Genomic DNA, 72,089 nt, shown 5'->3' on the forward strand with positions numbered 1-72,089 from the left:
GCAGTAACGTGGACCCCGTGGAGTTCCCGCCTCCCCTGCGGGACGTCTCTCCACTCTGTGCGCACTGAGCTGGGCTGGGAATGGAGCCGGGTGGTGGCGGTGAAGCCTATCTGCTGGATCGTGACGGCAGCCCTGCAGGGCATTTGGTGTCCGCAGAGCTTCTGCCTCTCCCGCTGGATGTCTCCCCGTTCCATATGCACTTGATGTTATGTTTTTATAGTTTAAATCAGTTGATTTGTGGGAGAGAGTGACACTAGGGACCATCTATTCTGCCATCCTTAGCGTTTTGTCAGCTTCCCAGAAGGCAAACGCTATCTCCTTGCCGTCGCCACCACCTCTCCCACCACTGCCTCCACTGACCAAAGCACTTCAACAATTACCAGCTCATGGCCAATCTTGTTTCATCTTTACTGTGACGTCATCTTCTTGGGTCCTGTAACAACTGCTCATTAAGTTCTCCTGTGATTCTCCTGTCTAGGTGATCTTCCTCACGTTCTTATTCTCACTGACAATGAACAGGATGTCGTGGCTTAACACAGAGAAGGAACAACGAACTGGGTTATATCTAATTTGTGAATGACAAGTTCTCCTGCCTTTCTTCTCTCTTTCCTGGTGCTCGTCAATTTGACCACATCACTGCTCATGTGCACCTACATGGAAAATAGAAATGACTGATTGAAGGCTCACTGGTTAGCTCACTTGGTTAGAGTGTGGCCTTGTAACACCAAGGTCAGGGATTCAGTTCCCATGCAGATCAGCAGATGCAGAAAAAGCATTTGACGGAGAGTCAACACCTATTTATGATAACAACAAACAATATAACATAAGATATATTGAGTTTATATCAGTATTTAAGTATGGCTACCTTTACATCATAGTATTTTAGTTATCGACTCTTTGTCCTTTAATACTTCACTCTGCATCTTTCTAAATAAACACAAGTACATTCTCCTACATAACCACAATACTAGTATTATACCCAAGGGATTTAACATTGTTACAATAATATAAAGTTCATATTCAATTTTCCCAATTGTTTCAAAAGTCTTTTCAAGTTGTTTCATTTTTGCTTTGTTTATGATCTAGGATCCAGTCAAGAATCATGTATTACATTTTATTGTGATCCTTTTTAGTCTTCTTCAATCTTGAACAATATTATCCTCCACCTTTTTTTTTTTTCTTTAAAGAAGACAAACTATCTTTTGATATTCCTGAAGACTCTGTGTTAATTGTCTGTAGACATGCCACAATCTGGTTTTATTTGATTGTTTCCCTATAATTATACTCAAGTTAAACATCTTTGGCAAGAATACTACATAGATTACACTAATAGACTGTTTCCTGGGCACGTAGAAATCCAGATTATTTTGCTCCATCCTATTCCCTGTAATATGGATGTCACCATCTTAAGCCATAAGAGAAACAAGAGTCTTGATGGACTGAAATGAGATCAGATTCCTGAGGACTTCTTGGACCAGAGCAGCCATATTGGACTGAAGTTCAAAACTTCAGGCATATAATTAAGAGATAAATTTTCATCTTTTTTGAGCCACTGGTATTTCCATTACTTTCAGCCAAACCAAATAACAGGAGCACAAACAAAGGAATTAGAAGGAAACTAGGCAGAAAACCTAGTATAAGTAAATCTGAATTTATTGTTCAAACCAGCTTGAGTTTGGGGCTTGTTGTTGTAATGGTTGTTACATATCTTGAAAACATCCTATCTGACACACAGGCTTTATCACAACTATAAAAATGTTTAAGAACATAGAAGAAACAAGTCAAACAACAAATCCAAATGATGATAATGCAAAGAAAGCTCTTGTATAATCAATGAAAAAAAATCAAAGCAAGAAAAAGTAGGGACAATTTTTCAAGAAAATGATATTTACCAGCTCACTAAAGTAAAAAATATGCTCATTCTCTTTTATATTCTTAGTTCTCTGTAAAATGACTGAACTAAACAAAGGACTCTATGAATGGTTATCAAATAAACTGATTACTAAATTATATCCATATCAATAAGATGGGTAAAATTGCATCATTACCTTTTGTAGATGTACCAGGACATCTACAGCAATGGAAAGAAGAAAACCAAGAGAAAGGAGAAGAAAATAAAAATGGTCGAACCAGAGATATTATGAAAGAGCCAAGAGAAATCAACACCCCTGAACATTTTCTCTGGAATGCTCTTGACAGGTCATCCTATACTTCTTGTGCTCTAAGAAACAGACTCCAAAATAACTGATTAATTAGTTATATGAAGAGCTCTCCCCACTGGAAAGCCAAATATGCTTGGAGACTCAGGTCCTCAGAGGATCGCCTGTGTAGAGAAAGGAAAAAATAAGTCATCAAAGGCTGTCTGCCTTTATCACCAGTTATTTCTCCACTTAGAAAGACACTATTCTCAAAGCTATAATAACCAAAACAGTATGGTACTGGCATAAAAACAGACACACTGACCAATGGAATAGAATAGAGAATCCAGAAATCAACCCACACACTTACTGCCATCTGATCTTTGACAAAGGCACCAAGCCTATTAACTGGGGAAGGGACTGCCTCTTCAGCAAATGGTGCTGGGATAACTGGATATCCATATGCAGGAGAATGAAACTAGATCCATACTTCTCACCATATACTAAAATCAACTCAAAATGGATTAAGGATTTAAATATACACCCTGAAACAATAAAACTTCTTAAAGAAAACATAGGAGAAACACTTCAGGCAATAGGACTGGACACAGACTTTATGAATACGACCCCAAAAGCACGGGCAACCAAAGGAAAAATAAACAAATGGGATTATATCAAACTAAAAAGCTTCTGCACAGCTAAAGAAACAATTAACAGAGTTAAAAGACAACCAACAGAGTGGGAGAAAATATTTGCAAAATATACATCTGACAAAGGATTAATATCCAGAATATATAAGGAACTCAAACAACTTTACAAGAATAAAACAAGCAACCTAATTAAAAAATGGGCTAAAGAGCTAAGTAGGCATTTCTCTAAGGAAGACATACAAATGGCCAACAGACACATGAAAAAATGCTCAGCATCACTCAGCATCTGGGAAATGCAAATCAAAACCACACTGAGATACCATCTCACCCAGTTAGGATGGCTAAAATCCAAAAGACTCTGAATGATAAATGCTGGCGAGGTTGTGGATAAAAAGGAACTCTCATACATTGTTGGTGGGACTGCAAAATGCTGCAGCCTTTATGGAAAATGGTATGGAGGTTCCTCAAACAATTGCAGATAGATCTACCATATGACCCAGCTATCCCACTGCTGGGAATATACTCAGAGAAATGGAAATCATCAAGTTGAAGGTATACCTGTTCCCCAATGTTCATCACAGCACTCTTTACAATAGCCAAGAGTTGGAACCAGCCCAAATGTCCATCATCGGATGAGTGGATACGGAAAATGTGGTATATCTACACAATGGAATACTACTCAGCTATAAAAATGAATGAAATACTGCCATTTGCAACAACATGGATAGACCTTGAAAGAATTATATTAAGTGAAACAAGTCAGGCACAGAAAGAGAAATACCACATGTTCTCACTTATTGGTGGGAGCTAAAAATTAATATATAAATTCACACACAAAAAAAAAAAAACAGGGGGGGGAAGAAGATATAACAACCACAATTACTTGAAGTTGATACGACAAGCAAACAGAAAGGACATTGTTGGGGGGGAGGGGAGGAGGGAGGGAGGTTTTGGTGATGGGGAGCATTAATCAGCCACAATGTATATCGACAAAATAAAATTTAAAAAATAAATAAATAATAAATAATAAATAATAAAATTAATTTCATCTGTTTCTGTTACTTTTTAAAAATGTGACTGCTAGAAAATTTAAAACTACATGTGTGGGTTGCATTTCTTTTCTTCTTTAAAAAATTTTATTTTGGACAGCACTGATTTAAGCACTTTAATGGCTATGCATGCCTTCCTGGTGGAGAAACTAGAGTAGAAGAGCCTGGGGCAATGGGAAAAACTCTTTTGTTCAATGAGACAATGTGGTGGTGTATTAAATACTCATTTTTGTTCCAAAAAAAAAAAAAGAAAGACACTATTCAGATGATATCCCCTGGAAAACACTGAAAGAGCCCCTGACATGGACTAAACAGAGGATTCTCCAACTGCAAAAAGATATCAGTATGTGGGCTTGTATTTCCAATGTATATTCTTGAATATGATTATATTTTTGTACAGAATTTGGATTTATGTATCTATTTAAATATATCTTTGGATGTTTATATTTTTATGCTAAATGTGTTTTGACATTCACTGTTATTTGTAATTATGTTTGCATGTATATACAATACATGGTTTATTTGTGACCTTAGATGAATATGGTATCTGGGATATTGGGTTAACCTTCTGTGGTAGTATTTAGAAATGTAAGTTAGTGTGTGAATTTGTGGAGTTCAGGTGTGGTCTGGGGATTTGCATAAGTGCAATAATATAGGAGTGTGAAGTCTGAGAGGCAGAAATAAGCAATTTAGGAAGGTCTTATCTTCTTCCTGAATATTTTTTTAAAACTAGAGAGATCCACACTCCTCTGGATAACTGAACTGCTTAATCGCCTACAGAAGCTTGAAAGAGATCATCTCTCAAATTTCTTCCCTCTCCCTTGAAAACTATGACACTTATCTGATGGTAAAATGATAGAGACAGAAGAGAGGCTGAGTGGATCTGGAAACTAAAGAAAGAGCTGAAAAAAAGACAAATAGAGGTGAAGAGTTGAAAAGTGGGTGAGAGAGGAGGCAAGTTGAGAGGAAAGGAGAGAGAAACGTGTGAAAGAAGGAAAAAAAAAAACAGAAATAGAAGGACTCAAGAGGGAGAAGGACAGGGAAGGAATTTCCCTTGGATTGGAATGGGATTTTTCATGCCCTGGACATGGAACGAATTTTAGCTTTGAGCAGGAAAACTTCTGCTGGAGGGGGAAATTCTGCCCCAGTCCTGCGGGAAAGATGGCAAAGGGAGAAAAAGGTAAAGAGGCGTCTAGAATGATCGAACCCTCAGCCCAGGAGAAAATGAAAACAGAGCTCAATGTGTCCTTCTGAAAGGTGGCACCATCAAGAAGAGGGCGAGTGGGGCAGCCGGGCTCAGAGGGACAAATACTCACCCGGGATTCCGAGAGCGAGTCAGGCAGGAACGTGGCCTCGAAGCCGGGCTGCCTCGTCTCAAAGGCCCTAAGATTCTGAAAGAAAGGGCGTTCCAGCTTCGAGCAGGTGAGGAAGGAAGTCGTCCTCGCCCACGTCACAGCTCCACGGTTGCTGCGTTTCCTCGCCGTTCCTTTCGTCCTCCAGTCGAAAGGGCTGTGGCAGATGAGCACCGACGCCTCCGCGGTGACCCAGTCCCTCCTCCCGGGCTTCTCCCGCCCGACCCGCCCCCGGGGCTTGCTCCTCGCGCTCTTTCTCGCCGACGACCTGCTCACCGTGGCCGGCGACCTGCTCACCGTGGCCGGCGACCTGCTCACCGTGGCCGGCGACCTGCTCACCGTGGTGCTGGTCTCAGCGGACGCTGCCCTGCGGTCCCCCATGTACTTCTTCCTGCGAACCCTCTCGGCCCTGCAGATGGGCTGCACGTCCGTCACGGTCCCCCTGCTGCTGCGCCACCTGCTCGCGAACGGGCGCCCTCCAGATGTTCTTCTTTCTCTTTTTCGGTGCCACGGAGTGTTGCCTCCTGGCAGCCATGGCCTACGACCGCGACGCGGCCATCGGCGAGCCCCTCCGCTACCCGGTGTAGCTGCGCCGCCGCGTGTGTCTGCAGCTGGCTGGGTCGGCCCGGGTGTGCGGGGACACCTCGCTCAATGAATTGCAGATCATCCGGGGGGCTCCTACGGGCGGATCCCGTCTGCTGCGGCCGCCGCAAGGCCTTCTCTGCGTGCTCCTCCCACCTGGTCGTGGTCTCGCTCTTCTATGGCACCACCATCTTTATCTATATTCGCCCTAAGGCCAGCTACGATCCGGCCACTGACCCTCTGCTGTCCCTCTTCTATGCTGTGATCACCCCTGTCTTCAATCCCATCATCTATAGCCTACGGAACACTGACGTCAAGGCTGCCCTAAAGAGAACCATCCAGAAAATGCAGCCTGCAGATTCAAAAATGGGCTGGTGATGGTGGCTGCCGTGCAGCATTCCCAGTCAGCCCCAAGTCACCAAGGATCAGAGGGAGGGGAGACATAGGCCTCACCTTAGGGGATGACCACGGTGGCAAGAAGACAGACTTACCTTCAAAGAGCTGCTGGAGCTAAACCTCTCTCCGCAGACCCCCACAGCGGAGGTCTGCCCTTTCTGACATCTCTTTCAAGAAACAAGAGACCTGAAATGGAGAATCAAGGTTATGAGCAGAGCAAGTTGACAACTAGGGGAAACATAACAAAATATCATCCCCACCAGACTATCCAGGTAATAAAATTTTCATCCACAGTAATAATTCTTAGTCATTTGACATTTGTGCATCCTAGGTAAGGCATTTGTTTCCTGGTTGGTACTACTGGCTAGTAGGTTAGCATGCCAATTATTTTTTAATTACCACCTAATTAAATCTATCACCAGGCAAAAAGAAATTTCCTTCAGAAGTGAGGAGGTGCCAGAAAAGTTTCAATGAAGGCAAGTTCTTATGGAAATCAGCATGACACAGTGGTTAAGAGAATAGATTTTGATGTCAGACAGACTTAATTCATGTCTCAATGTGATCACAGGTGAATGATGTAATTTCCTTGATTTCCTTATTCACAAAGTTAGGATAACAGAGGCTATTTCTTTGAGTTTTTATGAGGATTCACAGACTTATAAGTCACCAAGCTTAGTATCTGGCACTAAATAGTGTCTCAATAAATGTTTTTATTAGTGAGTCAGACAGGGCAGCAGAGAGGATAATGTCTAGCTCACACTGGATGGCTTTGCTGGGGGAGAGAATGGTATTCTTTAATGTCAGTGGCTTTGGGACACAAAGGAAGGTAGAGGGAGAGACTCCACACATCACTGCTACAGGAAACTGACATCCAGCACAAAATGTAAACCAAACCAACCAGGACACTGAAAAGTGAATATAACAGCATGCAGGAGAGTAAATAACCCGCAGAACAAATAAATGAGATGTTAATGAGGATTAATAAGAAAAAGGCTTCTCCAAGAGGCAAGTATTCATCAATAGTTAAAAATATACTCCACATACTTTTTATTATTCCCAACACTACTCAATTTTGCCAGCATTTATTGAGGACTCTCTATGTGCCCATTGCTCTGCTTGACACTGTGGTGAATACCATGTAAACGTGGGGTGATGGTTTTCCCTGGATAGTGCTCGCTGTCTGGTTGGAGAGAAAACACTGATTCCCATGAAACTGCCAGAGAACCATGTAAAGTAAAGAAATGTCAAAACGCTAAAGAGACATAAGTGATTTCTCACCCACCAAAGGAGCAGTAAGGCCTTCCCTATACTCATTTTATCAATGAGTAAAATCTCAAAACTACTACCTTTCAGTACTTACCAAAACTTCAATGGAGAGGAACAGCATTTAGGAACAATTGCCTAAAGAACTGGCAAAACAGCTTTTCCTCTGATAACCTAAAAGCTTACCCCATGCTAAAGCAGACTATAAGAGAGCTGCACACTTAAAATGCATTATTTTCTACCTCCTACTTATCTCCTGCTACCCATCCTTCATACAGCTGTTCTTGCTAAAATGGGCCTTGGCATTCTGCCATTGATTTACACTGAGGAAGGTTACAAGAAGTAGCATTATGAAGCTCTCAGAGGAAAAATTTCTCTCATATCTCAGTGGTAGGATTAACTGTACTTTTCCTGTCATATAAGCAATAACTTTTTCTCACTGTTTTATGGAAGTATAATTGACATATAATAAATTTCACATTTAATTTTACAATTTGATAAGTTCTGATGTACGTATACATGGTGAGACCATCAACACAATCATGAAATAAACATATCCACCCCTCCAAAGGTTTTTTTCATGCCTCATTGTAATTTCACCCTTCCACCTCTTCCTGCATTCCTCATCCCCAAGCAACCTCTGATCTGCTTTCTGTCACTATAGATTAATTTGCCTTTTCTAGAGTTTTATATATAAATGGGATCATAAAATATATACTCTTTTTGGTCTGACTTCGTTCATTCATAATTATTAATTATTCATAATTATTTTGACATTCATCTGTGTTGTGTGTATAATAGCTCATTCCTTTTAATTTCTGAGTGATATCCCATTGTATGGATATTTCATATTTTGTTTATCCATTCACCTGCTGATGGAAATTTGGGTTGTTTCCTGTTTGGGGTTTTTACAAATAAAACTTCTATGAACATTTGTGTATAAGTCTGTGTATGCTCTCATTTCTCTTGGGTAACTATGTAGATGTGGAATGACTTATCATATGAAAAGTATACGTTTAAGTTTTTAAGAAACAAAGTAATCCCTTTCCCTCTTTGCATGACAATTAGTAAATTTACACCTGAATTTGTAACTTATTCCCAGGAAATGTGCAAATCTCCACAATATACATTTGAAATACTCACCTGATTTCTGGCTTCACCTTATTTATTCTTTTCCACTTTTTTCTTTGTCCACTCTCCTTCATCCTTATTTTTTGTGTATTTATGTAAGGCATGTTAAAGTCTTTCTGGAATAAGGTTTAGAGCCCTCGGCAAGCAAAAAAAACAAATTAAAAAAAAATAAAAACTGAGGACCTGTATTATGATCTCTGCTCTGTTACTAAAACTTTATGTGACCTAGAGTAAACTCCTTTCATCATCTCTCTGGTTTCCAACTTCATCATCAATCAACAGTAAAGCTGAATATATGAGCTCTGTGTGGTGTTCCAGCTCCACAATTCTTTGCTTATTTCCCCAAGGACCCTCTGCTTCTTGAAGCTAATTCTGTCACAAAGAACCAAAAAGGAAATTGTGGTGAATGTTCTACTTCCACCATCGCTACCAAAAGATCTTGGACTACATTAATCCTGGCCAAATGTCAGTACATTCACTTGGTTGCCATGGCAAACACCATTCAAAATAGGTAGCAAGTTTCTAAACTCAGAACTGTAACCCCAGACCCAAAAGAATTCAAGCAGACAGTCTTCTATTTCTTTTATTCACATAAAGATTTCCAGCAGAGAACAGATATGCATGTGCTTGTCCATAGAGAAGGAACAGACACAGGGAGGAACCACTTATTGGAGGGATACTTGGGTGGGCCAGATCCACCTTCCCTCAAGGTTGAGGGACCAAGAAATCAGATGACACCTGTTTCCAAAATCCCGTGTGCTTTCTGCCCCACCTCTCTTTCTGATGAAACTCGTCATATCTATGAGCTGTATCGAAGCTGCCAGCATCTAATCTAGAAAATATCATCTGAGGTTGAAGTGTTTCAGATAGGGCTATCAGTTCAGTGCCTGGGTGAGATCTCCCCACAAAGGGAAACATTAGTCAGCATTATGGCACTGTTAGGAGATGGTGTGCTAAAAACATGGTAGGTTTCCAAACCAGGCATATGTACCAGAAACATTAACGCAACTGCCTGATAAGGTGCCTAAAATTCCACTCTTAAAGAGCCATAAAAGATCCTCCCTCTGGGTCACAGATAATTTTTTACCTTAGGAATTTCTAAAAACATTGATTACCTGAGCTTAGGGGGAAGAGGTCTAGCGGCAAAACTTCACAGGACTTGGACCCCAGACACGTGGAGAGGGAATGGTGAGAGGCAAGGAAAAAGAAAAAAGGATAGGTCCTGAAAGATGGGAAGCTGGCTAAGTCTGAATTTGGCCATTTCGCAGTTGTGCTCCAGTCAACAAAACAACTCCTCTTGAGTAAGCAGGACCTCAATTCCACTCTCCTTATTTCCTAAGACTTTTCTGAACTTCCCTGATGACCTACAGGGACGAAAGGCAATTTTACAGATCGCCATCTAGTGGCTAGGGAACATGTGACAGACCATCCACCTCTTCAGTACATTTTGCACAGACTAGAACACTGTAAACACCTTTTATTTGGAATGGGGTGGGAAACTGCCGCGGTGGAGATGGGAATTTAAAACTGTTGACCTGTCGTTAACTGGGCCAGTGGTTCTCAGAATGCAGTCCCTGACCAGCAGCAACATCATCACCTAGGAACTTAGAAATGCAAATTCTCAGGTGGTACCCCAGACCCACTGAGTCAGGAACTCTGTGGGTAAGACTCAGCTCAAAGTCTGAAAAATACTGCGTAAGCTTTACATCGAGGGAAAGTTTCCACAGTGTTTCAGGATCAGAGGGTGCCCTCCAGTACTGTAGAAGATGCAATTACCCAGTTTGGCCACACGGTGGCACAATTCTGATGTCCTGACATTTAGAGGTAAGGGGCGCGGCAGGAGCACTGCTGAAGGAAAAGAAAGGCCTCTGCCCGGATATTGGTGGACTCCTGAAAAGTTCAGGAGAATTAGAAAGCCAAGGTAAGCGTTTTTATAAAAAGTAAATTTAAGCCAATCCCAAAGACGAAGTGGAGTTGGTCCAAATAATTCATCTAGAAAGAGAAATGCTGGCCTCTACCAACTGCAAGTTTAAAAATGGCTTTCTTCCAGCGAAAAGGCAGCTCGCTACAGGGTGTAGTTGGTGCAGAAAAAAAACAGGTGGGCGGCCCCACCTTCCAGGAGGTAAGTCCAGTGGAATTTGAAAGTCTGACTTTCCAGGTGGGGAACTGAGAGAATGGTGTTTCCTTATCACTCCTGACGTTTCTTTGACTAGGAAACGTCAAGTGCTGAGAGGAAGTTGAGGTCATGAACAGCCCCACCACCATCACCCTTTCCTGTGTTTGACTTCTACCCTAAGTTCTGTAAAAGACAAGAAGTGCTTTCTGGGCCCAGAGCTGCACAGCTGAGAAGGTCATTTTGGGACTGGAAACATAGCAGGGGCCATCTGAAAAGGCCATCTTTTCTTATTAATCCTCATCTCCACCTTTAACAGCACCCAGAAGGTAGACTAGAGGCTCCAATGAGCCACTAAGGAGTGGGAGGTGAAAACCTTAGAAGACAGCATGAGGCCACGTCAGGGTGATGAGAAAACTCTAAAACTTCCCCCCCCAACACACACACACACCCATATTATCTGCTATCCTTTTGCTCCACATCTTCTATTCCCAGGTAATTCCCTGGTGACCCAAATACCCAGGGACTGGGGAGCATGGGAGACTCTGAAGAAGCAATAAGAGCAGACGCCTAAATGGAAATGGTAACTACAGAAAGTCAACTTGAGCTTCCCTACTCCATTTCCATACTCTGGCCCCAAATATTCCCTTTTAGCGTCCCACTGAGGAGGGGTGAGGTCTGGAAATGGGTCGCCCCTGCTCAGCCCCAGATGGCAGCCTCAGGCTTCAGTCCCTAGCCGCCTGGCCGCCCCGTGCAGCTTCCGGTGCGTGATGATGTTTGTCTTCTGACTGAAGCTCTTGCAGCACACCTCGCAGCCGTAGGGCTTCTCGCCGGTGTGGACCCTGCGGTGCGTGAGGGCGTAGGAGCGGCTGCTGAAGCTCTTGTCGCAGTCACCGCAGGGGAAGGGGCGCGCGCCCGTGTGCGCCCTCTGGTGGATGATGAGGTGCGAGCTCTGGCTGAAGCTCTTCCCGCAGTCGGGGCACTTGTAAGGCTTGTCCCCGGTGTGGACGCGCCGGTGCGTGATGAGGTTGGCGCGGTGGCTGAAACACTTGGTACAGTTCCCGCACTTTAGGGCCTCTCGTCCGTGTAGGTACGCCGGTGCTTGACCAGGTCCTAGCCGAGACGGAAGCACTTGCCGCAGTCACTGCACCTGCAGGGCCGCTCGCCGGTGTGGACGCGCTGGCGTAAGGCCAGGTCCGACCTGCGGCTGAAGCTTCGGGTGCCCTGCGGACATGGGAATGGGCGCTCGCCTGTGTGCGTGCGCTGGTGGCGCGGGTAGTCCGAGCTGAGGCCAAAGCTCTTCCCGCACAGCGCGGACCAGAAGGGCCGCTCGCCGCTGTGCGTGCACAGGCGGCGCGTCAGGTCCGAGCTCCAGCTCAGTCGCTGGTTGCACTGCGGACACTGGAATCGCTTCTCGCCGCTGTGGCTGCGCCTGTGACGGTTGAAGTTGGAGCGGTGGCTGAAGCCCTTGCCGCACTGCGGACACTGGTAAGGCTGGGGAAGGTCCGGGGGAGAAAGGGGTTGCCAAGGACAGTCGATGGCAGCTCAGGGAATCAGCTCCTTGCCCTCCAAACTGCACCAGAAGAGAATCTTATCAGAAGGCTCCCGGGAGGCCTCGTCCCCACTGGGCAAGGCTGGAAAAAAGAGTCCCTGGAGGTCTCCAGCCTCGCAGCCCTCCTTCCAAGGGGTAGGGGTTTCACGTATATCACCTGCTAGGCGGAAAACAGAGGCCAGGTTTAGAGATGGGTGGAAGTGGACTGGAGTGCACATCAAGAGAATTGTGCCCTAGTGTTGAGACTACCATTGACCCATTGGGCAAATCACTCAGCAGCTATAAGACATTTTTCTCATCTGTAAAATGGGGGAGGGAGGGAGGACATACTTAACTGGTCTGTTAGGATGATTAAGAGGCTGCTTAATAAATATTTGCTGAATGGAGCACTTCAAAAGTAAAGGGATACACAGATTCAAGGGGTCCACAATTACTTCAAACTCAGCGATCTGGCTTCTCACTAGAAACCCAGACAATCCAAAAACAAACGTTAAGTTATTTCTACTTGGTTATAGTAAGTTTAAATTTCTAATCCTGTTTTACACATAATTATTTCCAGGGGTTCAGAGGCAGATATTTCCAAAATGGCTGAATGATGCACTCAGCAATTACTCTTTCCAAAATAGCAACAATAAAACTGGACAAATTTGTTAAAAAAACAATCAAGCAACGACTCTGGAAATTGACTAGAGGCATCAAACAAAGTGAAAAGCATTTATTCACAAATATTTCTTGAACCTCAGCAAGGACAGTGAGAGGCTGTCACATTTTAACCTGGAGCTGTTCCCATCATCTACCCAACCCTATGGCCCCAAAGTTCTGGCAGGAAAGGGCAGGCCATAAACATCAGCAGGCTGACTTTATTCAGAACAGAACAGAGAAAATTCCAAGCCTGGGGAATTGTCCAAAACAATAGCAATCTCAGTGGCAATAACAGCAAAGGCCAACATTTCAGCTTGCCTGAGAGCTACATACTTGAAAAAAGCAACAAACCTGTAGACCAGCCAGAAATTCAACAAGGAGATCTGGAGAATAATACGTCCAAAATGGGTCTTGATAAGATCCTACATTCCCTTCATGATCTGGAAATCTGTGCACATGTGCAAGGCTAAATACACTAGCAACCTATTCATTTCGGCTGAGCATGAGGCCCTGCAAAGACAGAAAGCAAAAGCCAAGACAGACTGGCAAACTGCCCGAACTTTGAATGCATTTTCCAAGCCACACACATCCACCAGTAAATGGTGGAAGACTTAATGGCTCAAGTCGTTTAAGCACAACCTCTAACCAATCATTGTCTAACCAATAAACCATGTTGACCTCTAAGAAGTAAGGCTTAAAAATGAAAATAAAAATTTAAAAATACTGTGCATGACACTGAAGGTAAAGAGACCCTACAGAGTTAGTCCAGGTAAGTCACTGAACAAATAAACAGCAACAACAACCACACAGAAATCTTGAAAGCAGCAAGAGAAAAATAATTCATCATGTACAAAGAAACCACAAAAAAATTAAGAGGTGAATTCTCATCAAAAACAATGGCTGCCAGAAGGCAGTGGGATGACATATTCAAAATGCTGAAAGGGAAAAAAAGAAAGATTTGTCAGCCAAGAATTCTATATTCAGCAAAATTTTTCTCCAAAAATGAAGATGAAATAAAGATGTTCCCAGGTAAGCAGAGTCTGAGAGAATTTGTTGCTACCTGCCTTACAAGAAATATAAAAGCAATCTTCTGAGGCTGAAAGAAAATGACATGATACAGTACCTTGAATCCAGATGAATAACCAAAGAGCACCACTAATGGTAATTATATAGATAATTATAAAAGACAGTATTTTTTTCTTTTTTTTTTTTTTTTGTCTTTTTCGTGACCGGCACCCAGCCAGTGAGTGCACCGGCCATTCCTATATAGGATCTGAACCCGCGGCGGGAGCGTTGCTGCGCTCCCAGCACCACACTCTCCCGAGTGCGCCACGGGCTTGGCCCAAAGACAGTATATTTTTTCTTTTTTTCTCCTAACTATGTAAGGATATTTGTATACAACAATAATTATAAAATTGTATTGTGGACTTAAGTATAGAAGTAATACATATTCCAATAATAGCACCAAAGGTGGGGAGGGAATGAAGCTATATTAGACTAAGGAAGTAACTCGGAAAGTAACTGGAACCTCAAGAAGAAATGAAGAGTACTGTATTAGTCCGTTTTGTGTTGCTATTACGGAAATACCTGAGACTAGATAATTATAAAGATCAGAAGTTTATTTGGCTTATGATTCTGGGACAGATACATCTGGCACGGGCCTCAGACTGCTTCTACTCCTGGTGGAAAGTGGCAGGCAGCTGGCCGGTAAAAGCAGATCACATGGCAAGAGGAAGCAAAGAGAGAGAGAAGGAGGTGCCAGGGTCTTTTTAAACAATCAGCTCTCACAGGACCTAATGGAGTGAGAACTCACTCATTAATCCCCCCTCCTAGGGAGAGCATTAATCCATTCATGAGGGATCTGCCCCCATGATTCAACCAGTTTCTAACACTGCCACATTGGGGATCAAATTTCCACATGAGTTCTGGGAACACATCCAAACTCCATCAAGTATCTCTCTAGGAAATATGTGGGTTAATAAAAAAGATTCTATAAATATATGCTTTTGGCTTTCTGCTCTTAACTTTTAAAAGAGGTATTCTAAAAAGCAATAATTAAAACATTGTATTGTTGGGTTTACAACATATATAGATTTAATATATATGACAATATGGCAGAAAAGAAATGGGATGAAATGAAGCTATAATGAAGCAAAATGTATATGTCTGACTGGAATTAAGTTAATATTATTCTGAGTTAGAGTGCGATAATTACAAATGTATACCAATTTAATTAAAAAGAAGGCAGTAAAGGAAAAAAGGAAGAGAAAAAGACACAAGAAAACAGAAAACAAACAGCAAAATGGCAAGCATAAATCCAACCATATGAGTAACAACACTAAATATGAATGGATTAAATACTTTAGTCAAAAGGCAGAGATTGTCAGAGTGGATAAAAAATCCAACTAGATGTTATCTACAATAAAAACACTTTAGATTCACAGACATAAATAGGTTGAGATTAAAAAATGGGGAAAATATATACCATGCAAACAATAACCATAGGCGAGTTGGAGTGGCTACCAATGTCAGACAAAATAGACTTTAAGTCAAAAATGTTACTGGAGAAAATGAAGGACATATTATAACGATAAAAAGGTCAATTCATCACGGGGATTGACAATTATAAACATACACACACCTAACAACAAAACTCCAAAATATATGAAGCAAAAAGTGATCAGACTGAAGAGTAAAAAGGACAATTCAACAATGACAGTTGTAGGCATCAATATTGCACTGTTGATACTGGGTGAAACAAGAAGACAGAAAACCAGTAAGGATTTAGAATACTTGAATAACACTTTCAAACAACTTGACCTTATTGACATAGAACACTGCACAAAAACAGCAGAACACACATTCTTCATGGAGCTAAAACTAAAATTATAGAAGAAAATTTTCATGACCTTACTTTGGTCAAAGATTTCTTAGATTTGACACTAAAACCATGAGGTAAAAAAGAGAGCATAATTAATAAATTTGGTCTTAATCAAAATTAAAAACTTTTGTACTTCAAAATACAACATTAAGAAAATGAAAAGACAAGCTACAGACTGGGAGAAAATGTTTGTAAACCATATATGAAAAGGGACTTGTATTCGAAATATATAAAGGACCTCTTACAACTTAATAATATGAATACCGGTGACCCAAATTTGAATAGAAACTTTACCAAGAAAGGTATGCAAAGGCTAAAAAGCACATGGAAATGTTAAGCATCATTAGTCATTAGAAAAATAAAAACTAAAACCACAATGAGGAATTAAAGATATAAATAAACCTAAAACCACTTCATATCACTTAAGTGCTGGCAAGGATGTGGAGAAACTGGAAACCTCATACATTACTGGTGAAAATGTAGAATGATGCAGCCACTTTGGAAAATAGCTTGACAGTTTCTTAGAAGGTACTATTCCATTCTTATGAAATGTCCAGGAAAGGCAAATATAGAGAGACAGAAAGTAAAATTGTAGTTGCCTGGGGCCATGGGTGGGAATGGAGAGGGACCACAAATGGTCACAAGGGATCTTGTGGGAGTGATAGAAATATTCTAAAATTGGATTGTGCTGATGATTTACAACTCTTTAAATTTACTAAAAATCATTGAATGTATACTTAAAATGGGTGAATTTTATGGTATATAGATTATAACTCAACAAAACATTTTTTTTTTTTGGCAGCTCACTGGCAAAACTTATTTTTTAAAGAATTTTTTTATTGAAACATAATTGATCATACATATTTGTGGGGTACAGAGTTAAATATCAATACCTATGTACAAATCAGGATAATAAGTATATTCATCACTACAAAACTTAGTCATTCTTTGTGTCCATTAACCAATTGCTTGCTAACCCCTCTCCCAAAAGAATTATTTCTAAGGTCCATTTTAGCTCTAACATTCTATCACTTTAGGAAGTAGAATGAGTTTCCAGGACACAGTATGTTTTCTTCAGATGGCTGGAGTGGTTTAGGGTGTAGGATGGTAAGGACAGGCCAGCTAAAGATTCAGGCCACCACATATAATCCAGGAATTGACAGTTCCACACAACCCATTGAAAGTTGGTGCAATTCTCCAAATAACCATGGTCAGAAGCAATAAAGAGGACATCCTAAACCAGAAGCTGATGCAAAATGTTTACTATCTGGCTCTAGAATATATTTTTCCTTACACATGAGTTATGTGTAGCTGATATTTGGGGACCAATATTTTTTTTAAAGTGGCAAAGCTTCACCAAGTGACTACCTAACAAAGGAGCTACTGAAACGTTCTGATTTCCACACCCAGGCCCATCTTTAACACTGCTGACTCACACATTTCCTACACAGAGAGAGATAATTTTATCTTTTAATTTTCAAGATCTTTTTTCATAGCTCCAAGGTCCTACTGAACCACAGGATATAAAAAATGATGCTAAAGTCAATAAATGATATAATCATAAAAAATAGGAGACAAATTCAATTTGAACTTGAAAGAAAGGTTTCCCTTGACATACTCTTCCCTAAAAGTTACACCACAGTCAGCTTTAGCTTATGTTTAATACAGTGTGGAGTATACTGACATTTATAAAGCAAATGTATTTCACAGGGCCTAGCTTCCAAAGCCCTGTAGTTTCAGGTATAACCTAACTTTTTTAAATTAAATATGGAAATGTTAAGCTTGCAAAAGACAGGAAACTTTCCCCAGGCTAAAGTCTCTGTTGCAGATAAAGAATTGTAACACAGCAAAATTGCTGGCTCAAGGACAGACATCCTTGGTGCAGGTTAACCTAAAGTTACTTGATTGTTATGTAAACATACTGAAGAAATTGCTGTAGGAAAAGACAGTATTTGCTAAGAACAAGCTTTTGTTCGTGGAAACATAGTGAGGAAATTGCTGTAGGAAAAGACAGTATTTGCTAAGAACAAGCTTTTGTTCGTGGATCGACTTAACCTTTTGCAAATTGCATTATGGAATGTCACTTTGTTATTTCACTGATGTTACCAGCTTCTATTGTTAAACTATACTTAGCCATAACTCCACCTATGTTCCTTTTCTGTAACTTTCTGGCCTGGAGAATAAATACTGGGAGAGAACCCCAGACCGGTGTTATTTTTCCAAGGAGGAATGCCTCTCTCCAGAGGGATCCTGGAAAATTAACCCCTTCGGGGCTTCTCACTGCTCAGAAGAAATGGGCTTTGAGTAATCCTTTGCATCTCCATCACCCAGGGGGAGAGAGGTAACAAAGAGAGTGCAACAGTAAGGGAAGAAGCAATCAATATAGCTTAGACAATGAGAGTACAAGTTCTAGAGTCAGACTGCAGGTTCAAATCCCAGCTCTACCACTGACTAGTTCTTGATCTCTACAAAGTATTTTTCCCCTTTTGCACTGTAGCTGCCCCACCTGAAAAATAAGGATGATGATAATATCTAACTCATGGGATCGTTGCAAAAGGATTTAGAAAAATTCTTCACAGATAGTAAATAGTACACAAATGTTTGCTATTTTTTTAATACTAAAACATGTTTATGTAAAATATGCTCAGATATGCTGAAAAAAGGTCCTGGGACAATTTGATAAGTTCCCTTTAAAAATAGTGACAAACCACATTTCAAAGTCAAGTAGAAACTACTTTTTGTTTTTTGTGTTCTTTTTGCTATTTTGTCTAATCCATGTCTTGGGCTATCTTTGCAATTGTTCACATCCATTAGTGTGAAGACTGCGAAAGTAGTTCTATTAACTACATCTAATATGTGTAATTTGGTTTTGAGTTCCTCTAAACCTATCCATGAGTTCTGGTATTCCCAAACCAAAATGAGACAGAAACAAACATATAACTATATATACCAATAACAGGCATATACAGATGACCTCTATGAATAAGGATGAGATGGATACCTGGAGTTATCTCAATAGGCTAGCAAGCAATGTTAAGGCTGGAGTATGTCTGTGACTGTGGAACAGTTTTAAACTGTTTAAAAATAAGTCATCATATGCATGAACTTTTTCTGAGCATGAGGTACAAACACATGCACAAAAAGATCCGTGTACACATGCGTACCATATAGGAGGTTGATCTATATATTTACTGTCCATTCAACATGATCTCAGATGTGTGGCAAATCAGTGAACCTTCCACACTACTACCAGTGATCAAGAGAAGCCAAATGCTGAAGATACTTGAGTCTACTGCTGCTGTCCCCAAGCCACATCACTTCATCACCTGCCAATGACAACACCAGACCTTTCTGGTTCCATATTCTCAGAGTAGAAAGAACTCTTCTCCAAACCTCCAACACATGTGGAATTTAAAAATTACCAACGTGTCAGAAAATATAGAGTTTGGAATTTAATGACTCCAAGGTGAGTGAGCAACAAAATACTACTTGGCATCACTGTGCAAAAAAATAAAAATGTAAGAGCTGGTCTTAGTAGACAGTCTGATTTAAAGAGCCACAGGAGTTGACCGTACCCTTCTATCACTCTGACATTCTCATTCTTGGAGACATTTTGGGCTACATAACGAAGATGGACATTATCTCTAGACCTACATTAAACTAACTTCTTTAAAAGTTTGTGAGGAATACACCAAAATGTAAAGAGAAGTTGTGTCTGGGTAGTGGGATTTTGAGTGTTCTTAAGTATTTTACACTCTTTGTATTTGCAACTTTTCTATAATGATCAGACATCACATTTGCAACCAGAAAAATATGTTTTATTCTTCAAAAATTAACAAGGCTACCTAGAAGGGAAAGGAGAAACCGTTGTGTCTCCCTTATACCCCTGGAATAAATCCAAATCTACTTCACACTCCAAATGACATCTTTCTCAGGACATGCTGATAGCACTTTCTCAGGAAGTGCACAGCTCCTGCACATAGTATATTCCATACAAGCTTGCTAAGTGAACAAACAGAGCAAGAATTAGAACACAATGAGATCTGGAGGTTAGGGATGTGAGATATCAACAGGTCAGTCTCTTTAAAGGACTCAGAGACAGCCATAAGTTGCACATAAGCTCTGGAGCATGGAAAACTGATGCAGAATGACAGTTCCATACTGAGGGATATACATGGCAAATGCCTTCGAGAGCAGGGACTAATAATGAGAACAACAAAAGACAAAGGGTATGGTTGACAAAGTTAATCCCAAGAAATAAATAATTGGATGAATAGATTGGTAAGAAGATTATGACTAAGGAAGAGAAAATGAAGAGTAAATTTGATTTCTCCCTCATCCACTCCCTTCCTCAAATATTGAATGCCCATAAAACCCTCCTTTCTGCTCATTTTATATTTGGACCCAGTCCTCTCACCTGCAGAAAAGGTTGGAATAAGCCCTAGATCAGCAGGTCTTGGGGTATCCAGAATCCATGGCTCCTCACCTTGCTCCAGCTGTGAGATCGGCTCAGCTTTAGAAAACAGGAATCCTGCTGGATCAATCAAAGATACAAACATTTCATACTGAACTATGGATTGCTTTTCTTCCCTATATTCTCTGCACCATAACACTCTAACAGAAAGAATTCAGATGACCATTCTTCAATTTGTCTAAGCCTGTCTTTTGAAATACCACCCCTCCACCAACTTATGTCCATTTTCATACATCTTACATACATGTAGTCCATTTTATTCTCAAAACTCTAGAATTTCTGTTCATGGACCATAAAACAAAATTCCCTGGGCGATGAGTCTGACTGCAAAGGTAGGCTGGGGCCATGCAGTTCATTCAACTTGTCTGACCCCAATCTTTGTAACCACCTCCACCCTTTCATGTTACCCTAAGCTAACCAGGCAGACTGGTCTATTTATCATCATCCACTGAATCCACCTCCCTTTGAGTCTTTGCTCTCACCCTTCTCCCCACCTGGAATGCCTTCATTGTTTCCCATCTCTCCATAATTAGTTCTTTTTGCCCACCCTTCAAGTTCCACTTCTTTCACCCATGAAGCCTTCTTTGTCCACCCCACCTCATACAGCAATTACTCTCTAGACCAGTGCCTCTTAAGCTATCTGTGGTGAACAACAGAGGGTTTTTATCTTGTTTTGTTCTTTTGCTGGATGAGTCCACTGATCACAGGCTTGGGACCTGTAGCAATGTCAAGTCGATATAGACTTTCTAAGTGCTTTCTCTCGGTTTGTGTACTTACTCCATCACAAACTGGTAACAAATAGTTCACAGACTGGCACTGGTCTACAGACCACACTTTGCTCTAGAACACTCATTTGACATTAAGCATATTCATTCTTCTAACATTTTAACAGGTGGTTTTTCTGTATGGATACCTTGCCTTGCCAGCCAGAAGGTAACTTCCAGGTGGGCAAAGGCTATATCTTATTTATCTGTGAGTGCCCCACCCCAAACTGTAATGAGTATGGGCTAACTGATGGTGGGCCCATAAAAGATTATGAGGGAAGTTTGGGATTTGAAGTAAAGAAAAATGTGATGGAAATCAACCAGATCTCTTTATTACAACCTTGATATTAATATCAGAAGGTAATACTAGACTGGTAAACCAAGGATCTGGTTAAAGCTGTTATGACTCCTGGTTTCCTTGATCCTCACAGCCTCACCTACTCACCCTCTGTATTAGTCCATTTTGTGTTGCTATAACAGAATACCTGCGACTGGGTAATTTATAAGGAAAAGAGGTTTATTTGTCTTATGATTCTGGGACAGTTGCATCTGGCACGGGATTCAGGCTGTTTCTACTCATGGTGGAAAGTGGCAGACAGCCGGCAGGTACAAACAGATCACATGGCGAGAGGAAGCAAGAGAGAGAGAGAGAAGGTGCCAGGGTCTTTTTCAGCAATGAGCTCTCATGGGAACTAATAGAGGGAGAACTCACTCATTAATCCCCCCTCCTCCAAGGAGAGCATTAATCCATTCATGAGGGGTCCACCCCCATGACTCAATCAGTTTCCAACACTGCCACATTGGGGATCAAATTTCCACATGAGTTTTGGAGGGAACAACACATCCAAACTCCATCACCCACTAAATGGCATGCCCATAATGGGAATGAGATAAATACCTGAAGACTGACCGACCCAGAAATCTCCTTCTCCCCAACCAGAATCACATCTCCCATTCCCAGGCCTTTTTATTTTACACAGCCCATTAACGTACCTGGATTTCCTATCATATCCTATGGGACTATTCAGGAAACAAAAACATGTTTGTAATAAAAATGTAATGGATAGAAAGAAATGTTATATGCATTTGGGTGGGAGTAGAGGTTGAAAGATTCATGGCTAAGAAGGTAGTGAGAGAGAGAAGGAAAAGAGAGGAAAATGTAGAAAAAGAAAATAAGAAATAAGGAGAACATAAAAGAGGCAGAAAGGGAGGGAGGAAAGAGGAGAGAGAGGGAAAAAGAATAAAAGGGACTGGTGTTAAAGAAAAGGTAACCATGAGTAAGAACGCCTGCCCTGTAAAACAGCTGGTGACAACTCATTTCTGCTAATGAATTTTTGGGTTCTGATGTGACTGACTAAGGTTTCTAAGGCTTTCACTGCAATGGCCCTGACATGGCTTTCTGAATATATTAACGAAATCAGGAATATTGCTGTTTTAAAAGAGCCCAGATTTCTAGAAAGAGTTATATAAAGCTATTACTCACTACTCTAAGTGCCCCCATAAAAATACAGTTATTACTTCCATTTTTAGAAAGTTCTTTGAGAGTAATACTGATCTAAACCATACCACGTTATCAGACCACTACAACATCAATTAATCCCTGCTCAGTAGCACTCCTTTTGGGGTTGGGGAATCAGTGGGGATGCTCTCATTGAGTCGTGCTGAAAATCTATGTACAGCTAATGAAGAGAATTCTGAAACAGGGAAGAGAAATGAAGTCTCACCCAAAGAAGTCAGATTTCTATAGTTCTCCCACATGACATCCCTGTACAGGGCCCTTTGTGCAGAGTCCAGACACCCCCATTTTTCCTGGGAGAAACTCACTGCCAATTCCTCAAATGTCAGCAGCCCCTGGGATGGCATGAGAGCCCAGGATTGGGACGCATAAGAGGAAGAGGTGAACAAAAATATACAGGGGGGCCTGGGGGGAGTCAGGAGGCCACATTCGCACCTGAACTCCAGGTGCAGAGTGTATGGGTGCCATGGTTAGTCTGTGGAGGGTGAAGATAGGGGAAAGTTAACCTGGGGGTAGAACGTTAGAGAGACCCCCATCCTGACTCCATTCTACCTCCCTGAACGTGACAGCTAAGAAGCATGTCCCTACTCACATCCTGCCCTTGCCCCTGAGCGACCCCTGGCCCTCTTCCAGAGCTCTCACGACCCTTCCCTAACGCTTCCTCTTTCCAGCCTCTCTCCCTGACACTCCCTTCCTTAACTTCCGCAGTCCCACAGGACCCACTCTCGAAAGTGCGCCCCCAGTCCCTGAGGCAATGTCTTTCCCTTGCTTTGCAGAACTGAAGTAGAAAGTGCCTGGGGAGGTGCGGAGGGAGGGGAGGAGTCCGATGAAGGGAAGGGAGAACTGGAGGAAGAGGAGGCAGGTTGAAGCGCTGGGTAGAGAAAGATAAGAACAAAAAAGACGCCAGAGGAAAACTCACCGGCTCACAGGGAAGGCGGGGTCTGTGCTCCCGGGCCAGCCTCTTTTCCTCACATCCTGCCCTTGTCCCTGGGCAACCCCTGGCCCTCTTCCAGAGCTCTCACCACCCCTCCCTAATGCTTCCTCTTTCCAGCTTCTCTCCCCTGACACTCCCTTCCTTAACCCACTGAACAAAGGCTCCAGCTCGGTCCGGGAAATGGGAGTGGGTGCGTGTCCGCCGCCAGCCTCTCCGGGGTGTGTGTTCTCACCAGCCTTAACTCTTCCCAGTCAGGGTCGACTAGGAAAGGGTGGCAAGAGGAAAGAAATGGGGGAGAAGTAGGGAGAAAACACATGCGCAACAGGGCTGCCAAGGACAGGCGCCGTGGGACCTGCCGGGACCGGACGTAAGGGGGACAGGGAGGCGCTGACCCGGCTTGTCGCTCTGAAGAGTCCAGGTGGGTCCTCCGGGAGCTGAGAAAAAACAGGAGGTGGGATCTCCGAGCAGACTTAAGGGTTCAAAGATGCCATCCACTTGTCTATTCAACCTCCTCTCTTCTGACCAACTCCACATCCTTCTTTCAAGTGTGTAATTATCAAGGTCCCATGGTGTGCCTTATTCCAAACATCCCTAGTGATCTGGCAAAATTCCTTTGCCTTCCTCCCTGACTTCATCTCTGTCTATACTCTTCATTCTCCCTCACTTTCGCCCAAACCCAGACCACTTACCTCCTCCACTGAGAGCCTCCCTTGCCTGTCTCCCTCCTTACCACCCAATCCCACACCCTGCAGAGATATGCAATGTTATCAATCTGCCTCATCCAGAGGACCACCACCAGGTGTGTGTAATAGCATTTCCTGGATGATTCCTCTCCCTTAGCCGGGATTGACGATGTCACGTGCCTGGGTGCTGGGAAACCAAGCCACACCCTTCTTAGAAGTCATTCTTGCCACCAAGCCCTTGGAGGCACTGCAAAGGAGCAGCAGGGGGACAGGGAACCGGCAGCTCACAAATGGACTTGATATACTTAGAGAAACAAGGGTAGAGGTGTAGCACAGGACCGAGGTTAGATGTTTAGCCACTGTAGAGAATGAGGAGGTAGAAGAACAAAAATTAAAAGTCACCTCTCTCTGTTTTGGAGAGCTCAAGTTTGCCTCAGCCTCAGCATGCCTAGCAAGTGATTGATAATATACCCGTCAGAACAGGCCCTAGTAAAGTGACTGACTTTCCAAAACTGACTTCACAAAAAACAAACAAACAAACAAACAAACAAACAAACAAAAAACTCTAACTTCACAAGAGGCTGATGTAGAGCCAGAATGACTGACTACTTCTGAATAGACAGCACACCTGGTCCGAGTAGTGGGATCAGTTTTGCAATCACCCTCTTCAGGAAACCAAATAACAAGTCAAAAGGTTGTTTAGAACCCAAATGGTGAAAAGAATACAATTGAAAGCTCTGTCTACCTTCAGCCTCATGATGGAGCTAAGCATACAAATCACTCATTTCCCACAACAAGAATATTAACCTAAGCACTGGAACTTATCATCCAGACCAGTGCTTTCTACCTTTTTTATTCCAGTTGATGACATTCTTGTGAGCTTTCTTTACTCCTTACCTCCCACCCCAACCAGCCACGAGTCTAGCCATTGCTCTCTTGGCCTCATCCCCATTTGTATAAAGGAAAATAGCCCATCGCCGTGCAAACTTTAAACATCCTCGACTCCAAAGGTAAAAAAATTTGTCATCGGCAATCATGATGCCTCTTCTCTACTCACATGCAATAGTTGGGAAACATTCTAAAGCAGCCAATAGGAAATCATTCTCAGAATGTTTGCAGTGGGACTACAAGTACATATGCACATTGGGCATTATCATTTAATCTTTGTTCAGCCCCCATAAATAAGCAGCTTAAAAATGGGGTTTAGAGCTGGCCAATTAGCTCAGTTGTGTGAGCTAATTGGTTAAGTCAAGAGTCTTCCCCATTAACATCCGGGGTTCGATCCCTGTACCATCCAGCTGCCAAAAGGAAAAAAGGGGGGGGGGGGTTGCCTTGACAGTTTTACATTATTGATGCCAAATAGGAAATTTATAGTCAGTAATAGTTACTGAACAGAATTAAACCAGGTGGGGAAGACTCTTCTGGCTGGAGCATTTGTAAGGCCTTGCACCAGAATAGGTGTGGAGAGGAACTGAAGGAGGCCTAGAGATAGATATAGGGGTTCCCCCAAAATGCGACTACACAGGCCATACACCATTTGTAGAATCATCATCCTGGGTACTCTGGTAGTGTGGAGGGGCCATTGTAGAGTTACTCTCCTATATTATGAAAAAATAGAACCCAAAATAGAAATTATTATTGAAATACAGACCATAGGATTTCTGCTACATGGAGAGGTTTTAAGTCTTCCTGTTTCTAGGATGGCCTGGCTGGATCTCTGGAAGGACTTAGCTCTTTCACATTCCTTGGCTATCTCACTGGTGTTCTATAGCAAGTAAACCAGTCATAATTCCCTTTAGTTCTTTCTTCCAACCAGTTTGCAGCACTATATGAGTACTCAAAAAAGACCAAAAAGTAGTCAACCTGACCTTTTCTGTGAGAGCTAGAATGACAGATCTAGACCAAGAGCAGAAAAAACTACTTAGGTTCCTAGATGCCTCTTCAATGTTGCTGTTCATCTGCAGTTCCTCTTGGACAATTCTGGGGCCCACAAGCTGTTATATTGCCTCATTGCGATGCCCCACAAAGGTTAAGCAAAGAGAAGCACTAAAGCTGAGAAAGAAAAGGCAGACCTGTACCTGGTGTAGGTCTATGGCCTGCATCCTCATTCCCATTAGGGTTAAATCCTGCCAGTGCAGATGATGTCTGACAACCAGATGATTGGTTATTTTTCAGTAGGCTACTGAACTGCTGGCAGAAGCCCCATTTTCCAGCAGTCCTCTCCAGGAAATTTCCTGTGTCCATTCTGAATGCCAAAAAACTCCTCTAATGAATTCCCATCCTTGTTCAAGACTTCTGTATTCTTTCATAGTATCATTCTAGACATTTTGAGATCTGGTATCCTATAGCTCCTATTCCATGACTTCAGTTGTAAATTCCAATAACAACCTTCCCTTTAATTTCCTGAAGCCACCCTGTAACTCTCATCCCTATCTCCCTTTGAGATATTCCTATGTTCTTCATGACCCCTTTCCCAACGTGTTACTTGATTTCAATGACCCTTTATTTCTATATTTTCTATATTTTTGATTGCGCATGACCTCCCATTTCTCCTTTTTTTGCTTTAATCTCTACCCTCCCCTGATCCATCTTCCTTAAAACTTATAGAAAAAGCAAAACGATGGAGACAGTAAAAAGATCAGTGGTTGTCAGGTGTTAGGAGGTAGGGAGGGATGAATAGGTGGAGCACAGAGGATTTTTATGGCAGTGAAACTATTCTGCATGATATTATAATGGTGGATATATGTAATTATATATTTGTCCAAAACCTTAGAATGTACAACACCAAAAGTGAACCCTAATGTAAACTACAGACTTTGGGTGATGATGATGTATCAATGTAGGTTTATCAATTACAACAAATGTACCACTCTGGTGTGGGATGTTGATAGTGGGAGAGATTGTGCATGTTATCGCAGACAGAGTATATAGGAACTCTATGTACTTTCTGCTCAATTTTGCAGTAAACCTAAAACTGTTCTAAAAAATAAAGTCTATTTAAAAGGGAAATGTAGAGGGTTAGAAATTTTGATTCCTATAGTACGGGGTTTTAGGTAATGCATGCATGGGACAAAAGTCCTCAGATAGGAGGCAAGAGCCTGCAGCTAGAGGACAAGAGCCCACCAAATCGATTCTAACTAAATATATATTGATTCTCAGTTGATTTTTAGTATAGGGTTTTTAGGTAATGCATGTATGGGCAAAAGTCCTCGGACAGGAAGCAAGAGCTTACAGCTAGGGGAAAAGAGCCCACGGAATCAATTCTAATCACTGATTAGGTAAAGGATTATATACACTAATTGTTAATATAATGGGTTCATTGGAAGATTTTGTGAGTAGGAAACTCACACAGGTTTAATGCCTTTAATGTGGACAAGAAAACTGAAACAAAACAGGGATTGTTCTGAGGGCAATAACCCTTAATACGACAAAGCTTAAATGATAGGAAAATATGTGAGTTAAGATTTCCAAGGACGTTCTGCTAGATTAGTTAGTACATGGGGTTTTTTCCACATTTTGCTTTAAGCTGTTTCTTTGAGTTTCTCAAGAAGTCAGGCACTTTAATGATTGTTTTGTTTCTTTTGCATGTCACCTAGCTTAAATTTATGACTCTTTTGATGGTACATTGTTTAAACTATTTTGAACCATGCATGCTTGGATGAAGATTGTTACATAGCCAATTTCTTTCTGTTCTTACTATGATTGATTAACCAGCTGTTCTTTTCCTGTAATTTCCTTGTCTTTTCAATAAAACCTAATGCAAAAACCGACTCAGGGCTGTACCCAGTTTCTCCTTCTAACAGAGGAGTTGCTGAGGTGCAGCCCCTTCAGGTTTCTCATCATATTCATGTTGCTTTGAGTAATCTTTTTGAGTCTCTGTTACACAGCAAGAGGTGTAACAGGAAAAAAAAGAAAAAAAATCTTTTAAATATCTCCCCATAATCCTATAATAAAGGACACTCCTGCAATCTTGCCCTCTCCTAATTACCAAAACTCTCTAATCCCTACATATGGCAAATGCTTGAAAATACTTAAAAACATCAAATATCAAGAGCAAATTACTCAATCCCCCTCCCACAAAAATTATCCTTCTTCCTCAGTTAAGATTTTCTATTTTCTCTTAATTTCCTCACAGCTGAATGTTCTTTTCCAATACACCCCCACAAATGACCATCCGCCTTACTGCTCACCCCTAATACATCATAGCCCTACACACACAGACACAGTGACAAGGGGAGCAGCTGCTCGATATCTTGGGATGCCCGGCTGGGCTGGTAACACTTAGAATGACCTGAAGCAAGTCACTCCGATTCCTCAGTTTTCTCACCAGGAAAATGGGCCCATTGCAGCATGCTTTTATTAGTAGCTAAAATACAGTATGTTGAAAGAACCTTGAAGAGTAATGAAATGCAAGAATGGTCCCTATTAAAACCAGGGAACTAGGCCTTTCTCAATTTCGCCACCCTGCAAGTCCGCGGGCCACCCCAGCAGGATACCAGGAGAGGGCGGGTCAGGGGGCGGGGCCCCTCGCTCCCGGCGTGGACGCGCGGCCGCTGTCATGGAGACGCCTACGCTCCACTGAAGGCCCCGCCCCTCCCTCCGCCACAACGGCCGCCCGCCGCCCTGGGCCTCTCTAGCATATGCGGGAGGTCCGAACTTGGCGATCTTACCTCCTCTCCGACTGTCTGCGCGGCTTCGATGGAGCTGTGGGATCTCAGTGCGCGTTTACGCCTTAGCAGGAGCAGGCACAGAGAGGGCGGAAATAAAACAGGAAGCTCTGGGGAGCTGATTGAGCCTCAACTCCAAGCAGAGAACCCATTGAAAGAGCATAGAGGATAAGGAAAAAAAGAGAAGAGGGCAAGGGCGGCGAAGCAAAAGCGAGGAAGCTGGGGATGAATGACTGGAAGGAAGGAAGGAAGGAGGGAGTGAGAGTGAACACTTATGGAAGGAGAAGGGGGGCTCCGGGGAAGAGACTGGGAGTGGTTTCCAGGGCCTCGAGCTGATGGGAGAACAGAATGGCCGTGTAGGGGGCATGGCTATGGGCTTTTCTCCAGCCACAGTCAGCTGAACAAACATAGGGAGAGAGTAGAATTAGAGCTGGATTTAAATAGGAGAGTGATGTAACCAAGAGAGTATAAGTGAAAAAGGATAAGTATAAGGATAAGTATAAGAGTAAGCAAAGGAGTAATTATAATGGTCAACGAAGGAATCTAAGCTCAGTAGAGAGAGAAGTAAAGACATGAGGGAGGTGAGAGACAGCAATAAATATCCAGACCCCTAACTGAGGACAGAATGGAGAGAACAGAGTATAGAAGTATAACCTATGTGGATACTGATTTCACCAAGAATTACGCCAGGAGTAGTGCTGGACGGAGTAAGAGTGAACCAGGGGCAAAAATCTTCAAGGAATAGGGAGGGGCCAAGAAGATGAGAAAGGGGATTACAGCAACAAAGAGGGGTGGTGGGCAAAAGGGATGACATGATGGTCAACCCCGCACTCAAAACAGAGGACGACTTAAACAAATCTCTGACAGAGAAGGGCTGTTTTCCACATTTTAAAGATGATGACGCTGAGAATGTCAAAGGTCAAGCAGCTAGCTTAAAGTCACTCAATCAGAGAATGAAATTCTAAGCCAGGTAAAACTTAAGAGTAGAAATGATAATAAGAGGGAATTATGATGCCTCTGGCCTCCACACAACGCCAGGGACACACTACCCTAAAGGGACTTTCCCTCCAGAATTTCACCTTTCTCACCCTGGGGGACTCCCTCTGGACACCTCCAGGCAAAGTACTAATTATAGGCGTGGGACATAGATTCCCTAGAGCTCCATCCTCTCTCCTAAATAACAGCAAAAGTTGATTTCCTTGTTGCCTCTCCAGTGAGAGGACACATCAATATCCTTCCACCTTCTCTCCAACTGCTATGCCCTTTAGATTCAGGAAGGATATTTTTGTTACCACCACCAGCTATTGCTGATTTTCTACCACCACAGGGCTCAAGTTCTTGCCTTGCCTGTACCCCATTACTGGGCTCTTCAGCAAGAGACATCATCGCCTCTTCCTAGATCTTGATGTTTCACAGACAAGGGTACCTTCATGTCCAGATATTCTATTCGTTGCTCTGCTGACAAGGAAAATGGCACCCACCCCGCCTTCTTCCTTTAGCACCTGGCTCTGATCTCAGACACTCATTCCAGAAATCAGCAGGGTCATGTAATTTAGTCTTTTGTTTAAAATGGTTTTGCCATTTCCAACCCAGAAAATCCAGAGCAGGAGCAAGAGACCAATTTATCATCTGGAAACTTAAAGTCTAAACATTAGTGCCAGATATTAGAAATGAAGGTAAGTTTGTCATTTCATTGCCCTAAGAGAAAATGGTCTTGCCACAGAGGGGCACATTCTAGAATACCAAATGAGATTCGGGGATACGTTATAAAATATATTTTAAGACAGATTTTCCTTCTGGATATGGGAGGGGAAAGATGGGGTGTACATGTATGTGTACACGTGTGTGTGAACTGTGAATTTGGGAATATGTACATAAATGTAATAAGAATGTTATCTATGCAATTTTATTAATGTATGCCCGCTTTTTCATGGTATGGTGTGTTTGAAGGGGAATGCTTTAGGACTAGCCTGGCTGACTTGGTGTGTGACTATGTAATCACAGCACTAAAGAATTTGACTTTTTATAACTCAACATCTCTAGCCACCATTGGACCGTAAGCTTAAAATCACCTTTTATAGTTTATTCATCTCCAATACAAGGTTACTTCAAAAAGTTCGTGGAAAAATAGAATTAAAAGATAACTGGAAACTTTCCATGAACTTTTTGAAGTACCCTTATATGATACCAGAGCAGTAAATTCATCTAGAAATAGAGGTCAGACTTTGCATGTCTTTTTATCCTCCACAATCTCTAGCATAATAGTGTCTGATTTACAAAAAAAAGACGAGGACCTTGGAGTTAGTCAGACGAGTCAAAAATGCATTCATAAACAATGAGACCTTGGGCAAGTTATTTAACTTCAATTTCCTTTCTATCCTACTCTACAAAATAAGACTATGGCCTAATGTTCAAGTGAGTAAAGATTGGAGTTAATATATGAAAACAGATATAAATTTCATTACCAGTTCTGTCACCACCTAGTATAGGAACTCTTAAAAACCTGGGCCGGCCCGTGGCTCACTCGGGAGAGTGTGGTGCTGATAACACCAAGGCCACGGGTTCAGATCCCTATATAGGAATGGCCGGTTAGTTCACTTGGGAGAGCGTGGTGCTGACAACACCAAGTCAAGGGTTAAGATCCCCTTACCAGTCATCTTTTAAAAAAAACAAAACAAAAACAAAACCTGTCTGATCTGTAAAATAGGGATGGCAATAGTTAGTATTTATTAAACACCTAGTACATGCCAGGCACTGTTCTAAGAGCTTTGCTTATTTAACCCACTTAACTCACTTCTATTTTATATGAGGAAACTGGGGCACCAAGAGGTTAAGTAACATGCCCAAGTTTGCTCAGCTGGGAAACAGTAGAGCCAAGATTCAAACCCAGGCAGTCTGGCTCCCAAATCCTTGTCCTTAATCTTATTAATACCTGTTCTGCCTAATGAGATAAAATGAGAGAACCATATAAACATGATGTTGTTATAGGGAAGAGGGTTTTTTCCTAAAACATCAAAAATTAAGAGATTATTATTTTTAAATTAAGAGCAGCAGGTATAATGTTTAAAATTGTGTAAGGGCTATCTGGCTAGCACAGTGTCATAACACCAAGGTCGAGGGTTTGGACAGCCAGACACCAAAAAAAAACACAAAAAAACGTGTGATGAAAATAAGTTATCTACATAACGATACCAGTCAGGAAACTTGCAGTAGAAAGGTTTCTATGTAACTTTTATCCATCCCATCAATCATTTTGGTTCCTGTACTATTAGGATATTTGATTCAACATCATTCTCAAGGGTCAAGGGGCCTTTTCACCCTTGAGAATAATGTTCCCTTTGTTCACTGTGTTCCCTTTTCATTTGTTTGAGAAATATTTGATATTAAAGCCAGGAGGACAGGATAGAAACCTCACAGGTCATATAGTTCAAACGCCTCGATCTACACATTTAAAAAATTGAGGTAGCAGGAAATGAAGTGACTTCCCCATATCAAATAACCCACTAAAGTCAGCTGTGCTAGGTAGAACCAAGGTCTCCCGAATTCTGGTCTACCAGAAAGTGTTTTTTTACTCTATCCAGCTAACTCTTGACTTAAAGGCCAGTATGCATGTGTGTGATTATGATCATCACACTAGATCTCACAGCAGGAGGGTCATGGACATTGGAAGCAGCCTCTACTCACAGCAAATTAGAAATCAGTAGTCAACAGTATAATGCATTGTGTTAGAAAGTAAACTGAAGCACAATAAAGAGTTTATTTGAGCAAACAGCGATGCGTGAATCAAGCAGCTCCAAACCAGAACTGGTTTGGGAGCTCCATAGAGGGAACACGAGGGGGGATTTTATAAGACAAATACAGAAGAAGAGCAAAGAAAATGTTTGATTGGTTACAGTTATACAGTTGCCTCATGTGGCCTATCCCATTGGTAAGTCCCTAGGTACATAATTATAAGTTTGTTGGCTGCTTCTGATTGGTTTCCCTTAAGCTCTGTTTTTCCTTAATATGGGCATTTACAAAAAATAGCTCAAATCTTTTATGTTTAAATCAAGCAAGGTTAAAGTCACTTCTGAGGCCTAACAGGGCTTTGTCTGCTCAGGGATTCTTCTGGCCCGGCCTCCATTTTAATTTAACAGTTGCATTAATAAAAATAAACCACCTGAAACAAGAGAGGTGATAATTCTGATCTACCAAGCGTTGGTTAGGCCAAGCTCGGGATATTGCCCCTATTTTTAGGCACTACACACTATCAAAGAAAGTGGGGGAAGTAGTCTTAGAGTGGGATCTGTCCTTAAAGATCGGAAGGGCTGCCAAGTGGAAGGGAGATTAGATTTCTTCTTTGGCCCTAAGAGTACAACCAGAAACAGGGAGGCAGCTGAAAGAGCACTGGTTTGTAATTGAGTCAGGCTTAAGTACAAGTCCCACACAGCCACTGACTAGTTATGACCTTAGGACAACTTAATTAGCCTTTCTGACACTAGGTTTGTTCATCTATAAAACGGAGGTTCTATCTCTCTCATAGGATCCTGTAAATATATAAACCATGAAATACGAGATTGTGGCTACCTAACTAAACTAAGGATACAGATCTGCAAATGAGATTACAGTTGGCAAATATACACTGGATGTGCTTCCATCCCTTCCCCCAGCCCATCCCCATATTCCGGGTTTTCCTTTGCCTGTAAGGAAGGGGTGGGTAGTGTCGCCCATTTTTATTTCGTCCTTCCAAACATTCTGGGAGTTTCCCCCCTTTATTTAGGCCAACCACAGCACAGAACAGCGCTTCCTCCTGCTGGGTTTCTCTGACTGGCCCTCCCTGCAGCCGGTCCTCTTCGCCCTTGTCCTCCTGTGCTACCTTCTGACGCTCACGGGCAACTCGGCGCTTGCGCTGCTGGCGGTGCGCGACCCGCGCCTGCACACGCCCATGTACTACTTCCTCTGCCACCTGGCCCTGGTGGACGCGGGCTTCACCAGCAGCGTGGTGCCGCCGCTGCTGGCCAACCTGCGCGGCCCGGCACTGTGGCTGCCGCGCGGCGGCTGCGTGGCCCAGCTGTGCGCGTCGCTGGCGCTGGGCTCGGCTGAGTGCGTCCTCCTGGCCGTGATGGCGCTGGACCGCGCAGCCGCCGTGTGCCGCCCGCTGCGCTACGCCGGGCTCGCCTCGCCGCGCCTCTGCCGCGCCCTGGCCGGTGCCTCCTGGCTCGGCGGCCTCGCCAACTCCGCCGCGCAAACCGCGCTCCTGGCCGCGCGGCCGCTGTGCGCGCCCCTCAGGCTGGACCACTTCATCTGCGAGCTGCCAGCGCTGCTCAAGCTGGCCTGCGGCGGCAGCCGAAACGCCACCGAGAGCCAGATGTTCGCCGCCCGCGTGGTCATCCTGCTGGTGCCGTCCGCCGTCATCCTGGCCTCGTACGGCGCGGTGGCCCGCGCAGTGTGGGCCATGCGGTCCAGCGGTGGCAGGAGGAAAGCGATGGGCACGTGTGGATCCCACCTGACAGCCGTCTGCCTGTTCTACGGCTCGGCCATCTACACCTACCTGCAACCCACGCACAGCTACAACCAGGGGCGGGGCAAGTTCGTTTCGCTCTTCTACACCGTGGTCACACCGGCCCTCAACCCGCTCATCTACACCCTCAGGAATAAGGAAGTGAAGGGGGCAGCGAGGAGGTTCCTGAGGAGTCTGGGGAGAGGGCAGGTGGGACAGTGAGTGGGTCGGGGAGGGGAGAAAGTATGAGCCCAGGGCCCAAAAATAGAAATACCCATTGGAGAGTAAGTCAGTTTAACCTTCGGAGTGTTCATTTCTGTATGAGAATCTGCAGGATTTGTCTTTAGAGCACCCAGGGTTAATAGGGGAGATCCCTTACTCCCATCAAGAAATATTTGGATTCTTGAGGGGAAATCCCTATATCCTTTATATATACAGGTTTAGGGAAGGGGAAATGGCCCTCGGGTTTTCTTCCAAGCTGATAAAGAGAGGAAGTATGATTTGGTGGAGACATTTCCCATCCTCAGGGGATGCTATAACCATCCCTCAAGAGTCCATATGCAGGCAAGATGATGTGCGACACGGTGCTTACCTTTAAGCTTCCTCCTAATCTGACAGAAGACCCCATGGTCTCCGCCATCAGAAGTTTCTCAAGTTGGCAAGGAAATCATGGTCCTTACCCTGCAGGAGACCCCATGCAGAAAAGGGAGCCATGGTCTCTCTTCCCAGGAAATTAGTCCAACCTAATGCAGACCTAGCCAGATGCCCAGTGCCCACCACACAGCATCTGACCCATAAGTGTGATGAGGAATGCCCATAAATGTGGGGAATTGTGCCGAGTGGGATTAAGTTGGAAAACCCTCCTGCAAGAGGTGTGTCTTGAACAAATTTTAAAGAGAAAGAACTAGGACAGGTGGGGTAAAAAGCAAGTATGTCACAGGTTATGAGAAAAACATACAAGTGGCCAAGACATGAGACAGGGACAGTAAGACAGAGCAGAAAATGGAGGAAGGAAGATGGAGGAAGGGACTCGAGTTACCAAGAGAGGAGTAGGGATGTCCTGATGAAGGAAGCAGGGGGGAAATGCCCCACCAGTCAAATCCCGGGCAGAGTGTTGGGGTCAACTCAGAAGCCAACCACTTAACCCCCTCACTTGGACTAATACCCCCGACCTAGAGAAGACCTGCTAGACACTAAGGCAGGTAAGACAGAGACTGGTCCACAATCCTGCACCTTTCAGAAAGTCCATTCCCTCCTAAGGCACATCTACCCAGAAAAAGCCCATACTAAAGACTCAAACTCCCTAGGTCCCCATGGAAAATATCTTCCCATGCCCACCATCATCCCCAGAAATGAGAACAATTTTAATTGAGTGTTGGACATAGAGGAAAAGAGGGGCTATGTTGCCTGATTTCATTTCATACCAAACAGCTTTCAATAAGGAGAAAGGAACTAGTTTAATTGAATTTCTAATTTTTTATTAATGTCTGAGTAATTAATTCACTTCATACTAATAAATCATTCAACTATTCCCTATAAAAAATTCAATTTGGCTCAACAATTATTGAATGTTATTATAGATGGAAGCACAGTTTAACGTATATAGAAACACAGAAAACAGTAGAACATGGATTCCGACCTAAAACTTACTATTTTGTCATATGGGAAAGGAAATAGGAATTTTTCTATATATCAGAAGTTAACCAAGAAAAGATTAAATTTCAAGCTGGCTTTGAATGCTATCTCTAAAATGCCTTAAAATTTTATTTTCTATTCTCAATAATACATTGTAAACAATTCTGCCACTTAATCAATTATGTTAAAACCAAAGAATCATAGAGAAAAAATATTCTTCATCTTACCCCAAATCTTACTCTATTTATCTCATTCTCATTAATTGTGGAAAATCATCAAAGGATGTGGTTAGTGAGTGACAAAAAGAAATAAGCTCTTTAGCTCCTGATATCACCCTTCCCAGAGTGGTCAACCCCCAATGCAGTGGTATGTCAGGAAGAGTAAATCCCCCTTTCTGATGCAATAATCTGCCATAATCTTCCCGTCTTCCAGTTTTTTTCCATTGCAAGTCACAATCTGGGTCTTAGGGCTTACAGCAGTCTTTGTCTCAATCATCTTTTTCACCTGGGCCACTGAGTTGGATCTTCGCACCTGGAGGAGGTGTGTCAGCCCCTCATCACCTGATTCCACAAGGGTCAAGGGTAGCTCCTCATCACTGGGCTTCACCACTTTCAGGGTGAGGTGGATGGTTTTCTCCTTGTCAATACCATAAGATGACAGCTTTCTCTGTGGCTTTAGGGTCTTGGAACCCAGCAGAAGAAGCTGGTCCTGCACAGGAACCTTAGTCTTAGACCGGACATGTTCATTAATCTTCTTCACTCTGTCATCTGGGTTGGCACCAAAGGTCATTAATCCCCATTCCTTGGAAGAGACATTCACCTGGGCAACGAAAGCCAAAAGACAGTTGCCTAGAATGCCTGCCACCCTTTACAGCCCCTGCTCCCCCCATCATAATTGTTCCCACCCTTCCCCTGCCTTTCTGATCCTCCAGCTCCTTTCCAATAATCTGTGCTTTCTGAGAAAAACTGGAATTTGTGCAAAACAGATTCTTATGCAAAAATGACCACCCAATGCCCTTCCTCTAATTTAAACCTTATAAAACCTTTTTAGTCGGTATGGAGGCGGGAGCTGATCTGACTCAGTCTCCCCTCCACACCGGTGGAATAAATCTTCTTAGCTGAAATGGCACCCGGCTCGGGTCTCTCTCTTTTCTCTGTCTCACCGCAGCCAACAACCCCCACTTCCTACTATATATCCCAAACAGCAGCTAGTCCAAAGTCAGATTCAAAAGAGAACTCGGGGTCTTAAATGCCCAGCTTCTCTTCAGAGAACCCCTCTTCCCATTCTGCAGGTATCAATGCCTGTCTTCTGTCCTTGAAGATGTCTTCACAGTCACCTGGCCTCCCCAAGCACTGTCCCTCATTAATTCCTGAGATCTTCCCCAACTCTCGGAAGTGTCTTTCCTTTCTCCATCCCCTTTATCAAATCCCAACTTACACAGAGGCAGGAAGCATTGGGAGACATCTTTGCAGTTGAGAGAGCAGAAGCAAGAGACTGAGAAGAAGGATCTTGCGTCTGGCTTATATACAAGCAGTTGAGTTGGAAATCCCCTGCCTAGACAGCTGTGTTTGTCTTACTTTGCTGTGCACTTTGTTCTTGCATATTATCTTGAAGTTTCTTTCACTTTTGCTGGGGTGGAGTTAATAAACAAAGAATACTTCTTGATCATGCACTTCTCTCTTCGGCCGATCCATTTGCACTTTTGCCCAAACATGGTATGGTCCTTCTCTGTTGAGAATTTTTCCCTTATTAATCACTCATCTCTCTGCCCCCAGTCCCGACTTATGACTGTCTAAGCCTGCAGCCCTGGCCCCTAACTGGTCTGAAGACCTGTTATGCTTGGTGACCCTCTCCTGCTGCTTTTAAGAGCACTCCATCAGCCAGGGCCCTTTTTGAGAGGAAGAGCACCCAGGAGAGGACAGTCAGGGTTGGCAAGGAATGATGTGCCTGTGAGAAACCTCTTCACACTAGCATGGCAGAATATGTAAAACATGCTTTGAGAAGACATCAGAGACATAACCCTAGAATGATAAGAGACAGGAGTCTGAGTCCCAGGGTTGCCGCTTACTACATTACCTTAGGAAAATCTGTTCATTTCCTTAGATACTGGTTTCCTAGTCTATAAAATAAGATGATTGTCTTCCAGGATCAGAAAACTTTGTAATGTGTCCTTTACAAAGATCTTTGGATTCCTGGATCGTGAGTTCTCCAAGCTTCCTACCCTGTCTCAGAAGCTACAAACCAAATACACTACTTGAGAACAATTCTAAACCAACACTTAAATGCTTGCTACTTTCTTCCACACACCAAAACAATCCACATCCACTCTCACACTGCAGTGCCTTTATTTCCCCGCCTTTACTCCTGATGCTCCTCGCTACTGTCATCCCACAAATAACCTAAACGTGCTGCTCACTCCCTCACTGTTAAGATTTGGATTGAGACAAAGGGTTTGCAGGAGCTGTGCGTCCTCAGGGAATTTATGCAGTCACTCTGACCCTCCTAACATTCCAGTTCATCACTGCCTTCTCCCAAACTCCTAGGATATTATCACAGAATCAATTTTTTTAAAAAGCACTTATTAAAAGTGCTTCATATTTTTTCCAAGTAGCAAGTCTGTAAAAATGCCAAGTTACCATCTTTGTTTTGCTGTGTTTGTAATGGCCATTCACTGAAGCTTCATTCACTGACCCCATTTTATTATAAAGGGTTCTGTCCTGGAGAATTTCAATTTGCAGAAGTGCCCACATGGGGTAAAGAGATCCAAGAGCTCACTCTGATTTTTTAAAAGCCTAATGTAAATCATATTCTTCTATTTGAAGTTCTTCTTCGATAGCCAGTTAATAAAATTGGTACTATTACTTAAATGTATTTAGTGGAGTGGACATACTTTTTTAAACACATAGAATAAGTATGAGGGGAAAGAGTGCCTGATAGACTGGAAACCACTGGCCTCTGCTATTCTCCTTTTTTATTTTTATTTATTTATTTATTTTGTCTAACTTCCTTTCTATCTTTTATGTATATGTTTATTATTTTAGCTCACACTTATGAGTGAGAACATATGGTATTTCTCTTTCTGTGCCTGGCTTATTTCACTTAATACGATTTTCTCACTATTTTCTTTTCAGAATGTCTCTCCAGATTTTTGTCGTCTCCTGTGTTTAGAAACCAAAGTTCTGACCTCTGGCTGCTGCACAACAGAAAAATGGTGCCCTGTATCCACTGTCCAATAGGATTTGGGGATGCTGAAACATCACCAGTGGCTAGGCAGAAAATGTCAGATCAGGTTGAGGGTGATGGGGGAAAACCAAACAGCCCTGCAGCAGGGTAAGACTGGGGGAGGGGCCTGAAAGAGAAAGGAAAAGCAGTACAAACCCAGACTTGAGTGAACTGCTTTCACATTTCAAAATTTATTTACACCCACTACTTTCTTAGAACATCATGATGTCATTTCTGGGAAGGCAAGAGGAAGAGCAGATGGTTAATAGCTGCTTAAAATTAGATCACTCTCTTCTCATACCCTTTCCTTCTTTGCCCTTCTCACCTCAGTAGTCTACACAATTTCGGTGCCAATGTCCACATTATAAGGGGCAGCAAGGAGAGCTTGGCCAGAGGTGCCAGGAAGAGGAGCCCAGGAATGACATTTCAGGATAGATATTTGTCTGTTGATGCCCCCCAGATCTGTACCACAGCCCCAACCTAAGCTGCAGATGTGCACATCTAGCTGAGTCCATGCATGGTTCCCAGAATTCCCCTCATATCCTTAAATGCACCAAGTTCCCTGCCATCTCCAGGCTGCTGAGCATGTCTTTTCCTCCAACTCTACCCCAACAGCATGAATTTATAAGAATACACAGTGTAAGCAGTATGTCCTTCAGGAAGTCTTCCCTAACTCTCTTCCTCCCGATCCTGGGTTGTGTGCCCAGCTTCTGTCCTCCCATACTTCCCCCAAAAGCCATTCAGAGCACATTTCTCCAGCAATAGGATCATCTGCTTGTCTTTCACCCCCAGTAAACAGTAGGAATCTTGAGGGTCATGATCGTGTCTTAATTAACTGGCATCTTCAGCGCTGCCCCAGCATGCTGTCTGGCACAGGAAATACTTAATACTCATTAAATGCATGAATGAACATGTAAATGAATAACAAAAATGGGGAAATAATATTTAGTGAGTACTTATATTTCAGGATATATTATTAAATGGTACCTCATTCAGCATTCTAATGAAGAAAGTATTTGTTTCCTTGGTGATAAACAAGAAGCTAACTCACCCACAGTCATCTTAGTAGTAATTGGTAAACAAGGGCTCAAATGCAAATCTCTATTTCTATAGTTCTATTCTTCCTATCATATTGTGTTGCTTCAGTGGAAAGAAAAGAAAGGAAAAAAGCACCACTGAAGTTGGGGATTTCCTGCATGGGGTTACTACAAGGACAAGCTTGGGATATTCCCAGGAGAAATGAGTTCAGAAGATTCCCTACCCAGAAAGGACCTGGATTCTGAGAAGCAGTGCCCTTTCAAGGAACATAGGAACATGAACAACAAAGCTGGACTCTGAGCTCTCTCTCTCTCTCTCTCTTTCTCTCTCTCTCTCTCTCTCTCTCTCTCTCTCTCTCTCTCTCTCTCTCTCTCTCTCTCTCTCTCTCTCTCTCTCTCTCCCCGCTCCTTCCTTCTTATGTGAAATTTCCTCCTTGCCCAAGGCCAGGGCAAGGGCTGTCCCAGACAACCTAGTTCCCCTTTGCTGACCACAGGCAGGATTTCTTGGGACCTGATTTCCTCCTTGCTTACTACCTCAGTGTTAATTGGACTTTTTTTCCCCTCAATGTCACAATAAATTCTTTCAGAGGCAAAAAGACCTCTTTTCATTTGTCCCTCTAACAAATTCAGAAAACCAGCCAATATGAGAGATCATACTATGGACATCTTAGCAATGTCTCAGATATCTACAAACCTCCCAGCTTGGCTCTCACTAATGAGGTGGTCTTGGACTGATCACTGCCCCCATCGAAGCCTCCTTGGAACAAAGATCTCTTTCTGGTATTTTTAATAATGTCCATGAAAGAGTTACTAAAACTACTTTGAGATCTAAAATATTGCTTCAGAAATGCCAACCAAACTCAGCCAAAAATCTACTGTGAATTCTCATTTGTAGGTGGTAGGGAAAAAATTTGTCTGCCCTCAAAGTAGAGCAGTTTGGGAATACCTATCAATATTTAAAAAGGACATGCCAAACCAAAGCAACCTAAATCAACTTGAAATGTGAAATCTCATTAGCAGCATAAATGGATGGATTGTACCTGCAAGAAACAATATGGATAAGTATTCTAGAAACCTATTGGGTGAAAAAAGTAAAACCAAGAAGACTATAAAGTATTACACACTTTATAAATCTCAAAAACAAAGAAAACTACATAGAAAGACAGAGAGAGAAACCACTTTGAAATTCAGGGTATGTTTGCATTTTAACAGAAATGAAGCCCAATTTAAATGCTGATATGAGTTACTTGAAGGAGATTTTCAATAGGAAATAAGACCCTTAGGATTCCTCTGATACTATCTCATCTTGTCACATCAAGTCTAAAGTTTAACTATAAGAACTTAATGTTTGTTAAAGTAATTTATTACTTACGTGAAAGACATAATTAAGAGATCAGTGGAACTATTAATAGAGCCACACATATTCACTTTACTAAGGGTAATGTTATTGTCTGAAACAAATGTTCTAAAGAAAAATAAACACAAGCAAAACTGCACAACAAAGTATTTATGACCACATTTAATTAATAAAAGTCTTATAAAATTTATGTAAATAAGGTAAACAACAGTTAAAATATAGGCTGGCTGACTAGCTAGATGCTGTTTAAAATGAAATATCAAACCACAGACTGAGAAAAAAATACTTACAATGTGTTTATCTGACAAAATGCTTTTATCCAGAACATACACAGAACTCCAACAATTCTATCATAAAAAGAGAAATGCTATAAAATATGGGCAAATGACTTGAACAGACATTTCACAAAAGAAGATATAACAAAAATGAAAAGATGCTCAGCAACTTAGTCATCAGAGAAATGTAAATTAAAGCTATGAGATTAATAAGTCTAAAGATCTAACGTGCGGCATGAAGACTATAGTCGATAATATCCTATTATATACTGGAAATTTGCTAAGAGAAAAGATTTTAGGTGCTCTTGCCACACACACACACACACACACACACACACACACACACACACACACACACAAAAGGTAACTGTGAGTTGATAATGTTAATTGGCTTGGCTGTAATAATTATTTAATTGTGTATATGTATATTAAAACATCACGTTGTACACCCTAAATACATCCAAAAATTTGATTAAAAATATAAAAATAAAAAACAATAATAAGATCAATTCACACCCACTAGAATAGCTACATGACCCAGAAGTTTCACCCATAGTTATTTACCAAAGAGAAATGAAAATATATATCCAAAAAGACTTGCACATGAAAGTTCATCGCACATTTATTCATAACAGCAAAAACTGGAAACCATCCCCCATTAGTTTCTATTGCTGCATAACCAATTACCCCAAAACGTAGGGACTTCAAACAACAAATATTTATTATTTCACAGTTTCTGTGGACCAGGAATTTAGAAGATTCTGAAGATGATTTCTGGGGAGATGATCTCACAGTTTCTGTGAGTCAGGAATTCAGAGGTAGCTGACTCTTCAGAGGTAGCTGATTCTAGCCTATGCTCTCTTTTGAGGTTGCAGTCAAGGTGCCAGCCAATTACAGTCCTCAGAAGATTTGGAGGAAGCTGGTGGATCGGCTTACAAGATGTCCCAGCCACATGTTACTTATTCTTAGTAGGGAGCCTTAGTTCCTTTCCATTTGTACCTCTCCATCACTCCTTGTTTAGTTTCTGCCAACTGAACAATCCAAAGAAAGAACAAAGAAGAAGTCACAATGCCACTATGACCTAGTCTTGGATGTCACACACCATGATTTCTGCCACATTCTACTTGTTAAAAGTGAGTCACTAAGTGCAGCTCGCGTTCAAAGGGAAGGGAAGCAAGCTCTACCTTGTGAAGGGAAGAACTTCAAAAACATGGGGGACGTATTTTAAAACAACCACAAACCTAAACGCCCATCAACAGGTGAATGGATTAACAAATTGTGATATCCTTAAACAATGGATTGCCTCACTGCTGCAAAGTGGATGTGGGCTATTGGTCCACAGATCATCCTGCAACCCACGACTGCATTAGCTCTTCCAGGTATTTTGTCAGCTTAGACAATCTTCACACGTTGCCGTCAGACCCAAGTGCCAGGCTCAGTGATGGTCTTAGAATTACATTTTTTTTTCTTAGTTTGGTTAGGTTTGTCTTCTGATTTTAGTTAATTTTAGATTCTCTTGCTGTTAGATGATATGTGATATATTATCAAAATTTCCAAGTTTTGTGGCATGTAAGATATTAGTGGAAGATGCATGTTTGGGAGTAGGGAAGGCACAGAATCACGATATTTAACCTAATGTAGACACCAGCTTTTCATGGCCATTTGCCTGACAACTAGCGATGAGCACTGAAACTGGTTCCCATGGTGCATAGCCTATAGGTAGTTCTGTCCTGAGCCAATAACAGCATAAAAAAGATACATACCTGTTTCCACACTGTCTGTCTATCACCTATTGATCTATTTATATAACTGAATAGGTAAAACATATCCAGGTTGCAAAACTAAAGAAAAATAAAAATGAGACAAAGTATATGATGAATAGTAAGTCTCCTTCTCATTCCTGTTCCTCAGGCAACTCAGCTTCCAAACCGTGACTTTGGTGTTATAAGGCTGTGTTCTAACCAACTCAGCTAACCAGCCAGCCCAGTTTCTTTCCGAAATAACAGAATATTATATATACACTTTGCAACTTGATCTTATCAGTTAACTCCACTGTATGCACTTCATTTATTTTGTTCTTTATTGATAAATGTTATTCTCATCTTTTTCCAACTACAAATTATACCACTCAGTAATAAAAAAAGGAATAGACTACTGACACACAAATCAACATAGATGAATCTCAAAAAATATTGTATGAAGTAGAAGAAGCCAAACACAAAAGAGCATATACTGAATGAATCTTCCATGTGATGTTCTAGAACAGGCAAAACAACCTAAAATGATAGAAATCAGATGAGTGGTTGCCTAGAGCATGAAGTGGGGAGGATTATTGTAACTGGGCATGGGAAATGTTCCGGAGTAATGGAAATATTCTATATCTTCACTGGGGTGGTGATTGCCTGGAGTGCACATTTGCCAAATTGTACCTCAATTTAAAAGGAGAAAGAAAATAAGCCAAGTAAGGAGGTATCGAATGAGCACACTGGGGGCTTTACAGGAAAAACTGGAAATATGGGACACTCGGGAGGCGGGGAGAGAGGAGAGAATAGTGCCCTATACTCCTCAGTGACCCAGAGGAGCAGAGGGTGACCGTTTTATTTACCAAAGGGAGCACTGTTGCTGGCACGTTTCCTCTGAATCCTCCCATCTTTTCTTAAACATTAGTGGCAATTACTAATTAATTGTCTGTTGGCCGTGGGGCCCCTAGTCTTGGCAAAATTAATGAGCTGTTTCTCTCCATGGGATGAGAGTCTTGGGATCTCTCTCTCCATCATCTCACCATGCCTCTCTTTCTACCTCCAGTGCCACTAAAAGAGAGGTTAACTTACTGGATTGAGGAAAAGAAGCCTTTAGCAAAGAGCTCCATAATAAAGAGTTACCTCTGCCTCACGCATCCAGCAGACTGATGGTGGGATGGTTGGTACACAGCCTTTTGGGCCAGCCCACCTGGGTTCAAATCTCAGCTCTGGTGTTTATTAGCTAAACTTGAAAGAACAAATTACTTATCCTCTGTGGTGCTTTCATTTATTTTTCTGAAAAAGAAGATAATAATAGTACCTACCTCTTGAGGTATTATAAGGAGCAGTAAATGTGCAGTGCTTTTAAAAGTGCCCAGGTAATTAAGCAATAGCAACCACTACTCTTACTTGAAATCTAAACTCTAATCAATTTCAAGGGTGTAATATTCCTTCATAGTTTGCATTTAGTTCTTTTTTTTTTTTTTTTTCTGACCAGTAAGGGGATTGCAACACTCATCACGGTGGTGTCTGCACCACACTCAGCCAGCAAGCACACCGGCCACCCCTATGTAAGATCCAAAACCGCAGCCTTGGCACTACCAGCGCCACACTCTCCTGAGTGAGCCACGGGGCCGGCCCATAGTTTACTTTTAGTTCTCATTGTGATAATCAAGTGGAGGCTCCAACTAGTCCAGAAGCCCCTTTTCATGAGGAAGATCTGGCAGCAAGGCAATGAAGAGATCCTGACTTTATTGTAAGTAAGTTACAAGTTTATTCTTCTCCTACAGCCCATCAGTTTCCACATGTCCTCTTTGGTGTTTGAGATCAAACAGGGTCTAGAATCCTGGCCCTGGTGCTTATTGGCTGGGTAGCCTTGGGCAAGTTACTTGACCTCTCTGAAACTGTTTCTTCTTCTATTTTTTTTTTTAAAGGATAATATTAACTAACTTGTAGAGTTGCTGTGAGAACAAGGTATTCCAGAAAATTACTTAGCACAATGTTTGGTATATAGGAAGCACTCAACAAATGGTAACTGTTAAAATAATAGATGGTTATCATTATTGTATTGTAGAGCAGAATTTGTATCTCATAACCTTGTAGCAGCTAGTACAGCTCTTTGGTGACCAATAAAGGAATAAGTTCATATATGTGTGAAATTAATAGGAAACAGAAAAACTAGTGCTTGCATTTTGTTAGTGTCAGAATAAAACGACTGGGAGAAATAGGGTAAGAAAAAGACATTTTATTACACTTGATCTTAGCCAAAAGGCCAAGAAGTGATTGAAAAGGACATGTTACTAAAGACAGAAAACAAGAGAGAACAGAGAGTCAATGGAAAACTTAAACTGAAGAGATTCAGAAAAAATGCACAGTGGGAATAGTTGCCCAGAGAGTAAAAATGTGACAAACACTACAGTTTATGGATAAACAAAACAAGGTATGCAATTGCTGAGATACAGAAGATATGATACTGTAAAGTTTACAAAGAAACAATAAATTAAAAATAACCAGATTAGCATTTTCTTCTTTCACAGGAAAGATGTTACCAGAAGGCTTCTAAGATACCGGTAACATTTGCCCTGTTCTTAAATTAGGGAGGGGGACAGGTATACCCTGTGTTTATTTTATTACTCTGTAAAATTCATAAATATGTTTTATACCCTCTTTTGTTTGAAAAATTAATTTTTGAAAAGGGGATGAATCTTATCTTCAAAGAGAAAAGTAATGATGGAGGAAGAAATATAGAAAAAGACAAAAAAGACAGAGTCGTAAAAAAAAAAAGAGAGAGATGACAGGTAGCTTTCAACACAAGATGGAGACTGATGGGGAGATGATTGTGCCATCCCGTAAGTCACAAGGCACTTTTTGACAATGAGACCACCAATTTGCTTGCCATCTCATCCCTTAAATGTCCTTCCTAAGATTGTGCTCAGAGGACCCTCAGTTCCTGCCTCTTATCTGCCAGGGTGTCAGCAGCAACCCATCCCTGTCACTAAGCTCATCTTCAACACAGTTTCTCACAGCAAAAGCCCATGTCGCCTCCTTCAGAGGCTTTCCTTGACTCACCACCCGGATTTCTCCTTTACTGCACAGACTTCTTTTTCTCACCCACACGTTATCTTTAATTTATTTGCCTTCAAGTCTGGCGGCCTTGACAATTTTCTGTGTATTCCCCAGTGTTTGTTATGTGCATGAAGCCACACTCCTCCACCCTCTCTGCTTCTTGTGAACAGAGCCTGAACACATCAGCCTATACTTTAAAACTGGTTGTTTTGAGGCAGGATAGAACACTGACTTGCCCTAGGGAGGCTGCTTATGGATATTCAGGCTGCTCAAGCTGACACCAGCTAACAACTCCTTAACAACCCCAACAATCAGCTAACCTTTCTTCAAAGCCTTGTGATTTTCTGAGCAGGAAACAAACCCACAAAGTACAAAAAAACCCGTTTCTCTTTTATTCTCAGAAAGGAGCTTGTTCAAGCAAAAAGGCACCCAAATCCCTTTTTCTCCCCCCTCCTTTTTAAATATTCCCCCCCTTAGTTAAGATAGAGATACAGCCCTATCCCAGAACAACATATAAATCTTTCCCTAAGAAGTCATGGGGTGGTCCTCATTTGCAAGGTTGCCTGTGCACCTCCTACGTGTACTTTCACTTTGCAATAAACTTTGAGTGTAAGTGTGACCCTGCCGTGTGAGCTTGAAGTTATTGTGGGTTCCTCATGGGATTCTTCACTCGGGAAATCCAAGGACCTGCATTTGCCACATCACTTTCAGTGACTAGGGAAAGGCTATTAATGAGGCCAAGGTCAGATATATGTGATCTGGACTGGATCGCCTATGGAATTTCTATAAAGAACATTATTGACAAAATTATGAGTATAGTTTACAGAGGAAATGATAATATTTTGTCAGTGTTGGATTTCCTATATATAGTAATTTTGCTGTTTTTCCAGAATAAAAGAATTTCCTTCTTAGAAACATGAAGGAACGATGAGACATTATATATGCAACCCACTCTCTAATGGCTCAGAATAAATTTAATTGTATATATAAAGAGGATGAGAAAATAATAAAAAGAGGCAAATATTAACAATTTATGAATATAGATAAAGGATGTACAGGAGTTCATTAGACCCCTCTTGGAAATTTTCTTTAGGTTTGAATTTTTATATATAAATGATTTAAATCTTAATTAGTGAATAAAATTCAGAAAGTATTAAATTCTAATTTCTACTTAAATGTCTCAATCTCAACTCAGTGTATTTTCCTATTGATGTAATCTTATCTGAAAGAGAAGATTTTTAAAAAATTATATCATCCTTTTTATTTCTAAGCCCCAGAACAAGACAACTGGTAGCATTTTTTCATTTTATTTTGCCACATTGCACATAATGTTAAGTTGATAAAGGTCTTGTACTGAGTTGAATAAATCATAATTACATTTTAAAAATGAGGACAGGACAAAATCACTTAATTGCTATCTCTGTGGGTGGGGTCACTTCACACAGAGTAGAAATCTCTTCCTTAATCCACATACTCTGCTTCTGTTTCTAATTGGATCCCCTAAAAACACAGGCAAAGTAGATAAAGCATGAAGATTCTAGGAAATTTATGCCCCAGAATAGAAAATAACCCTGCATACATGTGTGTAATAGTAAAATTCTATCAAAAGGATGTCTTCATTAATTCTTCGTGGATGTACATAATGGAATATTCAGAACTACCACAGTTTTCAGAGCAAAATAGATGCTTAATAATTCATTGTTTTAAAAAATGAAGCGTTATTAATTAATTCATATTTTTCATCAGCTTTCTTTGCCCTCAACCAGTAAGTCAGAGGAACCGGCATGAGGCTTCATTCCTTTGCCAGCACATTGGTGGTTCCTCAATTCCACTAGACAACCTTTGACCAGAAGGAGCAGAGGAAGAGAAGGAGCTGCAGGATGGTGATGTCCCTGGGGAAGGGAGGCTGGGGGAGCAGAGGCAGAAGAGAAATGTCCACCTGGTGTGACCTCGCAAGCCCCCAGGGTGAGTTTTATAAGACACGCTGAATCACGCTAGTCTCACAGCCTCATCCCTCCAGGTTTGGACAGAAACCGACCATGGTCAACCAAAGTTCTCCAGCGGGCTTCCTCCTTCTGGGATTCTCTGAACATCCAGGGCTGGAAAAGATTCTCTTCGTGGTTGTCTTAACTTCCTACCTCCTGACCCTGGTGGGCAACACCCTCATCATCCTGCTCTCTGTGCTGGACCCCAGGCTCCACTCTCCAATGTACTTTTTCCTCTCCAACCTCTCCTTCTTGGACCTCTGCTTTACCACAAGTTGTGTCCCCCAGATGCTGGTCAATCTCTGGGGCCCAAAGAAGACCATCAGCTTCCTGGGCTGCTCTGTCCAGCTCTTCATCTTCCTGTCCCTGGGGACCACTGAGTGCATCCTCCTGACAGTGATGGCCTTTGACCGCTATGTAGCTGTCTGCCAGCCCCTCCACTATGTCACCATCATGCACCCCCGCCTGTGTTGGCAACTGGCATCTGTGGCCTGGGTCATTGGACTGGTCCAATCAATAGTCCAGACACCACCAACCCTCCGCCTGCCCTTCTGTCCCCACCAGCAGATTGATGACTTTTTATGTGAAGTCCCTTCTCTAATTCGACTCTCCTGTGGAGACACCACCTTTAATGAGATCCAGTTGGCTGTATCCAGTGTCATCCTCGTGGTTGCACCACTCACCATCATCCTTGTCTCTTATGGTGCCATTGCCAGGGCAATGCTGAGGATTAATTCTGCCATAGCATGGAGAAAGGCTTTGGGGACCTGCTCCTCCCATCTCATTGTGGTCACCCTCTTCTACAGCTCAGTCATTGCTGTCTATCTCCAGCCCAAAAATCCTTATGCTCAAGAGAGGGGCAAGTTCTTTGGTCTCTTCTATGCAGTGGGCACTCCTTCACTTAACCCTCTCATATACACCCTGCGGAACAAGGAGGTAAAGAGGGCATTCAGGAGGTTGCTGAGGAAGGACAGGGACTCCAGGGAGAGCTGAGGGGGAGCTGCTTAATGTATTTTCTAGATTAAGAAGAGTTTTTTAGTAATTTGTGAAAATGTTGATTTCTCCTGGCTGCTTCCTTCTTTGCACACACCTGAGCCACTGCAATGGGTCACAGTGTGACTATGTGGCATCCATGAGAGAGACAGAGAAGGAAGAATGAAGTGAGGGAGAGAGAAACTGGGTTAAGAGAAAGTAGGTATCTCCATAAACTCCTTAAATTCAAACACTATCACGCCTTTGAGTTTTTAATATTTCCTCTCCCCTCCATCCTGTTTTTCACTGTCTTCACTTATATAGATTTCTTAACTCCACCATGCCCATTTCCGGCTATATAATCTCTCTCCAATTGTCATGTCAGTGTAGGGGCACTGCTCCATCATGGCAGTGTGGAGACCTTATACACATCTACATAGGACAAGCAACAAAGGCCTGAACCACAGCTAATCTGAGGCTTCAAAGGCTGCCTTTTGATCCTCCTGGAATATAAGAGGCTGGGAAATTTGTCAGAGCCCGCTTCAAGCCCATCTCTCACTCTCCTCCCTATATCCACTGTGAGGCTGCCATGAGGCAATTTTTTATTGCCTCCCAGGTTCTGAGGGAGCAAGAGGGTTTTGCCCCAAATCCTTTAGAATATTGCTGCAGAATGTAATGGGACTTAGCTACAGTCTAGAATTGGCTCCTCGCCACCAGGGTATCCACAAGTGTTGCAGTCATCTGGCCCCTTTCATTTCAGTGTCATCTTTTTGGTATGTGGGGCAAGGATCCAGGAATCTGGCACCTTTGACTTTTTTTCCTTTTTATTTGTTTGTAAAAAAAACTTTCTGAATCTAAAAGTGGCTCATTTTATCTTTACTGGTTAAATCAGTCAAGACTTGGCCTTGCCTTGCTTGTCATCGGTGTGCTTCATAGTTGTCATTAGCACTCATCTTCATCTCTGGTTCCTACCTAGTCTTAGTTTATTCAGAATGCTATAACAAAATATCATAACCCCTTTAGCTTATAAACAACGGAAATTTATTTCTCGCAGTTCTGGAGGCTGGGAAGTCCAAGGTCATGGCAGATTCCATGTCTAGTGCCCACTTTCTGATTGATAAATGGTGACTTCATATGATCTCACATGGTGAAAGGGGCTAGCCAGCTCTCTGAGTCTCTTTTACAAGAGCCATAATCCCAATCATGAGGAATTTTCCTTCATGAGCTAATTATTGCCCAAAGTCTCCACCTTCTAATATCATCACCTCAGGCATTATGATTTCAACATAAGAATTTGGGGGGAAATAAGCATTTTGTCTACTGCACATGCTTCTTCCTCAAAGTCCTTTCTTTCTACTTGCCCCTTCTTATATTGATCATCTTTTGCCTTCTCTTTCTCCTTTTCTCCCTCAAGTAACAGCTAGAAGGGAAGAAGAACTGAAACTCAACAAGTTCATAATCTCATGTAAATACACACAATGGATTGTTAAAACTAAAATACATACCCTTTGATTTTCAATATAGCAACCTTTACAATATATATGGTTGTTGCCACACTATAGTCACACATAACAGTTTCCTTGAGAATGAAATAAAAGTGGAATATTAGGGGAAAAGTTCACTGTTTTATTTGTAGTATTTCTTCCCTTCTCCACCAAGGAACCCAGAAAGAAAGGGAAAACATCATACAATAGTTGGGTTACAATAGGATATTTCAATGAAGTCTTTGTTGCTATCCACAAAATATACAGCATGTGGAACTCTTGTCTCCTGGATTAAGACTTCCTGTCATCAAAGTATCTGGGCACCTGTGTTGCTGAACATCAGCCAGAAGAAAATAAATTGTTTTTCCTCCAGTATTACTCTACTCCTGAGTAGTCACCTCCAATGCAGTGGTACACCAAAAAAAATCAAATTGTCTTTTCTATTTGCATAATCTACCATAATTTTTTTCATTAAGCCAAACCAGGAAGGAGGTGTCTCTGCCCCTCATCACCCGACCCCATCAGAGACATGGGCAGCTCCTCATCATGGGCTTCACCACCTTCAAGGTGAGATGGATGGTCTTCTCAATTGCTTAAGACTATATAGCCTTTTCCCAGGCTTTAGGGTCTGAAGCCCAGCAGAAAAACCTGGTGTTGTGTGTGAACCTCAGTCTTAAACAAGACACATTCATTGTTTTTCTTCACCCACAGTTGGCAGCAAAAGTCCTTACCTCCCATTCCTTAGAATCAATGTTCACCGGGCAATTCTATATACAGTTAAAATATTCTTCAGGAATAAAGGTGAAATAAGGACATTCTTAGTGAAGGAAGAGGAAGAGAATTTATCACCAGCAGGCTTGCTCTCAAAGAAATGCGAAAGGAAGTTCTTCAGACAGAGAGGAAGTAAAACGAGAGGGAAACTTGGAATATCACATTGAAGGAAGAGCAACAGAAATGGTAACTATCCGGTAAATAGAAAAGCTGATTATTCTCTTTGAGTTCTTTAAAATATGTATCACTTTTGGAACAGAAAGGTACAACACTGATGGGGTTTCAATGTGCATCGATGAAATACATGTGAAAATTACAGAATAAAGTAATGATGATAAAGGGTGAAGTTTCTACATTCTACATGAAGTGGCAAACTATTAATTCTAAGTAGACTGTGAAAAGTTATGTATTTACATTGTAATTCCTGAAGCACCCAATGAAATTTTAAAAACAAAACAAAACAAACAAACAAACCATATTGTGTGACAGTAGCAAAAATGTCAGGGTAAGAAACTCCAAAAATTTTCTCTTCTATAAAAGCAAAATGAACCCTGGCAAAATTGTCAAAATTAATGTTTTTCAGAACTCTGAAAATTAACCAAAGGTTTGCTGCAATCCCAGGACTGTTTGTTCAAGAATAATGGCTGAATCTTGGTAAGAACAGTGAGCTATGTGGCATTCATGCCCTATTCCCATTTCTCCCTGCCCAGCTGCACAGAAGCCTTGAAACCAACAGCCCACAATCATGGTGAAAACAAGCAGACAAGAATTCACTGGAGGGGACACAATGGAGTTAGAGATTTTTCAATGTCCTATATCCAGAGAATTATTATTTTACTGCTCTACTTATTCCCTAAGAATCACAAAGCTGTCCTTATTTGACCTGACTTAGAACTAGCCCAAAAAGAATAACCTTTCCCTGGGGATAATTAGTGAAAAGAATCATGCAATTGTGGAGCATCATGATTGCCTGCAGTCATAGAAAACAGTTGGGATAAGCAATAGGCTAACCAAGAAACTTAAAAGGAAATGTCAAGGAATGAGATGTCTGTAGGAGGCCTTGAAAAGCTCCAACATACTCTAGGAAATCCAGAGAGCCCTGAGCATTCCAAGGGCTGTGTGTGTGTGCTCTGTATTGACCTGACCGTTCCCTGAGCTCTAACCCTGCACAGACAGAAAGTGAAGGCTAAGATAGAGTTGTAAACTGCCTGGCTGAGTTTTGAAGACATAGTGCAGCATGCACATAGAGCCTCTCTATATACACTGGATGACATTACTTCCAGGCATCTAAGGAAATCTTTGTCTAATCATTAACTGGCCTCTAAGCTAACCAAAAAGAGACTTTAGTGGCCACATACAATGAAGAACCCATTCTGAACTTTCACAACTGAACTTTATGGATAGTTCAAAAAACTTACTAAACAAGCAAGCAACAACAATAGCCAGCAACAACAAAAAAATCCGAGGACAGAAAAAATATAACTTCTAGAATTGCTGCATTATATTATTTAAAATGTTAAGTTTTCAACAATAACAAAAAAAATGACATGCAAAGAAACAATAAAGTCTGTACACAGGAAAATAAACAGTCAGTAGAACTGTTTCTAAGGAAGACCAGACATTAAAGTAACTAGATGAAGATATCAAATAAGCTATTTTAAATGCATCCAAAGAACTAAAGGAAATAATGTCAAAAGAACTAAAAGAATGTATCAGAATGCTTTCTCACCAAATATAGAATATCAATAGGGAGATAGAATTTTTCTTTAAAAAAAAAATGGGGCTGGCTGGTTACCTCAGTTGGTTAAAGTGTGGTGTTATAATACCAGGATCAAGAGTTTGAGTCCCTATACCAGTCAGCTGTCAAAAAAAAAAAAAAAGGAAATTTAGTAAGTATAATCATTTAAATAACAACTTCACTAGATGGACTCAACAGCAGATTTTAGCAGGCAAAAGAACAAATCAATGAACTTGAAAATAGGTCGACTGAAATTATCCAGCCTAAGGAACAGATAAAAAAGGAAAGAGAAGTTAACAGAGCTTCAGAGACTTGTAGGACATCATCAATTGTACCAAAACACACATAAGGGAATTTACAGAAGAAGAGGATAGAGAGAAAGGAACAAAAAGAGTATTTAAAGAAATAATAGCTGAAAACTTCTCAAATTTGATGGAAAACATTAATCTGCACTTCCAAAGTGCTCAATAAACCTCAAGTAAGATAAATTCAAAGTGAACTGCACATAGAAGTATCATAATCAAATTGTCAAATGACAAAGAAAGAATCTTAAAGTTAACAAGAGGGAAGTGACTCATAATGTACACTGGGTTATCAATAAGAACTAATTTTCATAAAAATATTATAGAGGCAGGAGGCAGTGGAATGATATATTCAAAGTACTAAAAGAAAAACACTGTCAATAAATAATTCTAAAGCCAGAAAATCTATACTTCAAATATGAATTAGATATTAAGACATTCTCAAATAAACAAAAACTTAGTGAAGTTGTCACTACCAGACCTGTCCTACAGGAAATGCTAAAAGTGGTCCACTAAGCTGAGACAAAAAGACAGTAGACAGTAACTCCAATTCATATGAGAAATAAAGAATACCAGTAAAGGTAACTACATTGGTAAATCAAAATACAGTATAACGTATTTGGGGTTTGCAGTTTTTCTCTTATGTGACTCAAAAGACAGTTCCATAAAGCAATAATTGTAAATCTGTACTGATAGGCATACAATGTATAAAGATGTGATTTGTATGGCAATAAAAACACAAAAAAGCAGGAAGGACTGGAGCTATATGGAAGGAAAGTTTTTGTATGCTATTGAAATTGACTTGGTATTAATCTGGTTAGATTGTAATAAACAAACATGTTAGTTGCAAAATCCAGGGCAAGATTAGGAAAATAACTCAAAAAGTACAGTAAAAGAGAGCCATCTCATGGCTTACTTGGGAGACTATGGTGCTGATAACACCAAGGCCACAAGTTCAGATCCCTATATAGGGATGGCCAGTTAGCTCACTTGGGAGAGCGTGGTGCTGACAAAACCAAGTCAAGGGTTAAGATCCCCTTACTGGTCATCTTTTTTTAAAAAAAAAAAAGGTGTAGTAAAGAAGTAAAAACAGAATTAAATGATCTAGTATAAAATAGCTATTAAACACAAGAGAAAGCAATAATGATGGAATAAAACAACAGAAAAGACATGATGTATAGAAAACAAATAGCAAAATGAAAGACAGAAATTCTATCTATCAGTAATTATATTAAACATAAGTAGATAAAACACCCCCATTAAAAAGCAGAGATTGGCAGAATAAATATTTTTTAAATGATCCAATTATATGATGTCTACAAAACACACACTATAAATTCAAATTTGCAAATAGACTGGGAATAAAAGGATGGAAAAGATAATCTGCAAAAAGCAACCTCAAGAAAGCTTGAAGAGCCATAATAATATCAGACAAAATAGACTTTAAGACAAGTCTTGTTACTAAAGACAAGGAGGAAGATTTTATAATGATAAAAATGGTCAATTCATCAAGAAGATATAACAATTATAAACATATGTGCACCTAAGAACACAGCCCCAAAATACATGAAGCATCAACTAATAGCTATGAGAGGAAAAATACACACTTCAACAATAACAGTTGGATGATTCAATATTCCATTTTCAATAATTGATAGAATACCTACATGAAAGATCAACAAGGAAATAGAATACTTAATCATGTTAGCATGCATAAAAATCATCTAGACTTAACAACTAGACCTTACAGAAATCTAAAGAACATTACACCCAACAAAAACAAAATAAATATTATTCTCAAATGCACATGAAACTTCCACCAGAACAGAATATTAAACAATAAACCAAGTTTCAATCAATTTAAAAAGATTCAAATAATACAAAGTATGTTCTCCAAACACAATGGAATAAAAGTAGAAATCAAAAACAGAAGAATAATTGGGAAATTCACAAATATAAGAAAATTAAAACACAAATGGCTAATAATCAATAGGTAAAAAAAATAAAAGGAGAAATTAGAAAATAGTTCAAGATGAACAGAAACAAAAATAAAATATACCAAAACTTATGGGGAACAGATAAAGCACTTCTTAGAAGTAAGTTTATTTATTTATTTTTTATTTTGTCGATATACAATGTGGTGATTATTGTGGCCCTTTACTGAAACCCCCCTCCCGCCTCTCTCTCCCCCCTCCCAGCCAACAATGTCCTTTCTGTTTGCTTGTCATATCAACTTCAAGAAATTGTAGTTGTTATGTCTTCTTCCTCCCCCCCTCCCCGGTTTTGTGGGTGTATGTGTGTGTGTGTGTGTGTGTGTGTGTGTTAATTTATTTATTTATTTTTAGCTCCCACAAATAAGTGAGAACATGTGGTATTTCTCTTTCTGTGCCTGACTTGTTTCACTTAATATAATTCTCTCAAGGTCCATCCATGTTGTTGCAAATGGCAGTATTGCATTCGTTTTTATAGCTGAGTAGTATTCTATTATGTAGATATACCACATTTTCCGTATCCACTCATCCAATAATGGACATTTGGGCTGGTTCCAGCTCTTGGCTACTGTAAAGAGTGCTGCGATGAACATTGGGGAACAGGTATACCTTCGACTTGATGATTTCCATTTCCATGGGTATATTCCCAGCAGTGGGATAGCTGGGTCGTATGGTAGATCTATCTGCAATTGTTTGAGGAACCTCCATACCATTTTCCATAGAGGCCGCACCATTTTGCAGTCCCAACAACAATGTATGAGAGTTCCTTTTTCTCTGCAACCTCGCCAGCATTTATCGTTCAGAGTCTTTTGGATTTTAGCCATCCTAACTGGGGTTAGATGGTATCTCAGTGTAGTTTTGATTTGCATTTCCTGGATGCTGAGTGATGTTGAGCATTTTTTCATATGTCTGTTGGCCATTTGTATATCTTCCTTAGAGAAATGCCTACTTAGCTCTTTTGTCCATTTTTTAATTGGGTTGCTTGTTTATTTCTTGTAAAGTTGTTTGAGTTCCTTGTATATTCAGAAGTAAGTTTATACCTGTAAATGCCTATATTACAAAAGAAGATCTCAAATTGATAACCTAAACTTCCACATTAAGACACTGGGAAAAAAAAGAAGGCCAACTAAACCTAAATCAGTGGAATTAGAGTGGAAATTAATGAAATAGTGAATAGAAAAACAATAGAAAACATCAATAAAACCAAAGCCTAGTTCTTTGAAAAGATGAATAAAATTGACAAAGCTTCAGCTAGTTTGACCAAGAGAAAAAACAGAAAAGACTCAAATTACTAAAATCAAAAATGAAACAGGGAACATTACTACTGACCCTACAAAAAGAAAAAACCAAAACATTAAAAAGGAATACAAACCACCAAAACTATTCTTCTGCTTTTGATTTCTACTTTTATTCCATTGTGTATGGAGAACATACTTTGTGTTATTTGAATCTTTAAATTGATTGAAACTTGGTTTATTGACTGAAGAAAAAATAAATGATCTGAATAGACCTATAACAAAAGGAAAGATAGAATTTATAATTTTTTTTTTTAAAAAACTACTTACAAAAAAAACCTCCAGTCCCTGATGGCTTTTTTACAGACTTTCAAACAGTAGAATAGGAGAAAACAATCCTCAACTTATTTTATAAAACCTTTGATACCAAAATCAGACAAAGATATCACAAGAAAAGAACTCAATAGACTAATATATCTTGTGAGTATAGACACAAACATTCACAGCAAAATACTAGCAAAGTGAATTCAGAAACATGTAAAAAGAATTATATACCATGGCTAGGTAAGATTTATTCCAGGAATACAGGTTGTTTTAACATCTGAAAATCAATTAAATGCAATTCATCATATCAACAGGATAAAAAAGTAAAATCACATGATCATCTCAACACATACAGAGAAAGCATTTCACAAAATCAATCACCTGGTTATGATAAATACACTCAACAAAATAGGAATAGAAGAGAACTTCAACCTGATAAAGGGCATCTACAAAACATCTACACACATCTAACATCATACTTAGTAGTGAAAGACTAGATGCTTTTCCTCTAAAAATATGAACAAAACAAGGATGTCTACTATCAGCACATGTACTCATCATTGTACTAGAGGTTCTAGCCAGGACAATTAGCCGAGAAAAGAAAATATGGATTAGAAAGGAAGAAGTAAAACTATCTCTGTTTGCAGATAACATATTTTCATATATAGAAAGTCTTAGGGAATTATATTTAAAAAAAAAAAAACATTAGAACTAATAGATGAGTTCATCAAGGTTGCAGGATACAAAATCAATATATAATTATCAATTGCATTTCTATACACTTGCATGAACAATACAAAAATGAAATTTTAAAAAATTTCATTCACAGTAGCATCAAAAAGAATAAAATACTTATGAACAAATTTAACAAAAGGAGTGTAGGGCCAAGCCCGTGGCGCCCTCGGGAGAGTGTGGCGCTGGGAGCGCAGCGACGCTCCCGTCGCGGGTTCGGATCCTATGTAGGAATGGCCGGTGCACTCACTGGCTGAGTGCCGGTCACGGAAAAGACAAAAAAAAAAAAAAAAAAAAAAAGGAGTGTAAAACTTGTACTCGGAAAACTATCAAATGTTGGGAGAATTTAAAGAAGACCTAAATAAATGGGAAAATACTGTATATTCATGAATAAGAAGATTTAACATTGTTAAGATGGCAATATGCCCCAAACTAATCTACAGATTCAAAACAAGCCTTGTCAGGAAACTATCTTACATCTTTGTACAAGTGGACAAACGGATTCTGAACTTCATATGTAATTGCAAAAGACTCAGAATAATCAAAACAATCTTGGGGAAAAAAACAATGTAGGAAAACCCACACATTCCTATTTCAAAGCCTACTATATAGCAACAGCAATCAAGATAGTTTGGCACTGCACAAGAATAGTCATTTAGGTCAACAAAAAAAAAATTGAGAATCTAGAAATAAACCTGTATATCTATAATCAATTGATTTTGACAAGAATGCTAATACCATTCAATGGGGAAAGAAAAGTATTTTCAATAAATGGTGCTGGAACAACTAGATAGCCACATGCAAAAGAATGAAGTTGACCCCTTATCTCACACCATATACAAAATCTACTCAAAATGAATCAAAGATTTAATATAAGAACAAAAACTATAAAACTCAGAAGAAAGCATAGAGATAAATATTCATGACCTTGGATTTAGCAAAAGATTATGAGATATAACACCATACCTAATGTCTAATAATAACATGAGCAATGAAAGAAAAAAATAGATAAATTGGACTTCATCAAAATTAAAAACTTTTGTGCTGTAAAGACCACCATTAAAAAAGAAAAAGACAGCACACAGAATGGGATAAAATATTTGCAAATTATGTATCTGATAAGTTACTTGTATCTAAAATGCATAAAGAACATAAAAAGATTCTCAGCATTATTAGCTATTAGTGAAATGCAAATTAAAACCATTATGAGATACCATCACATACCTATTAAAATGGATAAAATTTTTAAATATAAAAAACTATCATTGCTACATGCTAGCGGGGGTGCATAGCAACTGGAACTCTCACCCATTGCTGGTGAGAACAGAAAATGTTGCAGCCATTCTGGGAAATAATGTGGTGATTTCTTGTGAGTTTAAACGTATACTTACCTTATGACTTTGCAACCCTACACACTAGAATAATGAAAACTTATGTTCACACAAAAACCTACACAAAAATGTTTATAGTAGCTCTATTCATAATCACCAAGAACTAAAAACAACCCCAATGTCCTTTAACAGGTAAATGGATAAATAAATTCTGGTATATCCAATACAATGAAATACTACTCAGCAATAAGGAGAAACAAATTTTTGATATGTTCAATGACATGGATCCATCTCAGACATTACGGTGAGTGAAAATAGCCAGGCTCAAAAAGTTATTATTGTATGATTCTGTTTGTATAACATCTTGTAAAAGACAAAATTATAAGAATGGAGAACTGATAAGTGGTTGCCAGGAGTTAGTGGTAGGAAAGGTGTGTGACCAGAAACAGAGTGGTCAGGGACAGGATTGAAAGAATGAGGAAGCAGGAACAGGATATCAGGGATGAAGGGGGAAGGACATTTTCCTGAACACTCATTTTTGCATAGCTCTGACTTTTCAAACCATAGTAATGTTTCATAGTCCCAAAAAACAAATGAACTAATTAATTAGTGAACTAATTAATTAGTGAACTAATTAATTAGTGAACTAATTAATTAGTAAATTAATTATTTAGATGAACCAGGATATGTAGAAAACCCAAAGTGGAGTACAAGAGCCAAAATGAATCTAAGTATATTGCAAATGAACAACATAACCACACTGAATAAGAAGAAAAGAACTAACTTAAGTTACTTTAAAAACAGTATTTCAACTGGAGGTCTCCACCTAGACTTCAAATCCAGGATGTTCCACAGCAGGGTCACCATTTTTCTCCACCTGAATCTGTTTCTTCTCCTGCATTTCAGTCATCACATGTGGTCAATTTTATCACAACAGCTCTCACAACTGTCCACTTCTCTCCATCCCAACTGCTTCTACCTTACTCATAGTCTGAATGTCATTTATTTTTATTGTAATAACCTCAACCACTGGTGTATCAGTCAGTATATATTAGGTTAGGTTGCAATAACAATTCCAAAATCTCAGTGACCTGAAACAGTGTAGGTTTATGTCTTGCTGGTGCTACATGCCCACTGCCATCCATCCAGGGATTCTTCATGTCATTCTCACTGCAGCACATAGACTGATAGAACAGCTGTCACCTTGAACATCACTAGTTGCTGCAGCAGAAGAAAAGAATAAGCATGGCAAATGGTATACTGGCATTTAAAGCTTCCACCCAGAAGTGGCACAACACTTCAACTTACTTGTCATTTGCCAAAGCAAGTCTCATGGCCACATCTTATATCAAGGTGTGGAGGAAATAAGTCAACCATGTGCGACGAGAGAGAACCAGAAATATTTGGTGGATGACATGGATGTCTGCAAACTTCCTCTATGCCTCCAGTCTTGCCCAATTCTAATTGATTATCCATGCTGCCACCAGAGTAATCATCCTAAAATATAAATTTAACCACATCATTCCACTAGCCAAGAACAACAAATGGATTTCCTCTGTTACTAAACTTACAGCCCAATCTCCTGGATCAAGCTCATACTTTCCTGATTTTACCATCCCCACCTGCCACGACTCAGCCACCTGAAATCCTGCAAGTTCACAGAACTACCTGCAAGTCCTTAAGCCACACCAAGCTCTCTGTCACCTCTAGCCTTTGAACTTGCCATTCCCTCTGCTTGGAAGTCTCTCCCCTCCAGCTCACCTCCACCACCAAAAAAAGGCACCTCTCATCAAGTAACAGGATCATCTTTTAATTACCTGCCTCTCATGTACATAGAGGATATCGAGGGTCAGGATTTTGTCTCACTCATCTTTATATTCTCTGTGCCTGGCACAGTGTCTGGTATAGTAGGTATTTAACAAATATTTATTATATGTATAAATTTATGAGTGAATGAACAAGCAAACGAAGACAGTAAAAGGAAAGTAGCAATTAGTGGTCATCTGTTATATGCCACTGTGCAAGACCTTTTTAAATACGTTTCCTTCATATGAGGTAAGTATCAATATCCGTGTGTGTGCGTGCGTGCGTGCGTGTGTGCGTGTGTGCGTGTGTGTGTGTGTGTGTATGTGTGTGTGTGTGTTACGGGAGAAGTGTATGTTGGAAGAAGGGAGGCAGGAGACAAAGAAAATCGGAGTAGAGAGAACTGCAAGGAACCTTAAAATGTGAAAGAACAAGAAAAGGTCCAGGGGCTAAATGTAAGCAGGAGAATCTCTAGATGGCAGGCCCTGCCTGGATCACTCTACCAATCCCCACTCAGCAGAGATAAAGAGAAGGCCTATGAGTGCAGGAACCAAAGCCTGGAGGAAGATCACAGCCTGGTACAAAGGTAGACAAGAACTGGTCTGCCAGGACTGTGAGGATTCAAGGGTCCCAACATATTGTGTCTCCAGATGACACTAACACCCATCAGCCAATGCCAACCAGGTCTCACAGGCTTCATAAAGACTAAACCCTTGAAATATCCACTCCCAGACAGAGTCAGAGGTTGGACAGTCACCCCTTCTGGTCCGTTAAAGTAAAACTCCCACCGCCTTAGAAGTTCCACAAATCAGAAATAGAAATCTTCACCCTCAAACTCACCGAGCCTCATGTCATCCCTGACAGGCCAGACACTGGGGTGGCAACAAAGCAATCACTCACTGGAACTGGGGATTTCCATTGTGGGGTTACTTCAGAGGAAAGACTGGGATTTTCCCAGGAAAAACTAATTCAGGAAATTTCTTATCCAGAGAGGACCTGGATTCAAATAAATGGTACCCTTTCAAGGAATGTGAACAACAAATCCGGATAGTGATCTTTCTCTCTTTCCTCCTTCCTTCCTATGTGATAGAGTTTGGACGTGCTGTCTCCTCCAAAACTCATGTGGAGATCTGATCCCCAATGTGGCAGTGTTGGGAGCTGTTTGAGTCATCGGGGTGGATCCCTCATGAGTGGATTAATGCTCTCCCTGGGGAAGGGGAGCCTGAGTGAGATCTCACTCTATGTTTCCGCAAGAGCTGGTTGTTTAATAGACCCTGGCACCTCCTCTTTTTCTCTCTCTTGCTTCCTCTCGCCATGTGATCTGCTTGTACCCACTGGCTGCCTGCTCTTTTCTGCCATGAGTAGAAGCAGCCTGAGACCCAGAACAGATGTAGTTGTCCCAGAATCGTAAGCCAAATAAACCTCTGTTCTTTATAAATTACCCAGTCTCAGGTATTCTGTTGTAGCAACACAAAACGGACTAATATACTATGTAAGATTACTTTCTTGCCCAAGGCCAGGGAAAGAACTGTGTCAGACTCCCTGTGTGTCCCCATTCCTGACTTTGGGAAGGATTTCTTCTTGGGGGTCTGTAGTGTGTTAGAAATCTTGATTCTCCTTTGATCTTAGAATAGGATTTTTACGTAATGCATGAATGAGCCAAAAGGCTCTCGAGTAGGGGATGAAAGTCTACAGATAAGTTTGGAAAAAGCCATCTAATCAATTCTAATCACTGTTTAGGGATGGGATTGTGTACTTTGACTGTTTTAGGTTGCTGGTTTGATTCCGGCTTGAATGACTATTGACTATTTAACCTACTAATTGTTCTTAAGATATGTTAAAGAAACTGCTTGAATGCTGTTTAACTATGCTAAAGAAATCACTGTAGGAAGTATGTGGGTAAAAATGTTTACTAAGGGCAAGCTGTTTGTTGGTGGATCAACTTGGCTTTTTACAAACTGCATTCTGGAATGTCACATTAATTTTACTGCTATTACTAGTTTTAGTTTTTAAAGCTATACTTAGCTATGGTTCCCTTCTGTAACACTGCCTGTTTTTATGTCCTTCTTTGATGATTGAATCAACTGATTTTTCTTGTGAAACTTCTTCATCTTGTCAATAAAAAGAAAGGCTGATTTTGGAACAGGCTGCTGCTCCCCTGATGGGCGGCAGTCCCTCCAGGCCTCATTCATGTTACCGTGAGTGAATTATTTCTCTTTTTTTGTCTCGGTTACACAGAGGAAAGTGTAACAGAGGTCTGACATTCTTGCCTCCTAATGCAGTGTCAGAGAGGATTCTCTTGTTCTGTGTTACAATAAATTCTCTCAGAGACAATATCTCTCACCTTATTTGCCCTCTAACAAAATCAGAAAACCAGAAAATGCAGAATTAGGCTGTGGTAGTTTGATAAGAAGGTGGAGCAAGTGACACAGAAGTCCATAAACCTCTCATCTTGCCACAAGCTCATGTGATGGCCCTGATCAAGTGAATCCTCCCTGAAGAAGAGGCCTCCTTCCCTTCTATGAGTAAAGGCTCACAAGAGAATTTATAAAAGTGCCTCGAGAGCAAATAATGGTTCAGAAATGCAAACCAACCTGCAATCCAAAACCTACTTTTCATTCTTATTTACTGAAGGTTGGAGTTAAAATTCAATGGAAGTAAAATGGCTGAGTGAGAAGTTTGGCAAATCCTCTTCCCAAAAATCAGCAATATACCTGGACAAAATAAAAACCACCATTTCAGAACTCTAGGAATTAACCAAAGGCATACGAGAAATTGAGAAGAGTTTATTCAAGAAAACCTACTGAACTTCGGTAAGAACAGTTGGAGCCTATGACATTTTAGCCTGGGGCTGTACCCACCTACATTCCAGCTTTATGGCATGAAAGTGCTGCTAGGCAGGACAAGCCATAGGAATCAGCAGCTCTGCTGGGGATGGGCTGGCTTTATTTGAAGCAGAGAGCAAAATATTCCATATCTGGAGCATTATCAAAAACAGTAATGATCTCAGTGGCAAATGATTAGAAAAGGCCAACATCATAGCTAGTCTGATGTTGCAATATTGCTTGGGGCAAGCAACAGACCAGCAGAGCAACCAGAAATTAACAGGGATCTCAAGGTTACAAGACAACCAAAGTGGGCCTCAATAAGACTCTACATATTTCTGCTGTCTGGAATGCCACACACATGTGTGCAATGCTGCACACACATAGAGGACCCTAATGTGCTACTTATCCCTGGGTGAACATAAAGATTTGAAAATATAGAAAGTAAAAGACAATGCAGACTTGTAAGTTGCCTGGAACTTTGTAGGCATTCCCCAAGTCACACACAAATCTGTCAGCAAAGAGTAGAAGCCTTCCTGGCTCACGGTGTTTAAGAACAGTATCTGAGCAATCACTGGCTGAACAATAAGTTATGCTTTCCCAGGGGAATCCTCTAGGAAACGAAGCTCAAAAAATAAAAAGAAGGAATTCTTTTTTTTTAAAGCTGAGTCATCAGTGAGTGTATGCTGCAAATTCACAGAATTTATTCAGGAAGGTAAATAAACAAATAGACCAGCAAAAGAATAGCAATAAAATAACAATCACCACCACTTAGGAGAGAGATAACTAGGACTGAGAGTTGCTACGATATTATTATCTAAAATGTACAATTTTGGGGGGCCGGCCCATGGCTCACTCAGGAGAGTATGGTGCTGATAACACCAAGGCCACAGGTTCGGGTCCTTTATAGGACTGGCCGGTTCACTCACTGGCTGAGTGTGGTGCTGACAACACCAAGCCAAGGGCTGAGATCCCCTTACTGGTCATCTTTTTTAAAATAATTAATTAATTAATTAATTAATAGATAGATAAATAAATAAATAATAAAAAATAAAATAAAATGTACAATTTTCAACAACAATAAAAATAATATGAAACATGCAAAGATATGGAAAAGTGTGACCCATATACAGTAGTGGAGGTGGGAGACCCTGTCAATAAAAGCTGTGTCTGAAGGATCCCAGTTGATGGTCTTAGCAGAAAAGACCTCAAGGCAGTTGTTAAAAATATCTTCAAATAACTGAAGGAAACCAGTTTTAAAGAAGTAAAAAAATGTATAACACCAGCAATTCATCAAATAAAGAATATCAATAAAGAGACTGAAATAGAAAGAAAAGAAGAAAGGAAGGTCCAAATAGAAATTCTGGAGTTGAAAAGTACAACAACTGAGATAAAAGATTTGCCAGAGAGGCTCCACAGACAATTTGAGCTGGCAGATTAAAGAATTAGCAAACTTGATCAATAGACTATTCAATTTGAAAGACATTAAAGAAAGAGACTGAAGAAAAATGAACAGAGCCTCAGAGACCCTGAGGGATACCATCAAGAATACCAACATACACATAATGGGAATCCCAGAAAAAAGAGGAGAGAGTGGAAAAGGCAGGAAAAATGCATGAAGAGAATGCATTTTTAAAAGGACAATTTGGTACCACCTATTGAAATTAAAAATGAATATGCCAGAGTAAATCAACACAAATGTCCTTCAATAGTAGAGGAATAGATTTATTTTTAATTGTAGATTATCATACATCAATGAAAATGGATGAATTACAGCTGCAAACAATAATATGATAAATCTTAGGAACATAATATTGAGTAAGAAATAAAGTCCCTGAAGACTACCTGTCTTAGCCCATTTTCTGCTGCTTATCACAGAATAACCAGACACTGAGTAACTTATAAAGAAAAAAACATTTTTCTCACAGTTCTGGAGACTGAGAAGTCCAAGATCAAGGGGCCAGCATCTGGCAAGGGCCTTCTTGCTGTATCATCCCATGACAGAAGCCAAAAGGGTAAAAGAGAGAGAAACAAATGGGGGCTGAATTCGTCCTTTTACAAGGAAGCTACTCCCACAATAACAACATTAATGCATTCACGAGGCAAAGCCGTCACGGCCTAATCACCTCTCCTTAGACCCACCTCCCAACACTGCTGCATTGAGGATTAGATTTCCAGGACATGATTTTACAGGAAATGCATTCAAGCCATAGCACTACTTAAAGTATGATACTTTTTAACAAATTGCAAAAATAACCAAAACTTTGTAGAGAGATAGAGAAAGAGACAAGGGACTTTCAAATTCGGGGTATGTCTGCTTTGTATCATAGAAGAACCTGTAGGTCAAGGTAAAGCCCAATCTAAATGCTGAGACATTACTTAAAGGAGACTTTTTAATATGAAATAGGACCCTAAGGATTCTTCTGATATTGCTTTATCAGGGCATATACAAAATCTAAAGTTCAACTATAAGATTAACTTAAGCCTCAATACTTATACAAAGCAATTTATTGAATGAAACTTATTAGCTTCACTATTTGGCACCTTGTTACCACAAGTGCCATTACTTCATAACTTGACAATGATAAAATAAAGCATTCTGTTACTTCCCTGCAACACACAACTTATAAAGGATAGGAAAAAATTAACTATATTTTTAGATTTCTATGCATGTGTGAGAAAACTGTTAAAATAAGAATCAAGAAAACTATAAATCTGAGATTCAGAGTAGTGCATCCCTTCAAGTGGGAGGCAGTTGGTTGGGACAGAAAAGAGGATACAAGGACATGAGAGTTAATGGTAATATTCTAGTTCTTGGATTTGGTGGTAAGTCAGTGAATGTTCATTGCATCATTAGTGTTAGGATTTGTATGACATTTATTCCTTTTGTGTATAAAGTTTTGTTAAAAATACAATTTAAAAAATATTTGTGCACCTATCTTTGATACAGAAATTTCACATGCAGAATTGTATATCAATATATTCATGTGGGTATAAAATAGCGTATTTGTGAGGATACTCATAACAGTATTGTTTTTAATAACAAATGATTATGAATAAGTTAAAATCAATCAGTAAGGAACTGGTTATTTTTTTTTTAATTTTACTTTTTCGATATACATTGTGGCTGATTGTTGTTGCCCATCACCAAAACCTCCTTCCCTCCACCCTCCCCGCCTCCCCACCACCAATGTCCCCTCTGTTTGCTTGTCGTATCAACTTCAAGTAATTGTGGTTGTTGTATCTTTGTCCTCCCACAGCCCGGTTTATTTGTGTGTGTGTGTGTGTGTGTGTGTGTGTGTGTGTGTGTGTGTGTGTGTGTGTGAATTTATATATTAATTTTTATCTACCACCAATAAGTGAGAACATGTGGTATTCCTCTTTCTGTGCCTGACTTGTTTCACTTAATATAATTCTCTCAAGGTCCATCCATGTTGTTGCAAATGGCAGTATTTCATTCGTTTTTATAGCTGAGTACTATTCCATTGTGTAGATGTACCACATTTTCCATATCCACTCATCTGATGATGGACATTTGGGCTGGTTCCAACTCATGGCTATTGTAAAGAGTGCTGTGATGAACATTGGGGAACAGGTATACCTTCAACTTGATGATTTCCATTCCTCTGGGTATATTCCCAGCAGTGGGATAGCTGGGTCATATGGAAGATCTATCTGCAATTGTTTGAGGAACCTCCATACCATTTTCCATAGAGGCCGCACCATTTTGCAGTCCCACCAACAATGTATGAGAGTTCCTTTTTCTCCGCAACCTCGTCAGCATTTATCATTCAGAGTCTTTTGGATTTTAGCCATCCTAACTGGGGTTAGATGGTATCTCAGTGTAGTTTTGATTTGCATTTCCCGGATGCTGAGTGATGTTGAGCATTTTTTCATATGTCTGTTGGCCATTCGTATATCTTCCTTAGAGAAATGCCTACTTAGCTCTTTTGCCCATTTTTTAATTGGGTTGCTTGTTTTATTCTTGTACAGTTGTTTGAGTTCCTTATGTAATCTGGATATTAATCCTTTGTCAGATTTATATTTTGCAAATATTTTCTCCCACTCTGTTGGTTGTCTTTTAACTCTATTAATTGTTCCTTTTGCTGTGCAGAAGCTTTTGAGTTTGATATAAACCCATTTGTTTATTTTTCCTTTGGCTTCCCGTGCTTTTGGAGTCGTATTCATGAAGTCTGTGTCCAGTCCTATTTCCTGAAGTGTTTCTCCTATGTTTTCTTTAAGAAGCTTTGTTTCAGGGTGTATGTTTAAATCGTTAATCCATTTTGACTTGATTTTAGTATATGGTGAGAGGTATGGATCTAGTTTCATTCTCCTGCATATTGATATCCAGTTATTCCACCACCATTTGCTGAAGAGGCAGTCCCTTCCCCAGTGAATAGGCTTGGTGCCTTTGTCAAATATCAGATGGCAGTAAGTGTGTGGGTTGATTTCTGGATTCTCTATTCTACTCCATTGATCAGTGTGTCTGTTTTTATGCTGTTATTGGTTATTATACCTTTGTAGTATAGCTTAAAGTCAGGTAGTGTTATCCCTCCAGCTGTATTTTTTTTGCTCACCATTGCTTTGGCTAAGCGTGGTCTTTTATTATTCCATATAAATGTCTGGATAGTTCTTTCCATTTCTGAGAAAAATGTCTTTGGAATTTTGATGGGGATTGCATTGAATTTGTATATCACTTTGGGTAGTATGGACATTTTCACTATGTTGATTCTTCCAATCCAAGAGCATGGGATATCTTTCAATCTTTTTGTATCCTCTCTAATTTCTCTCAGCAGTGGTTTGTAGTTCTCATTATAGAGATTTTTCACCTCCTTGGTTAACTCAATTCCTAAGTATTTTATTTTTTTGGTGGCTATTGTAAATGGGCAGGATTTCTTGATTTCTCATTCTGCATGTTCACTATTGGAGAAAAGAAATGCTACTGATTTTTTTGTGTTGATTTTGTATCCTGCTACTGTGCTGAAATCATTTATCAATTCCAAGAGGTTTTTTGTAGAGGTTTTGGGCTGTTCGATATATAGGATCATGTCATCTGCAAACAGGGACAGCTTGACTTCATCTTTTCCAATCTGGATGCCCTTTATTTCCTTCTCTTCTCTGATTGCTCTGGCTAGTACTTCCAACACTATGTTGAATAGGAGTGGTGAGAGTGGGCATCCTTGTCTAGTTCCTGTTCTTAAAGTAAAAGCTTTCAGCTCTTCCCCATTCAGGATGATATTGGCAGTGGGTTTGTCATATATGGCTTTAATTATGTTGAGATACTTTCCCTCTATACCTAACTTATAGAGGGTCTTTGTCAAGAATGAGTACTGAACTTTATCAAATGCTTTTTCAGCATCTATAGAGATGATCATATGGTCCTTGTGTTTGAGTTTTTTAATATGGTGTATCACATTTATTGATTTGCGTATGTTGAACCAACCTTGCATCCCTGGAATGAATCTCACTTGATCGTGGTAAATAATTTTACGTATGTGTTGCTGTATTCTGTTTGCTAGTATTTTAGTGAGGATTTTTGCATCTATATTCGTCAGGATATCGGCCTGTAGTTTTCTTTTTTGGTTATATCTTTACCTGGTTTTGATATCAGGATGATGTTTGCTTCATAGAAAGAGTTTGGGAGATTTGAGTCTGTTTCAATCTTTTGGAATAGTTTGTAAAGAATCGGTATCAATTCCTCTTTGAATGTTTGGTAAAATTCTGCTGTGAATCCATCTGGTCCTGGGCTTTTCTTCGTTGGGAGCCTTCTGATAACAGCTTCAATCTTCTTTATTGTTATTGGTCTGTTCAAATTTTCCACGTCTTCATGGTTCAGTTTTGGGAGCTTGTGTGTGTCCAGAAATTTATCCACTTCCTCCAGATTTTCAAATTTGTTGGCGTATAGTTGTTTATACTAGTCTCGAATGATTCCTTGTATTTCAGATGAATCAGTTGTAATATCGTCTTTTTCATTTATAATTTTTGTTATTTGAGTCTTCTCTCCTCTTTTTTTTTGTTAGCCATGCTAATGGTTTGTCAATTTTATTTATCTTTTCAAAAAACCAACTTTTTGATTCATTGATCTTTTGTATTGTTTTTTGGGTTTCAATTTCATTAAGTTCTGCTCTGATCTTAATGATTTCTTTCCGTCTGCTAACTTTAGGTTAGGATTGTTCTTGTTTTTCTAGTTCTTTAAGGTGAAGTGTTAGGTTGTTCACTTGCCATCTTTCCATTCTTCTGAGGTGAGCATTTAATGCAATAAATTTCCCCCTTAATACTGCTTTTGCAGTATCCCACAGGTTTTGGTATGATGTATCATTATTTTCATTAGTTTCAATAAATTTTTTGATTTCCTGCTTGATTTCTTCTTGGACCCATATGTGATTAAGTTGAATGCTGTTTAATTTCCATGTGTTTGTATAGTTTCCAGAGTTTCATTTGTTATTAATTTCTAGTTTTAATCCATTGTGGTCTGAGAAAATACATGGGATAATTCCAATTTTTTTGAATTTATTGAGACTTGATTTGTGACCTAATATGTGATCTATCCTGGAGAATGATCCATGTGCTGATGAGAAGAATGAATATTCTGAGGTTGTTGGATGGAATGTTCTGTAGATATCTGCCATGTCCAATTGGTCTAGAGTATTGTTTAGATCTTGTGTTTCTCTACTGATTCTTTGCCTAGATGATCTGTCTAATATTGACAGTGGGGTGTTCAGGTCCCCTGCTATTATGGTATTAGTGTCTATTTCCTTCTTTAGGTCTAATAGAGTTTGTTTTATAAATCTGGCTGCTCCAACATTGGTTGCATACATATTTATGATTGTTATGTCTTCTTGAAGGATCAGTCCTTTTATCATTAAGTAGTGTCCCTCATTGTCTCTTTTTATGGTTTTTAGTTTAAAGTCTATTTTGTCAGATATAAGAATAGCTACTCCAGCTCGTTTTTCTTTTCTGTTTGCATGGTAAATCTTTTTCCATCCTTTCACTCTTAGTCTATGTGAATCTCTATGGGTGAGGTGGGTCTCTTGTAGGCAGCATATAGTTGGGTCCTCCTTTTTGATCAATCAGCCAGTCTGTGTCTTTTGATTGGGGAATTTAAGCCTTTTACATTAAGAGTTGTTATTGAAAGGTGTTGATTTATTCCTAGCATTTTATTCGTTGTTTGGTTGTCTTAGGTGTCTTTTGTTCCTTGCTTTCTGATTTACTGTTTGTTTTCTGTGTTTGTTGGTTCCTTAGGTTGTAGATAGTGTTTTTGTTTGTTTGTTTTCTCTTCATGAATGCCATTTTTATTATACTAGTGAGTTTTGATTTTTCTTGGGTTTTTATGGCAGTGGTAGCTATTTTTCAGGAACCAAACCCAGTACTCCCTTGAGGATTTCTTGTAAGGGTGGTCATGTGGTAGTGAACTCCTGCAGGTTTTGTTTGTCTAAGAAATATACTATTTGCCCTTCATTTTGGAAGGATAGCCTTGCAGGGTAGAGTATTCTTGGCTGGCAATCTTTGTCTTTTAGTATTTTGAATATATCATCCCATTCCTTTCTAGCTTTTCGGGTTTGTGATGAAAAGTCTGATATTAGTCTGATTGGGGCTCCCTTATAGGTGATTTGACGCTTCTCTCTTGCAACTTTTAAGATTCTCTCTTTGTCTCTGAGTTTTGCCAATTTGACTATAACATGTCTTGGAGAAGGCCTTTTTGTGTTGAATAAGTTTGGAGATCATTGAGCTTCCTGGATCTGAAGATCTGTGATTTTTCCTATACCTGGGAAGTTTTCTGCCACTATTTTGTTGAATATGTTTTCAATGCAATCTCTGTTTTCCTCCCCTTCTGGAATACCCATGACTTGGATATTTGAGCGCTTAAGGTTGTCTGATATCTCTCTCAGATTTTCTTCAATGTCTTTGATTCTTTTTTCTTTTTCTTTCTTTTTTTTTTTTTTTTGTCTGCTTGTGCTATTTCAAATAGCCCATCTTCAAGTTCAGAGGTTCTCTCTTC

General features: G+C 40.4%; 5 protein-coding genes across 5 annotated transcripts; 3 read left to right on the forward strand and 2 right to left on the reverse strand.

Moving 5' to 3' along the window:
- Positions 1-5,355: 5,355 nt before the first annotated feature.
- LOC134378980 (olfactory receptor 10C1-like) lies at positions 5,356-6,149 on the forward strand. Its single transcript, XM_063098257.1, is given in 3 exon segments — positions 5,356-5,648; positions 5,650-5,820; positions 5,852-6,149. Coding segments are annotated over 3 exon segments (762 nt in total).
- Positions 6,150-11,392: 5,243 nt separating this feature from the next.
- Positions 11,393-30,170, reverse strand: LOC134378981 (transcriptional repressor RHIT-like). The gene is made up of 5 exons (XM_063098258.1): positions 30,141-30,170; positions 28,604-28,824; positions 23,589-23,871; positions 11,841-12,168; positions 11,393-11,787 (listed from the first exon to the last, which is right to left on the reverse strand). Exons 1-5 carry the CDS (start codon positions 30,168-30,170, stop codon positions 11,393-11,395), a joined length of 1,257 nt encoding a protein of 418 aa, XP_062954328.1.
- A 287-nt stretch (positions 30,171-30,457) lies between these two features.
- LOC134378982 (putative olfactory receptor 2I1) lies at positions 30,458-34,488 on the forward strand. Its single transcript, XM_063098259.1, has 2 exons — positions 30,458-30,463; positions 33,547-34,488. Exons 1-2 carry the CDS (start codon positions 30,458-30,460, stop codon positions 34,486-34,488), a joined length of 948 nt encoding a protein of 315 aa, XP_062954329.1.
- Positions 34,489-35,774: 1,286 nt separating this feature from the next.
- UBD (ubiquitin D) lies at positions 35,775-37,574 on the reverse strand. Its single transcript, XM_063098051.1, has 2 exons — positions 37,339-37,574; positions 35,775-36,720 (listed from the first exon to the last, which is right to left on the reverse strand). The coding sequence occupies exons 1-2, from the start codon at positions 37,363-37,365 to the stop codon at positions 36,250-36,252; spliced, it is 498 nt and encodes a 165-aa protein (XP_062954121.1). The 5' UTR covers positions 37,366-37,574; the 3' UTR covers positions 35,775-36,249.
- Positions 37,575-48,636: 11,062 nt separating this feature from the next.
- LOC134378355 (olfactory receptor 2H1) lies at positions 48,637-49,575 on the forward strand. Its single transcript, XM_063097386.1, has one exon. It carries the CDS (start codon positions 48,637-48,639, stop codon positions 49,573-49,575), a length of 939 nt encoding a protein of 312 aa, XP_062953456.1.
- The last annotated feature ends 22,514 nt before the right edge of the window (positions 49,576-72,089 follow it).

This window comes from Cynocephalus volans, chromosome 5, assembly GCF_027409185.1.
Source record: "Cynocephalus volans isolate mCynVol1 chromosome 5, mCynVol1.pri, whole genome shotgun sequence".
NCBI lineage: Eukaryota > Metazoa > Chordata > Mammalia > Dermoptera > Cynocephalidae > Cynocephalus > Cynocephalus volans.

What these genes read in the sequence shown, in the direction of transcription:
- LOC134378981 (XM_063098258.1), bottom strand. Translation starts at nt 30,170, where the DNA reads ATGTCTCTTGCTGAAGAGCCCAGTAATGGG. An exon ending in CTGAAGAGCCCAGTAATGGG is followed by an intron (nt 28,825 to 30,140) that starts GTACAGGCAAGG and finishes GAGATCCCACAG; the next exon opens with CTCCATCGAAGCCGCGCAGA. An exon ending in ACGCCAGCGCGTCCACACCG is followed by an intron (nt 11,788 to 11,840) that starts GCGAGCGGCCCT and finishes CGTCTCGGCTAG; the next exon opens with GACCTGGTCAAGCACCGGCG.
- UBD (XM_063098051.1), bottom strand. Translation starts at nt 37,365, where the DNA reads ATGTCTCCCAATGCTTCCTGCCTCTGT. An exon ending in CCAATGCTTCCTGCCTCTGT is followed by an intron (nt 36,721 to 37,338) that starts GTAAGTTGGGAT and finishes TTCGTTGCCCAG; the next exon opens with GTGAATGTCTCTTCCAAGGA.
- LOC134378355 (XM_063097386.1), top strand. Translation starts at nt 48,637, where the DNA reads ATGGTCAACCAAAGTTCTCCAGCGGGCTTCCTCCTTCTGGGATTCTCT.